General features: G+C 45.8%; 3 protein-coding genes and 1 long non-coding RNA gene across 4 annotated transcripts; 2 read left to right on the top strand and 2 right to left on the bottom strand.

Annotated features, from left to right (window-relative positions):
• The first annotated feature begins 9,081 nt into the window (after window positions 1–9,081).
• Window positions 9,082–9,906, top strand: LOC127298272 (uncharacterized). The gene is made up of 2 exons (XR_007849686.2): window positions 9,082–9,420; window positions 9,536–9,906. It is a non-coding gene; the product is annotated as an uncharacterized lncRNA (long non-coding RNA).
• Window positions 9,907–15,090: 5,184 nt separating this feature from the next.
• On the top strand, window positions 15,091–18,296 carry LOC127304171 (uncharacterized). The gene is made up of 2 exons (XM_071821091.1): window positions 15,091–15,116; window positions 17,156–18,296. The coding sequence occupies exons 1-2, from the start codon at window positions 15,091–15,093 to the stop codon at window positions 18,072–18,074; spliced, it is 945 nt and encodes a 314-aa protein (XP_071677192.1). The 3' UTR covers window positions 18,075–18,296.
• Window positions 18,297–22,048: 3,752 nt separating this feature from the next.
• On the bottom strand, window positions 22,049–23,107 carry LOC127304172 (thiol protease SEN102-like). Its single transcript, XM_051334872.1, has one exon. It carries the CDS (start codon window positions 23,105–23,107, stop codon window positions 22,049–22,051), a length of 1,059 nt encoding a protein of 352 aa, XP_051190832.1.
• A 20,236-nt stretch (window positions 23,108–43,343) lies between these two features.
• LOC127298273 (oryzain alpha chain-like) lies at window positions 43,344–44,734 on the bottom strand. The gene is made up of 2 exons (XM_051328174.2): window positions 44,058–44,734; window positions 43,344–43,474 (listed from the first exon to the last, which is right to left on the bottom strand). The coding sequence occupies exons 1-2, from the start codon at window positions 44,691–44,693 to the stop codon at window positions 43,391–43,393; spliced, it is 720 nt and encodes a 239-aa protein (XP_051184134.1). The 5' UTR covers window positions 44,694–44,734; the 3' UTR covers window positions 43,344–43,390.
• Between the last annotated feature and the right edge of the window lie 27,355 nt (window positions 44,735–72,089).

A 72,089-nucleotide genomic window follows, 5' to 3' on the forward strand; every position in this document is an offset into this window, starting at 1 on the left:
ACACCAACTACAACAACAACAACAACAACTTCAACCGCGCTCCACCCCGCGCCCCCAACAACAACTCCAACACCGCTCCAAGGACTGGGAGCAATGCTGTTCCCATCACCCCCAAGGACAAGTCCACCTACAACTGCTACGAGTGCGGAGTGGCAGGGCACTTCTCCTACGAGTGCCCCAAGAAGCTCGCCAAGACTGCTGCCAACACCTCAGGCCCTGCTCAGCAGCAACACCGTGTCACCAACAACAAGAAGTTCACCCCCAACAACCCGAACAACCGCAATGGCCGCCTCTACCACATGAATGCGGAAGAAGCTCAGGAAGCCCCAGATGTTGTGCTGGGTATGTTCTCTGTTAACTCAATACCTGCAAGAGTGTTGTTTGATTCTGGAGCATCGCATTCATTTGTTACCGAAGATTTTGCATGCACTAGTAAGATTCAACCCATCAGTTTGAAGCATGTCATGATAGTTCAAATACCGGGATCAACAACTAAAGCTAGAAAAATTTGCAAAGATGTGCCTATCAGAATTCATGAAATAGAATTTTATGCAAATTTGATTGTTCTGGGAGCCAAAGGTTTGGAAGTAGTCCTGGGTATGGACTGGATGGCGAAACATCATGGACTGATTGATTGTGCCAAGAAGGCCATTACCATGACTAGTAGCACCGGAATAATAGTCGAGCACATATCTGAAAGAATGCCCAGAAAGTTTACCTGCAACCAAAGTCTAGCCAAACCCACCTTGGATCAGATCAGGGTCGTTTGTCGATACCCTGATGTGTTTCCAGATGATCTACCCGGTATGCCCCCAGATCGGGATATCGAGTTTATCATCGAGTTAATCCCTGGAACCGGACCTATAGCCCAGAGAGCCTATAGCATGAACCTGGCAGAATTAGTGGAACTGAAGAAGCAACTGGATGATATGCTATTCAAAGGTCTGATTCAACCAAGTGCGTCGCCATGGAGATCACCAGTTTTGTTTGTGGATAAGAAGGACGGTGCCACTCGTTTGGTTACGTACTATCGTAAGCTTAACGATGTCACCATCAAGAACAAGTATCCGTTGCCCAAGATCGAAGATCTGTTTGACCAGCTGACCGGTGCCCAAGTTTTCTCGAAGATTGATCTGAGGACAGGATACCATCAGCTGAAGATTCGTGCCACCGATATCCCCAAAACTGCCTTCACCACCAGATATGGATTGTACGAGTACAATGTCATGTCATTTGGATTGACCAACGCCCCCGCTTATTTCATGAATCTCATGAATAAGATCTTTATGAACTTCCTGGACAAGTTTGTCGTTGTCTTCATCGACGACATCCTCATCTACTCCAAGTCCGAAGAAGAACACGAGCAACATTTGGAAGTGGTCCTAGATACCCTTCGGGAACATCAGTTGTATGCCAAGTTCAGCAAGTGTGAGTTATGGTTGAAAGAAGTAGGATTCTTGGGTCATATCTTGTCAGCCGGAGGAATTGCCGTTGACCCCGCAAAAATCAAGACTGTTGAAGAATGGAAAGCCCCAACCACTCAGACCGAAGTCCGTGCATTTCTCGGATTGGCGGGATATTACCGCCGATTCGTTGAAGGATTCTCGAGCATAGCAAGACCGATTACACAATTATTGAAGAAGGACAAGAAGTTTGAATGGACCGACAAGTGTGAAGAGAGCTTTCAACAGCTCAAGAGCAGATTGACATCAGCCCCAATACTAGTTATGCCGGACATTACCAAGCCATTTGATGTGTACTGTGACGCCTCCAAGATTGGTCTTGGATGTGTGCTGATGCAAGAAGGCAAAGTGATATCGTACCTGTCAAGACAGCTGAAGCAGCATGAACAGAACTATCCAACCCATGACTTAGAGCTAGCAGCCGTGGTTTTAGCACTGAAAGTATGGCGTCATTACCTCATGGGTAATCGATGCGAGATTTACTCGGATCACAAAAGTCTGAAGTATATCTTCACGCAGAAGGAGCTGAATATGAGGCAGCGCAGATGGATAGAGTTAATCAAGGATTACGACATGGAAATCCACTATCACCCCGGCAAGGCCAATGTGGTAGCGGATGCTCTGAGTAGACTGCCTTGTCAGTTGAACTCCATGTTAGCAAGTGAGCAACCTAGCCTGTTTCAAGAGTTTGAATAGTTTAGACTTGAACTAGTGAGCGAAGGATATCTAGCCAGCATTGAACTCCAACCCACCCTGATTAGTCAGATCAAGGAAGCTTAGAAAGGAAATGCTAGCATTGACGGGATCAAGAGCCAAATAGCTGCGGGAAAGGCACCGGGATTCACCGCTGATGAAGAAGGAGTGCTATGGTACAACGGACGCCTTTGCGTGCCATCAGACTCAGAGTTGAAGCAAGTTATTCTGAAAGAAGCTCACGACACCCTTTACTCCATTCACCCCGGAGGAACCAAGATGTACCAGGATTTGAAGGAACAATTCTGGTGGCATGGAATGAAGAGAGAAATTGGAAGCTACATCGCCAAGTGTGACATCTGTCAAAGAGTCAAGGCCGAACATCAACGCCCCGCAGGACTGCTGCAACCCCTACAGATTCCCGAATGGAAGTGGGATTCCGTAGGAATGGACTTCATCACCGGACTGCCCAAATCAAGTAAAGGAAATGATTCCATCTGGGTAGTGGTCGACAGACTGACCAAAGTCGCCCACTTCATCCCCGTCAAGACCACCTATCAAGGACCAAGACTCGCAGAGTTATATATCTCAAGGATAGTCAGCTTGCACGGAACCCCGAAGTCGATAGTGTCCGATAGAGGATCCCAATTCACCTCCAGATTCTGGCAGAAAGTACATGAAGGACTCGGAACTCGCCTGAATTCAGCACAGCCTATCACCCGCAGACAGATGGACAGACTGAATGAGTCAACCAGATACTAGAAGATATGTTGAGAGCATGTGTGCTAGAGTACGGATCTAAGTGGGAAGACTCCTTGCCGTACGCAGAATTCTTGTACAACAACAGCTATCAAGCCAGCTTGCAGATGGCCCCCTTTGAAGCACTGTATGGAAGGAAGTGCCGTACCCCTCTGAATTGGTCGGAAGTAGGAGAGAGTCAAGTCTTTGGACCATATATTCTCCGAGAAGCAGAAGAGAAGGTTCACAAGATCCGCGAGTACCTCAAGACAGCCCAATCAAGGCAGAAGAGCTACGCCGACAAGAGACGCCGAGAGATGACATTCGAGATCGGAGATTTTGTATATCTCAAAGTGTCCCCTCTTAAAGGAATGCAGAGATTCCAGCTTAGAGGAAAGCTTGCACCCCGATATGTCGGACCTTTCAAAGTCCTGAGCCGCCGAGGAGAAGTATCCTATCAACTGGAGTTACCGGAAGAAATGGCAGCGGTACACAATGTGTTTCACATCTCATTACTCCGGAAGTGTTTAGAGGTACCTGAGAAGACCGAGGTTTTCAAGAACATCGACCATCAAGCTGTGGATATCAACTCAGATCTGACATACCGCGAAGTACCTATTCGCATCTTGGAAGAAGCTTTCAGAACCACCCGTACCCGGAGTATCAAGTTTCTGAAGATCCAATGGAGTAATCACACCGAGGAAGAAGCCACTTGGGAGAGGGAAGACTTCATTAGGACTGAGTACCCAGATCTCTTTAGTACCTAGTTTTCTCTCAGATCTCGGGACGAGATCTTTTGTAAGGGGGAAGGGTTTATAACATCCCAAGTTTCAACAATATTAATCAAGAAAGAAAATTTCCCCAAACTCAAATTTTGCAATTAACAAAAACTTTTTCTATGCATATAGTGCCACATATAATTTCATACATTTAAGTGATTTTCTTGTGTGCAATTGCCATGATGAGTGTTAGTATGTTGATCAATTGCTATTGAACCCTAAACTAAGATCATCTAACCCTAAATTAAGAAGAAATGAAGAAAATGAGAAAAACCTATTTCTCACTCACATACACATTATGCCAAATTGCAAATCTTCATCAAAGGCCATAATTGTTTGCTCCCTTGCTTGTAGAATACTAAGATATGATAAACAAACACAATTGTATCAAAGAATCAAGAATCAAAACCAAGGAAATCTCAAATTCTTCACACATATGATAATGGTCACATGTCACCAAAATAATTTCTTCACCACTTTACCCCTCTGGTTTTCTCTATTCCAAATCTAAACTTGGTCAACCAAAGCCATGTCATCCAAGACCATGTCAAGGTGAGTAACTTTCATGTTGACCACCATGGCTAGAGTTGACCAGGTTGACCAGTAGGGATTTGACAAATTGTGTATGTGAAGCAAAGTGAAGATCAACCTCAATTTTGAAACTTTGCAAAACAACTCCAAATTGAACCCAACCACCACCATTCCAACCCATTAATTATATGAAGGAGTTGTACCAAAAAGATTTCCAAAATTCATCCAAAATGTTCATGCGGCCATATGATCGAACACTTGGCAGGCATAGTTTCATATTTGTGTTACACCCCTTTGTCCACTGGTTTTTAGCCTAAACCCACTTTAAACTGTGATCATTTGCTCCCTCTGCATCCCCTGCATCGAGCTTGGTACTTGCTAGGGTTGGGTAGAGTGGAAAAGTAAGGAGAAAGCCACCATGCCATGCACACCCGGCCACCTTTGGCATCTCTCCCTCTGGCCACCATCTCAACCTTTCTCCTTGTCCTGGAGCATCTATGCAGCTCAAGGACGCCGATGGTACACGCCCCAGCAACGCCAAGCCACGGCATTGGCCAGACGAGCCGCGTCCAAAATGTGCCAGGACATGCCAGCCCACGTGGTGACCGCGCTCTGGCCGCGCCAGGACGCCAAGCGCTCGAGCACCCCCGTCCTTCCCCTGCATCCCTATGCCTGCGTCGAGCATCGCCTCCCCGCCCTCTACACGCTAGACAAGCGCCCAAGCCTGCCCCTGCTCCGTCGCCGTCGTCCTCATCAACTTTCGGCCGCGCGCCCCGTGACAGACATTGCATGCGCTCGAGACATCCTTTCACGCTTTGGCCGCGCCAGCTACTCCTTGAGCATCGCCAGGATGCTATCTACACCTAGCCGTCCTCGCCTTGCCCCTTCGCTCGCCAGAAGCGCCACGCCATGGCCGCTCCTCCACAGCACCCCACGGCCACCTCCCTCCCGCTATAAATAGAGCACCTCAGCCCTCCATCTCTTCACACACCTTGCTCCCCTCTCCTCACTGATCAATCTCCCCCAGTCAATTTCACCTCCCACCGCCGGAGTAGCTCGAATCGCGAGCTCAAAGCCGCCGGAGCCCGCGGAAGCTCTGCATCGCCTGGAGCCTCGCCGAGCTCCGCCGCTGCACCAGGCGCTTCCTCATCGACTTCCACTTCTCCGAGCAGCTTGCCCACCATCTCCAACGGCCTGGTACTCCCTCCGACCCCCTAGGCTCGCCGCCAGTGAGCTCGTCGCTCGTCGGAGACGACGACGATCACTGCCCGTTGGATTCTGTTCTAATCCTACGGTCTAGATCACGCGTACCGTTTCGCTGTTTTAAAGCCCACTGACGGGTGGCCCCCACTCGTCAGCACAGCCCAAACGCACCAGTTGCTAGATGGGCTGCGCAGTGTAATTCAAACCCGTTTCGGCCCAGTAGTGTTTCCCGCCTAGCCCACGAATTCAAAAATGGATTTAATAATTATTCAAATGTGCTGCAGATGCTTTAGTAAAATTTGAATAGTTTGAAATATACCAAACCAAATCTAGCAAACTTTATACCGTTGGAAAGCCCATGAAATTATCTAACTAATGCCACTAGTCCCACCTCCAAATTCAAAGTAGAATTAATCTGATAAAAATAACAAGACAGGGACTTTAATACATTCAAACTTTATTTAAAATTCAACCATAATTGATTTTGAGTTGATTCCAATTCTCATAATTCACAATTGATGTCTTCTAATTAATTATGCAATAATATAGACAGGTTATTTGTATGATCCTGGACTAGATCAAAATAGTGGCTATGTAGCCATTACTAGTGCATTAAATCTTGAAAATTCAAATTCAACAAATAGTATGAGAGCTACTCTCTCATTTAAATCTTGATCCTAAGTAATATAACCAGAGGGAATGACCTTAGGCTAATGAACCTCTGATAATTATTACTTAGAGATTTTAATTCATTTAAATGTTAGTATTAAACTATGTGAAGTGTAGCACTTCAATTAAATTATACTCACATATAATAGATATGGAATGTTGACTTTGGTCAACCTATATTTCATACCTGATTATTATATGAAGAGATTAAATCTTAATAAGATGTAATGAGAAGAAATTAATTTCTCTAAGGATCTAAATACCAAATTAAAGAAATAAGAATAATGAGAGGAAATTATTTATCTCTTAAATAAGAATCAATCAAGTAATCCACCATGCCATGTTTGATATGATGATAGGATTAGTGTGTGAACTATGTTGAGTGCTCAAGATTAGTATGAGAGTTTGGGTTAGTATTTATACCTCGTATTCGTATATAGACGCTAGTAACGAGGAATATCAAGAGGAGGAAGTCTACTCCCAGGAAGAAGAGGAGAACTTTGACAACTACTCAGCTCAAGGCAAGCTAACCCTTGCTAAACACCAAGTGCATAACTCTAAAAGAGCAAGGCACCATCACACTTTACTTAATGTCTTACCTATCCCCTGTTTTTACTTACAATTATTTTGCTTATTTACTTTCAAAGTACTTTTTGATTCATGAGTCACTTGGTCTAGAGTAGAACAATACCTGGAGTTAGCTTAGAACAAATCAAAGCTAGATAGCACCCCTCATGAAATAGTTGCTAGTGCTAATCAAATAAAATTGACTACTCTAGATGGGAACATGGTGAAGTGAAATAACTTTGAAAGAATGTAAAGTGGAGGTGGATATGAACAAGAGAAGATAGTGATTTTTGATAAAACTGATGATTGGGTCTGAATGTGATACCCTTCCAATTATACAAGTACCCCCACAATACCTGATTATGGGTAGGGCTTAACTAGAAACTTGTGTATTTTAGTATGGGTTCCCTCTACACAAGCATCATAGGGGTTACGCCGAGGCTGCCTCCGTTAAGGGGGAATGATGTTAATATGAGGTGAATGTACGGCCCAAGCCCTGTGCAGTTCCCGGGTTAACTGCGGTTTTCACCGGGAGGCCAAGCTCATGGGGAGAGGTGCTCATACTAGCATATATAAGTGAAAGGTTATGGTTGATGATACGCGTACTGTATTACGATGATTCGGGGTTATCCTCGACGGATGTAATCAAAAGTTGTGGCACAAGAGTAAAACCTCTGCAGAGTGTTAAAACCTATTCGAATAGCCGTGTCCACGGTTACGGACGATTGGAAAGGCCATACTAGCTCCGTTATCAGAATTTGATCTTAAAAAGGAATGATGAATTGAAAGGTGATATTGAGGTGAATTATAATGAGTTGTGGGAATGACACTAATGTTCCCACTTGAGTTAGTCTAGCACATGATAAGGCTTTACTAAATGTTTTATCAAACTAAAACTTGGCTTTATGCAAATAAACCTAGAGCTTAGCATCCATTACTATACTTAATAAGTATTTCCTTTAGTGTTAGTTTGCGAGTACTTTAAAAGTACTCATGGCTTTGCCCTGGCTATTCAAATGCCAGACTTTGAAGGAGAACAACAGTATCAGGATGACGGACAGCAGGACGTGTACGATAACTAGGATCGTCTTCTAACATCAAGCGTTGCCTGTGGAATAGATAGTCCACTACTACTTCGTTTCCGCTACTATTTGTGATGTTGAACAATATATTTGTGTAAATTTGGATCATGTGATCTATGGTTGTAAGACAAGTATGTGTTGTATTTAAATAATGACTCTATGCTACTTACTATTATGTCTCGCAAAAACATTATTCCTAGGATTGCGATGTACGGCATAATAGGCATCTGGACTTAAAAAGCCGGGTGTTGACACTTTCCATCCGTTTCCGTCTGTTTGCGTCGGACCACTGGGAAAGCTCTAACGGTCGAAACGTTTTATTTTAATTACTGGTGGCATAGGAGGAAACTTTTGGCAATTTCAAGGGTAAAACAAAACAAGAAAACTTATTTTATTTATTATTATTAGGTATAGATTTGTATTAGAGAGAGAAAAGCTAATCAAATGTCATAATTTCAAAACAAAACAAAAAAGTGGTGCCATGGCCCGTTTCGGGAGATGGGTTGTTTGTCCCGCTAATCTCTCAGTGACTGATTTAATGGGAGGATACTTTTCGGGTTTATTGGAAGTTTCCTTAATGGCATATCCAGCAACCGGGAGACTAATGCGAGCATCGTAAAGCAGCTCGTTACTCGTGATGATTTATCCCTCACTCTTTTCTCTTACGGAGTAGTATATGTTTAGTTCACTACTACCTTCTGCAATTTACTGATGCCACAAATTAAATCCAGAAGCAAACGCATGTGTCACATTGCACCTAAGATGCAGCGACGTCCATCGGCCGGCAATACGTGCAAACAATGATTCTGAATTTTGGATAGACACCTTGCACCTTGCCCAAAATGATATGACAATCATCCACCCCTCCATCACATCTATTTTATACATGATAATGATAAACTAGTTTTTTTTTTTTGAAACGGGAGCAATTTTTTTGCCCCAATCTATCTATTGATTTTTTTTTGCGATAATCTATCTATTGATTAAATGAAAAAGTTTAACATGAAAGTACATGTGAATGAATTACAAGGGATTACTCTCCCGGCATCAAGCCACCCAATTCTACTTCTACTATCTGAGCCAATTGAATAGGAAAAGTTGTAGTAGAGCAGGTGCGCGATGCGCACCCCTATCTCCCCGTTCACTTTTCTCGGGATGCATGCAAGTCGTCAGGTGAATGTCAGGTAATTATCAGTCCCAAAATCTAACTATTGCCTGGGCACTGTCCGGTCATACAAAGTGCTCACCCCTCGCGCGCGTCGGATCGCGATCGTGCGGCCTAGAAAAAGTTGCGCTAGCGTCCAAGCACATACCGCTTTACCGTCGCCCCGTGTTTGACGCCTCACATATCAGGAATCGAGCAGTTCATTCCCCATTTCTCTTTCCCCTCTCTCCCCTGCACTGGTCTCCTCCATCTCCAGCGCGGAATCTGCCGCGATGGCGGCGAGCGGTCCAGCAGGGAGGCGCATCTAGCCGCGGGGATGGTCATCCTAGTTCGTCAGAGAACTGGGAGGAGCGCCGACGGCGCGGACGCGCAGATTGGCGCGTTCGATGGCGATGGCAGTGCCGAGAGGGCTTGGATGGGCATCGGCGGCTCGGACCAGCGGATCGACGCACCTCTGTTGACTGGACGGTGGAGGAGCATCGGCGGCGCAGTGCTCCAGTCAAAACCGTGATGGACTTCAGTAGATTTTGGTGAGTGATGCAGAAACCATACCTTTTGTTCTCTCGTTGTTTGCTTCTCTGGTGTTTTAACACCGCGGCGCTGATTTTTTTTTCTCGTCTTGGTTCTGATTCCCCCCTTCATCAGAATGTGGTGGTGATATTTGGGACTCTTTATGGGGCGCACACCATGTCAAGCTATGAAACCGTTGCTGCTCAATTTTGTTCATCGACAAGGAGAAGAAAAAGGTTGTGTTTGCACAATCTGGGAAGGACTTCGCCTCCTCACGGTCCCTCTGAGCACCATCCTGCTTGGTGTTTTTCCCTGTGATGTGTGTTTCTTTTCTTCCAATCACAACCTGGTCTGGCAACTTCATATTTTAATCCATAGTGAAACTGGCTGCTTGTTTTTGAGATTGTTCTCTGCATATTCTACTCTTTTGATTGCCGGGCTGTAACTAAATGGAAATTTGGATGATTTATGCGTCTAATGCATACAGATGATTGCTGGGCTGCCAAGTGGGATGTATTTTTCGTGTAGTAATAATACACTATTAATTAAGAAGAGTATGCTCAGTTTTTAGGAGAAAACCGAGCGAAAACCTACATCAACAGGGCCACACAAAAACATACCCACACACCCACAACCAAGACACTCCAAGACCGTGATACTAACAAACACTCAAACACAATACTCCAACATCGAGCTGTAAAGGACAAGCTACGACTTAGGGGGCACCCGTTAGCCAACTGCAGGTCCAGGGTAGGCAATAGCCAAGGTAGCGAGAAAATCGCAAACTTCTCTGGCGACGACCTCATCACCAATAGGAACCACTTGCCTATCAAACTGAGGCGAGAGAGTGTTAAAATCGAGATGCACAAAAACGAAGAACGAAAAGTAAAACACTGCAGGGGACACGAGATTTTAACGTGGAAAACCCTTGCAACACACAAGGAAAAAAACCACGGGCGCCAGCCAGCAAAATTTCACTATTTCGGTGGTGTTTACAAACGCTGTGGGTGTACAATGATGCGATGAAACCCTAGCGGCGGCTTACAGGGAAAATATATAGTCGCTCGGCCCAAGCCTACCGGCGACAGGCCTCGCTCCGCTCGTCAGAAGTTAGCCTCTTTTGGAATTTGGATCACAATATAACAAACTCCACCTTGAGACAAATTCCTTGTAGCATGAACTTCAACAATCACCTGAATCAACAAAGAAAACACTTGCTGGCGCCAATAGCCACTTGGGCTAAACAGTTATACCAACCAAAGCTCAAACTTGGCCACAGGGACATGCTTAGTCATCATATCAGCAGGATTATCATGAGTACTAATCTTGCATACCTTCACTTTACCTTTTGCAACCACATCTCTGATTGCGTGGTACTTAATATCAATGTGCTTTGTCCTCTCGTGGAACATCTGATCTTTAGTAAGATAAATAGCACTTTGACTGTCACTGAATAACTTAATGCAAGAATTATCTCCACAAAGCTCAGCATATAAACCTTTCAGCCAAACAGCCTCTTTACCTGCCTCAGCAATGGTCATGTACTCAGCCTCAGTAGTAGATTGTGCAACAGCATCCTGCAAAGTAGCCTTCCAGCTAACAGCACATCCACCAACAGTAAACACATAACCTGTGAGGGACCTTCTCTTATCCAAATCGCCAGCATAATCTGAATCCACATATCCGGCGAGCCCCTCACCAATCCTGCCAAACCTCAAGCAAGCTTTTGATGTGCCGCGAAGGTACCTGAAAATCCAGTGAACAGCTTTCCAATGTTCTTTACCAGGATTAGCCATGTATCGACTGACCAAACTCATAGCATATGAAAGATCAGGACATGAACAAACCATGGCATACATCAAGGAACCAACAGCACTAGAATAGGGAACTCGAGACATGAACTCAATATCATCTTCAGAGCTAGGACATTGCAAAGCTGACAACTTGAAATGAGAAGCAATAGGAGTAGTAACTGACTTTGCATCATGCATATTAAAACGATGAAGAACTTTCTCAATGTACTTTTCCTGACTAAGAAACAACAAACTAGACTTTCTGTCCCTTTTGATTTCCATGCCTAGTATTTTCTTAGCAGGACCAAGATCCTTCATCTCAAACTCACTACTTAATTGATTCTTTAAAATACTCTTTCATGCTCTTGGTAGCAATCAACATATCATCAACATATAGCAGAAAATAAATAGGTGATCCATTAACAAACTTGATATACACACAGCTATCATACTGAGATCTCTCAAAACCATGTGTAAGCATAAATGAATCAAACCTTTTATACCACTGTCGTGGCGACTGTTTCAGACCATAAAGGGACCTCTTTAATTTGCAAACAAGATCCTCCTTACCAGGCACAACATAACCTTCAGGTTGGTCCATATATATCTCCTCCTCCAACTCACCATGCAGAAAAGCAGTCTTTACATCTAGCTGCTCGAGCTCAAGATCATGCATAGCAACAATACCAAAGAAAGCACGAATAGAACTATGATTCACAACCGGGGAGAATACATCATTATAATCAACACCTGGAATTTGACTGAAACCTTTTGCTACTAACCTTGCCTTAAACCGTGGAGGCTCATTAGGAGACAAACCTTCCTTTCTTTTAAATATCCACTTGCAGCGGATAGCCTTCTTTTGTTTAGGCAAGTGCACAACATCCCATGTGCCATTCTTCTCAAGCGATTGCATCTCTTCTTGCATCGCACCTACCCACTTCTCTTTATCAACTGAAGCAATGGCTTCAGTATATGTAGTTGGTTCAATATCATGCTCCACATGTTCAGCACAACTCAAAGCATAATCAACAATATCACATTCTTGAATTAATCGGGTAGGAGGTGTAATATTTCTCTTAGGGCGGTCAGCAGCAATAGACCGTCCTTGTCGCTGAACAATAGGTGGTGAAGGTGGAACATCATTATCATCATTGTTGGTTTCAGGAACCATATTTTCATTTTCCTTTGCGTGCTCCACCTGCACGCCAATTCTGTGCTGCTCATCATCAGAAACATCAGGAGAATCAATAGCATCAGAAATTTCAGTAGACGGACTATCATTAAACATAACCGCCTCATTAAAAACGACATTCTTGCTCAACACAATTTTCTTAGTTTCAGGATTCCATAATCTATATGCCTTAACTCCTGAACCATAACCAAGGAAGATGCACTTAACAGCCCTTGGCTCCAACTTTCCATTATCAACATGAGCGTAAGCAGTGCAACCGAAAACTCTAAATCTGAATAATCAGCAGGTGAACCAGACCATACCTCAATTGGAGGTTTCTTATCAAGTGGAACAGAAGGTGACCTGTTGATGAGATAACATGCGGTGGAGGCTGCTTCAGCCCAAAAACCTCTATGCATCTTTGCATTAGACAACATGCAGCGAGCCCTCGAAATAATGGTCGTGTTCATGCGTTCAGCCACGCCATTCTGTTGAGGGGTGTACGGAATGGTATGATGTCTTACCATCCCATTATTGCTGCAAAACTCATCAAATTCATTTGAACAAAATTCCATACCATTGTCGTACGGAGTATCTTAACCTTCTTTTCAGTTTGGGTTTCTATCATAACTTTCCACTTCTTAAAAGCATTAAAAACATCAGATTTATGTTTCAGGAAATATGGCCACACTTTCCTTGAGTAATCATCAATAATAGTAAGCATGTAATTAGCACCACCATTAGAAGTTCTACGGGACGGACCCCAAACATCAGCGTGTACATAATCTAAAATCCCTTTGGTGGTATGAACGGAAGCATTAAATTTTACTCTTTTATGCTTACCAAAGATGCAGTGCTCACAGAACTCAAGCTTACCTAAATCGCAGCCATCAATTAGCTCTCTCTTTGCTAATTCTGCCATGCCAAGCTCACTCATATGTCCAAGACGCTTATGCCAAAGGTTAGTCTTACTAGATTCATCAGAACTAACATCAGCAGCAATACCAGGCAAAGTGCTACCTCTAAGGACATATAACTTCGCAGAATTCATATCACCAATCCTAATAATGAGAGAACCTGATGATACCTTCAAAAGTTTGTTCCCACCTTTGTACTTGTACCCGTCACAATCAAGCGTACTCAAAGAGATCAAATTCCTCGCCATGGAGGGTATGTGTTTCACTCCTGTTAACGTGCGTGTCATCCCATCATGGGTCTTGATCTGAACAGAACCAATGCCAACAATGCTGCACTGGTTGTCATTCCCCACACACTACTAGGAAAAGGCCTAGCCGTAAGATGGGTGTCAGTGGCGCACCACAAAAGTAGTACGCCACTACTAGTTAGCAGTGGCGCACCAATAAGTGGTGCTCCACTAGTACCTTATTACCAATGGCGCACTAGTATATTGATAGGCCACTACTAATTTTTTAGCTAGATTACAGATAGGCCTCAGGTTAGCAGTGACGCACCATATATATGTGCGCTATTGCTATTCGAATAGCAATGGCGCACCTATATGTGGTGCGCCACCGTGCTCCAAACAACAATAGCGCACTGTAACGTGCTGCGCCACTCGTGTTCCGCACCTTACATGCCTCTACCGGCTTGGGCCCACCCAAACCACCCACCACCGCACGCACACACCCTACACTAGCAAATCCATGTGTCCTAGCTCCCGTTTGCACCAGCACAGCGGATCGAATGCACCAGCACAGCCACACCGCATACAGAGATAAAAACAAATACGCTAGAGCAGCTCACGTTTGGATTTTTACACCGCACCAACCCACAGCACCACACACGCACAAGTCACACCGCACACGCACCACGCCCTTTCCCTTCTTGAAACCGCACCACGCCTCTCCATATCCGCCTGGCGGCGCGATGGGATCTGCGACAGCGCAAGCTCGATCTGCGACGGCGCAAGCTCGATCCGCGACGGCGCGTGGTGGATCTCCACGGCGAGCTAGAACCTCGACGACACGAGGTGGCCGCGACGACACGAGGTGACCGCGACGCCAGCCGCCGACCTCCTTCAACGCCAAGTCTGGCCACCACCTCCTCGACGTCGGCTGCGGCGTCGGCGGGCCCATGCGCGCCACCACTGCCCACTCGGGTTCCAAGGTCGCCGGCATCAAAATCAAGCCTGGCCACGAGGTGAACCGCGCCCGTGCCCACAACCGCAACGCCGGCCGCCTCGACGCGCCCCGCCGCAAGGTGGTGTGCGGCATCTTCATGGCCATGCCCTTCCACGGCGCCTCCTTCGACCGCACCGACGATCCTGCCCACGTCGAGGCCGTCCACGACATCGAGCGCGGCGACGCGCTCCCGGGCATCCGCCACCACAGGCGGATCTGATCTGATCTCCGCGCTCGCAGCCTGCCACCGCCGCTGTGACCGCTATGTCCACGCCGCCAACCGCCTCGCCGAGAAGCACGGCCGCCGCCGTCGACGAGTCCGGCTGAGGAGCTGAGAGGATTTGATTGCGTTTTTTCTTTTCTTTTAGGGTGCCGGCTGCAAAGATTAGAAACTTTGGTTGTATTACATGTAATTAGTCTAATTTGTAATAAAGTAGAAGTGCTCTTTTCTAAAGTGGTCAACCCAGATCCACCGTCTCTGCCTGCCACATCCAGGCCCATGTGCCCTTTTTTATTTTCTATTTTATTCAGCAGCAGTGGCGCACCCTACATCGTTGCAATGGCGTACCTTATAGCTTACCAATGGCGCACCTACTAGTGCGCTACTGGTATGTATCCTTACTAGTGGCGCATCACTGGTGCGCCACTGCTAACAGTTAGCAGTGGCGTGATAGTAGTGGCGCACCACTAGTGCGTCACTGATGACAAAAAGTGGTGCGCCACTGATTGCCTGTTTTCTAGTAGTGACACGTACAAAATCTCCACTTTGCACAGACTCATAAGAACTGAACCAATCTTTGTTACAGCAAATATGAAATGAAAATGCAGTATCAAGAATCCATTCATCATCACGTGAAACACATGCAGCCAAGACAGCTAAGCAATCTCCATCAGAACTATCACTACCATCATTACCAACAGCAACAGCAGCCTCACCCTTACCGGTGACAACGGCAGCCTTACCATTACCATCATTATTTTTCGGTTGGTAAGTTCCGTTCCTTTTCTCCTTGTTCTGCAGCTTCCAACAATCATCAATATTGTGGTTTGATTTCTTACAATACCTGCAGAACTTGTCACGTCCTTTGGACTTTGAGCGACCTCTGTCGCCCTTGCTCTTATCTCTGTTGTTGTGGTAGTAGTTATCTCGCTGCTCAGGTCTTCCACGGACCTCTAATGCCTCCGCCTTGGAGGACGTACTTTCAGCCTGCACCATAGATTTCATTTTCTCCTTTTGTTGGAGATCATCATAAACTTCCGCGAGAGTTAGTTTGTCGCGGCTCAATAATATGGTGTCACGAAAATTCCTGAAAGAATTAGGCAGCGAGCATAAAAGAAGAAGACATAAATCCTCATCCTCATACTTAACTTCTATAGACTGCAAATCAGAAACAATCTATTTCCAGTAAGATAGGTGATTCATTACCGAACCTCCCTCTTGCAACTTATGTGAGAACAGCTTCATCTTCACGTGCAATCTGCCCGTGAGATCCTTGGACAAACAGATCTCCTCTAGTTTGACCCATAACTCGGTGGTGGTTTTCTCCTGCAGCACTTCCAGCAGAATATTATTGGACAGATAGAGTTGAATCAACGATAAAGCATTACGGTCTTTCCGCTTCTCCGCATCGGCCAGGTATCCTTCGCTTTCTCGCCGAAAGCATCGATCGCTTCATCCAGATCTGAAGATTGGGCGAGAATCGCCCTCATCTTCACTTGCCACAAAGCAAATCTCGTGGTGTAGTCCAGCTGCGGTAGATCGAACTTCAGTGACGACATCTCGTAAACCCTAGATCCAAAGAACACGGGCTCTGATACCACTTGTTAAAATCGAGATGCACAAAATGAAGAACGAAAAGTAAAACACTGCAGGGGACACGAGATTTTAACGTGGAAAACCCTTGCAACACACAAGGGAAAAAACCACGGGCGCCAGCCAGCAAAACTTCACTATTTCGGTGGTGTTTACAAACGTCGTGGGTGTACAATGATGCGATGAAACCCTAGCGGCGGCTTACAGGGAAAATATATAGTCGCTCGGCCCAAGCCTACCGGCGACGGGCCTCGCTCCGCTCGTCAGAAGTTAGCCTCTTCTTGGAATTTGGATCACAATATAATAGAGAGAGACTGCAGCGTCAACAATATCACACTTCTTAAAGCCAAGACACGGCGGAGAAGTCACATCCGAGGACTCGTGTGAGTCGGGCCTCACTTCCTCGACGGAAGGAGGTGTAAGCACACTGCCACACAACTCCATGAGATCAGGCAAGATCTGCATGACCGGAGTCTTGATTGCCGAGCTCGCCCTAACTCGAGGAGAGAAACAACCATGAAGGCCCGCTCCGCTCGTGCCCACTTTGCCAGCAACAGGAGGAACCGATGGATCAACAGGCGTCTGGGAGAGCCCAAGTGTCTAGATTAGTGAATAGAAAGGGAGTCGCGCCGCCGCAGGGACGAGTCACGCCGCCGCCAGGGACGAGTCGCGCCGCCACCAGGCCGTCTCCCGCCGCGGCCAGGCCATCCTCCGTCGCGGCTAGAGCGTCCCCGCCCACCACGCTGCCCCGAAGACCGCGCCGCTGCCAGACCATCTCCCGCCACCGCCAGGCAGACCGTCTCCTGCGCCGCGAGACGGACGCCTTCCCGCGAGGCCGCGGCCGGCGGCGCGGGACCTCCCGTCCTCCGCGCACGCGCTCGATGGGCTCGCCGACATCGTCGCCCAGGGCAAGGACACCCTCGCCGCCGCCGCCGCCTCCTCCGCCTCCTCCGCCTCCCCCCCGTCCGCGGACGCCGAATCCGACCTCAGCTCCGCGTCGGGCCACCTCCGCTACTACAGCCGCTTCGAGGCGCAGCTGCACGCGCTCCAGTCGGATCCGGCCACCTTCGCCGCCGATCCCGACGACGCCGAGGACTTCGCGGCCTGGAGGAGGGAGGCCGGGTTCAGCGTCGACGAGCGGCAGGAGGAGATCGAGGCGCTCTGCTACGAGAGCGACGCCGTGGAGGGCATGCTGGACCGGCTCGTGCCCGACGCTGTGGACGCCGAGATGTTCTGGGCGAGGTACTTCTACCGCGTCCACAGGCTCAAGCAGCAGGAGGACGCCAGGGCCAAGCTCGTGAAGCGGGTCATCGCGCAGGAGGAGGAGGAGGATCTCAGCTGGGAGCTGGATGATGAGGAACCAGCACCAGAGGAGGAGATTAAGCAGGCATCGATCAGTGAAGAACCAAAACATTCTTCTAATTTGATTAGCCTAGGGGTTTCCTTGGGTTTTCGGTCTGATGAGATTTCTGTTTCGGCTAATGTGTTGAGACAAACGGAGCTTGACCGTCTAACGGTTGCTCCGAATGTCTCCACTGGGCCTGAAACGACAGTTATAGACGATGCTGATGATGACGACATCCTAGATGGTCAAATTCTCTCGGCTATAATTGGCAACATTTCAGAAGTTGATTTAGAACACGCGGAGCTTAGTTCTGATTTACAAGCGTCCGAACGTGGTTCTCGATCATCGGCTGGAAAGAAATCTCGCAGGTATGGTAAGAACTCTAAATCTAAAATAGTTTCTCGATGAATGGCATGTTCCGGAATAGCAGAGGTCTTCGTGACTTGGCTAAGCATTCCCACATTGCTGATGGTTGTAGAGATTATGATTTAGATTTTCTTGCTATTTCGGAGACGGGTAGGCGGAATTTCTCTCAAAGTTTTCTCGACCGTTTGTCAGGCGGGATTAACTTTCAGTGGTTTTCTCGCCCGCCCCGTGGTAGGTCTGGGGGCATTTTACTCGGCGTCCGTACAGACACCATGACCGTTTTGGCTAGTTCTGATGGAGAGTATCACATTAAACTCGACATTCAGAATAAAGCAGATGGTTTCATATGGAGTCTGGTCGCTGTGTATGGTGCCGCCCAGGAAGTGTTTAAGGCTGACTTTTTACGTGAGTTGGTAAACCTTACAAAGGATAATCCTTATCCGATTTTAATCGGAGGTGATTTTAATTTGTTGAGGTTCCCTCATGAGAAAAGTAAAGGCCGCTTTGATGGTCATTGGCCTTTCTTGTTCAACGCTGTCATCGATAGCCTGGATTTAAGAGAGGTGTTTATGTCTGGTCGGCAGTTTACTTGGGCAAACAGCTTGCCGGAGCCCACATACGAGAAACTAGATCGCGTGTTGATGGATACCGAATGGGAAAGTAAATACCCTATGGTGTCAGTCCGTGCACTAGAACGTATTGAAAAACTTTCTGACCACGCTCCCATCCTTCTAACCACTGGGAATCCCAGACCCGTTTGTAAACGGCCGTTCAAATTTGAACTTGGCTGGATATATCGAGAGGGATTTCATGATATGGTTAAAAGGGTTTGGGAAAGACCGGTCGGGGGAAGTACACCTATCTTGAGATGGAATAATAAAATGCGGTCTATGAGCAAACATCTCTCTGGTTGGGATGCCCATACGGCTGGTATTCTTAAAAAAGAAAGACTCGCTTATCAAATGTGATTGATGAGCTTGAGGCTGTTGCGGAGATTAGACCACTGTCTACACATGAGATTGAACTTAAAAATCAATCCAATGAACAGATGGCCGGTCTTCTCCGCGAAGAGGAACTCAAATGGTATCAACGATCCAAGGCTCAATTCATCTTGGTAGGAGACTCAAATACGAGGTATTTCCATGGCTTAGCCAATGGGAGACACCGGAAAAAACGTATTCACTCTCTTATTCAAGATGAAGGGTTGATTGAAGGCCATGAGCAACTCAAGTCTTACATTACTAACTATTATAAGGGTCTGTTTGGTCCTCCGGAGGAAAGTAATTTTACTCTTAACGAGGACTTAACGGATGATATACCCCAAGTTTCTTTGGAAGAACACGGCTTGCTAACCGCACATTATACTGAGGAAGAGGTTAAGAAGGCAGTTTTCCAAATGGAATGCAACAAAGCACCGGATCCAGATGGTTTTCCAGCAGAGTTTTATCAAACCTTCTGGGATACTATTAAATCGGACCTTCTAGATTTGTTCAGTGATTTACACATTGGACAACTAGAATTATTTTGTCTAAATTTTGGTGAAGTTATCTTGTTACCGAAAATTAATGAGGCAGAAAGGATCCAACATTATAGACCCATTTGCCTATTAAATGTAAGTTTCAAGATTTTCACTAAAGTGGCCACCATTAGACTTAATACGGTTGCGGATCATGTGGTTTTACCATCGCAAACAGCCTTTATGCAAGGACGGAATATCCTTGATGGAGTGGCGGTTTTGCATGAGACGGTACATGAGATGCATTCTAAGAAATTAAATGGGGTTATTTTAAAGCTTGATTTTGAGAAGGCGTATGATAAAGTTAAATGGTCTTTCCTTCAACAGACACTCAGGATGAAAGGCTTTTTGCCTGAGTGGCGAGCTCTAATTAATGATTTTGTGTATGGTGGTAGTGTGGCTATACGGGTCAATGATGACACCGGACACTACTTCCAAACGCGAAAAGGGTTACGCCAAGGGGATCCGTTATCTCCGATGTTGTTTAACATCGTAGCGGATATGTTGGCGGTACTCATAGAGCGGGCCAAGTCTGATGGTCAAATTGAAGGGGTGATTCCACATCTAGTTGATGGTGGCTTATCTATCCTTCAATAAGCCGATGACACAATTCTTTTTATGGATCATGATCTTGAAAAAGCTCGAAATCTGAAATTAATTTTAGCAGCTTTTGAGCAATTATTGGGATTGAAAATTAACTTCCATAAAAGTGAATTGTTCTGCTTCGGTGATGCCCAAGACGATGTAGCTCTGTATACAGAGTTATTTGGTTGCGGGCAAGGCCAATTTCCGATTCGCTATTTGGGTATTCCGATTCACTATCGGAGACTGACAATTGCGGAATGGAAATCAGTGGAAGAAAGATTACAAAAACGCCTCAGTAGTTGGAAAGGTAAACTGTTGTCCCTGGGTGGAAGATTGGTACTCATTAATTCAGTACTAACTAATATGGTACTGTATATGTTATCATTCTTCATCTTACCCAAAGGAATTCTGCACAAACTCGATTATTATCGATCCAGATTCTTTTGGCAAGGGGACAACGAGAAAAAGAAATATCGACTGGTTAAATGGAGTATAGTTTGTAGTCCCAAAGATCAAGGAGGGCTTGGAGTTCATGACCTGGAGGTCAAGAACTCAGCGCTACTGGGTAAATGGCTTTTTAAGCTACTTACTGAGGATGGGATTTGGCAAACTATACTTCGGAGAAAGTATATCGGCTCGAAGACATTATCTCAAGTGGTTTGGAAACCTGGGGATTCACACTTCTGGGCTGGTCTTATGGCGACAAAAAATGTCTTTTTTTGACATGGGACTTTCTCCATTAAGAATGGAGCACAGATACGGTTCTGGGAAGATGCTTGGCTCGACAATGCACCCCTATGTGAACAGTATCCCGCTTTGTATAGAATTGTGCGTCGCCAAGGTGATACCATTGCAACCGTAATGGCTACCTCACCCCCGAATGTGACGTTCAGACGGGTTTTACTAGGACAAAGGCTCGTGGCATGGAACAACCTAATTCTGTGGCTTGGAGATATTCAGTTATCGCCAGAGCCAGATGAATTTCGATGGAACCTCCACGTAGATGGTTCCTTTTCTGTAAAATCTTTCTACAATGCGATGCTGCTTTCTGATTTACCAGTTGATAATAATAAGAAAATTTGGAAGATGAAGATACCATTAAAAATTAAAAAATTTGGATGGTATCTTCGTCGAGGGGTTATTCTCACCAAAGACAATCTTGTTAAGCGGAATTGGCACGGAAGTACATGATGTGCCTTTTGTCATCATGATGAAACCATCAATCATTTATTCTTCCAGTGCCAGTTTGCGAGATCTATATGGTCAGTCATCCAAGTAGCGTCTACCTTGTATCCTCCGACTAGTGTCGCTAATGTCTTTGGTAATTGGCTTCATGGTATCAACTCAAGGTTTAAAATGCTTCTTAGGATGGGGGCGCTAGCAGTTATCTGGGCGCTCTGGCTATGTAGAAATGATAAGATCTTTAATGACAAAAATTGCTCTTTGTTGCATGTTATCTACAGATGCACAGGTATTCTCCGTTCGTGGTTACCTCTTCAGCGGGTGGAGAACCGAGACCTATTTACGGAGGTCTGTACACGGTTGGAGGATACGGCGAGGGGTACTTTTTCCCTACATGGGTGGCAGCATAGTCTACGGATAGAAGCTCCACCTAGCTCTTAGGCGTTATATGATTCATCGTTCCGATATGTATTTCGCCTATTTTTGTTTTATGTAACTTTGATCACTTGAGACAACAAACGGCTGTGTGCATCCTGGTTATGCAGAGGCTGGATGTAATTGCTTCTTGAAGTAATAAAACATCCTTTATCGAAAAAAAGGTGTCTAGATTATAACCATCACTCATCATTTCTTCCCTAGCTAAGCTAAGCTATGGAGGACTGAAATCAACATTTCAACGAGCACACACTAGCTAGTACGTACTCCTACTATCTATCTGCAGAGTCCCCCTCGATCAGGCTATCTCGGGGTAAGTGGCGCCATCCAGTAGGATGCCGCACGGTCCAAAGACGTCGTGGAGGTCGAAGTTGCGCGGCAGCAGCATGTGACCTTTGTCCCCCCAGTTTTCTCCGTACGAATTCCTCAAGATGTAGTAATTGGGCCCGTAGCCGACGAGCAGCATTTCGTGATCAGGGGTTCTTCCACACTTCACCGACGGGTACAGGCCGCCGGCGTAGCGGTCGAACTCGGTGTTGTTTGCATCGATGGAAACCACGACGGGCCCGTAGGTAACTGCTTGCAGCAGTTCGAATTCGTCGTAGGCCGGCACCCGCGCGAACCCAGTCATGCCCAAGACGGGGAATGTGGCGCTGGACTTGCATGTGCCATTCCTTGCCGTGTACGGGTAGGCGGCCGACGACGTCAGGCCCCACTTCACGACGTACTGGAAGGCGATGGCGGCCAAACCACCTGCGCAGGCACCGTTCTTGGTGTCGCAGTCCACGAGCTCCTGTTCGGACAGCCGCAACAGGCTGCCGTTCTTTAAGATGGCGTGGTGGCTCTCCATCGCGGCCGTCGCCGCGAACGCCCAGCAGGCTCCGCAGTTGTACGCCTGGTCCTTGACTGGAGTCAGGCACGGATGCCCATAGCAAGTTTTCGAGCGCCAGTCGAAGGCCACGGGGAGCGGCAGAGTCCCGTCGCCGGCGCGCCTTTTCACATTAATGAAGCTGCGCTTCTTCCGGCCGTTACCGGCGCCGCCCTTCGCACACCTGTAGTCGCGACGGACCTCGTCGTCGCTCAGATCGGCAAAGATGTTGAGCCCCAACGGCGTGTCGCCTGCAAATTCAATATGTAAGTCGTAGACGCGGCGCGCCTGCTCCTTGAAGATGGCGAACCGGCGAAGCTTCTCGCCGGGGTGGCGTGCTACCTTGTGGCGCGCGCCCCACAGCTCGTAAAGCTTCCACAGGGAGTCGTCGGACTCCAGGTCTTCCTTGGCGAACTCCACGACGGTGGCCGCCGGATCCAGCAGTGCCAGTAGCGCAACCGCCACGACTAGCGCGGCGAGCTTCACCATCCTCGGTCGGTCGAGCGAGCGTCCTAGCTAGCACTACTCTTGGCCGTACCGTACGTCTTCACGGCTGTTCGTGCGACTATGTTTAAATAGCGATTATCTCCTTCCATATGTTGTAACCTAATATGCTAGTAATTAAGATAAAGCATATTCGGCTCCCTATTTTTGGGTGACAATATCACCTCACATCCCATGTAATCCGGCTGTTTGATCTTCACTCTTCAGAATTTTACCAATAAATCAAGCATGCGTATATGTACATCATCTCAAGGATCGGCGGCAGATCCTCTTGCAGAAAAAAGAGGAAGGAAAGATATGGACTGGCTCCTGGGTTTTCTTTCGGCCAAGGTGAAGAAGCGCTAGCGGGAGAAATGCATAACCTCATGTAAGAAGGCCCCGCACTGTCTATGACAGCCATTTGCTGTAATATTCGTGCTACAGATTTTGCAAATTTGTCCTCCCACCTCTGTATTGCATTTGGCAGAACACACCCTACATTTTCCGGTATTCTTTACAATTGTTGTCTCTGTTTCATAGAGAGCATAAGTAAGAGATTTATTTTTCCGGATTAAACCACCTGATTTCCAAATTTTCAGTCTGGAAGATTCATTGACTCATAAAAGGGAATAGGATCTAAATAATCTAACACAACACAGAAATTCATATAAGGTCCATCCCAAATTCATACAAAAAAGAAAATTGAAAGAAACTACATTTTTTTTACAAAGCCTAACAAAAAGAACAAAAAATCCATAACAGAATTTTCGGATACAAAAATTAATTTTGATGTGAGAAGTTACCGAATTGGTGCCAAGTTTGTGGACATCTTGGACACAAATATAAGGATCATTGGGATGGTCTCCACCCGCCTCAGGCTCTAGTGTTCAAAGATCTTAGAGCTGTTTGGAGTATGTGTACTAGTAGTCGTCCTGAATGTGGCAGGGGAAGGTCGAGAGGCAGCATGACTGTTTTTTCTGGAGGCAGGGGCAACCTGTCAGGCCAAGTCAACACTGGTACAAACTGATGGTGATGCAGATATGTCTGAGGATGAAACAGAGGGGAGGAGGAAACATGACATTGCTAACGAGAGGCCTGACCCTTTGGTTGATCACCCAACAACCGAATGTCCGGAAGGAGATCGAGCTATAGTGCCAGTGGAAAAAAGGAGGTACGGTGGGGGCAATGGTCTCTCATTTTGAGCCAAGTGCTCCTCCAAGCCCAAACCCCGTGGGAGATCCTAAGAGAAAGAAAACAGTTGTGGGAGAAGTTCAAGATAACAATGACGCATTAGCGGGCCCTTTCGAGGGGGACCGCCAAGCCCAATGAGTATCGTCACCGTGAACTGTCGAGGAGAGGGCAATGCCTCGACAGTAAAGGAGCTACAAGACTTTGTCATAAAGTTTGCCCCCAATATTCTCTGTATTTTGGAAACTCAAATTAGCAAAAAACAGGTGGAGGCTTTGGCTTGTACTTTGGGCTATGACCATTCCTTTGCAGTAAACAACGAGGGAAGGAGTGGAGGCCTTGGAATCTTTTGGAATAATGTTGATATTCTTGGTTATTCAAAGTATCATATTGACACCGTTATATTGTGATCCAAATTCAGATACTAAAGGGAGGCTAACTTCTGACGAGCGGATCGAGGCCCATCGCCGGAGGCTTGGGCCGAAGCGTATATATATTCCCTGTAAGCCGCCGCTAGGGTTTTGTCGCATCATTGTACACCCACGGCGTTTGTAAACACCACCGAAATAGTGAAGTTTTGCTGGCTGGCGCCCGTGGTTTTTCCCTTGTGTGTTGCAAGGGTTTTCCACGTTAAAATCTCGTGTCCCCTGCAGTGTTTTACTTTTCGTTCTTCTTTTATTGTGCATCTCGATTATAACAGACACTACAATACATTGTGGGAGATGCACTTTGGAGAACGACAACAATTTATGAAGATGCCCAAACAGGGGAGAGATACAAAACCTGGGACAAGTTAAAGGACATTTGTGGTGATGGGTCAATACCATGGCTCTGTCTAGGTGATTTCCACGAGGTTCTCAGGAACTATAAGCATGAAGGTGTTGGACATAGAACCCTATCACAAATCCAGGGATTTCGTGATGCAGTCGATGTGTGTAACTTGATTGATTTAGGTTACAAGGGTCACTTTTGGACATGGGAGAAGAAGGTAACTGGCGGTTCATATACACGGGTTATACTTGATCGAGCGCTTGGTTTTGCGGAGTGGAGTGCTCAATTCCCTCGAGCCAACGTTTGCATAAAGGCACTCAAATTCTTTCCCGGGTATTCAGGCTCTAGAATGATAAGCGGTAGGAATATGGTTTTTTCCTTTGCATTAGGACTCCGGGAGGGAGATTGAGCGGAATAACAAACATGGGCCATGAGCTCTACGAGGTAGTCGACATACCATATCGATTGAATCCATCAGTTGTTATAGCAATTCTGACATTCCGAGCATCATTTGCCTTATCAGGGTGTTTTTCATCGAAGTTCTTCCATGAATTACCATCAGATGGATGTCCCATATTTAGCCATCCGTTCTCGTCCACGTAACTCAACCCCCTCTAATACCACGTTATTTGTTTGGCAGAATCCTCGAACATGTAAAACCGCTGGATTCTTTTTATGAATGGGAGATAACGAAGAATCTTCACGACGACTTTTGGCTGCGTCTTCTGACCATCGGCTCCCACAACCTTATGATACCTACAGGCCCCACATTTCCTCCAGTATTTGTCATACGCAAACTCTTTCCAAAACTAAATGCATTTTTTTGGACATCAATCATACTTTACATAATCCATGTTGAGCGCTCTCAAAATTTCCTTTGCTTCGTAGATGCTTGTAGGCAGACAATGCCCTTTAGGCAACATGTTACCAAATGTTTTGAGATGACCTTCAAAGCATGCTTAGGTCTTGTCTAAGTGGGCCTTGTCGGCTAGTACTTGCGTGATGGCATCGCCCTGGGAAATTTTTGCACCCTCGTCTAGTGGCCACTTAGCTGAGGCCATCATATCGAAGATCATATCAAAGAAGTCCTTCACGGAGATCATCTAGCAAGTATCTAATACCATCATCCTCATATATTGTCGTCGATCCGCTGCCGCATCACCTCACCTCTGTCACGTTCGTACTGAGCAAAGTCGACCCTCGCGACAAAGTTAGGCATTCACCCATTCCACCAAAGGTGTTTAGTCATATCATCCTTTCCCTAACGATGGCGCCTCTTGCAACGAGCGCACGGAAAATTTGGAGGAACGCTTGCCTTTGAACCACATGCTAACTCCTTCAATAATAAATTTGTTTTCCATATGTACTCACCCCCTTCAACATTTTAGTTGCACTAATTCGACCACTGTACACCCACCTATTATCAGTTATCATCTTCTTTGTTGAGAGACAAACAACAAATAATAGCATGAAATTAAATGCATTGTATTTCTATTCTCTACCCCCGCATGCATAAACCTACATCTCTACTAGGTGGGCTCCTAGGAGGCGTCAGATATGTAGATTAAGTACGTTCTCCATGCTCTACCTCGGTCCGAGACATAATTTCGCCAACACTTCCCCGTTGCTCTCCCGATACATGTCTCAGCAAAAAGCCGAGAGGATGTGCATATGGAGAACACCGGGGAGGCGCTGTCGAAATCCTAACTCATACCAAAGCAAAACATGGAAAATACACCCAACTACGCATCCGCCGACTTTCCCGTAACAGCCGCAAACGTTATGGTTGAAAATATATCAATCACTAATGCATATTTATCTGCGTAACGCTTGCGGACAGGAAGTGACACCTAGGTTAGGCGACTTAACGTGGAAAATGAATCTAGAGACATAAAAAATGTGGATGAGAAGGTGGAGGTTTAGCTCACCCTCGACTGTAGAGGAAGTAGTCGAATAATTGAGTGGCCGTATGGAAGCGCATCAAGCAGCGGGGATTTGGGGTGGTCACGTCAGGGCCTAGTTTAGAAAATAAGAAATTCACATTATTAAAATCACATTTATATTTCTATTTTACATTTCTATTTCTACTTCAATTACTAAACAAACTTATATTTCTATTCACAATTCTATTTCTATTTCTATTATTAGAAAAAAATCTATTTTCATTTGAATCAAAACAAATTCGCATTTCTATTTCCATTCCTATTACACATATACCTCTGCAACAATTGGTAATCGCTAAATTACAGAAAAAGAATAAAACCTCAGGATATGTAGGGATTCGTAGCATAGAAAACAAATATTTTCATACGTAACAACAAATAAACCACCAAGATCTAATCTACGAGATGCAATATTACGATGCGGTAGCATATAATAATGCGATAACTTGAGTTACGTACTGCTGGAAATCAGGTGCGGAAGCTTAACGGTTGGTGTTGATGTAGAAGATCATGATCCATTCAATTTTGGTGATCCAACTCGATCAACTTCGTCGCTTGTGCGATGACTCCAAGGTCATGCACACGTACGGCTTGACGACGTCGTCTCCTTCTTGTTCCAGCAAGTTGGAGTCGAGGTAGAGAGATCACTCCGGCGTCACGATGGTGTGACGACGAAATTGGTGCAAATCCGGCAGGGCTTCGCCCGGACTATCTTTTCGGAGTTCGCTGGAATTAGGTTTCTAGCTAGATTCCGGCGATCACCGGTGGAGGTACGAGGACCAATGGAGGTAAACGGTGGAGGACGGAGGAGTACCGACGCGGACGGGCAACGGCCGATGGTGGCGGGTAGCCGGCGGCGGCTTGGCGGCTGTGCTAGGCGTTTGGAGCTCAGGGCTGCATGGCTCAGTTGGACTGTGTGGTGGTGGCAGCGCTGACGCGGGGGTTGGAGGAGAGAGGGAGTGTGGTAGGGTTCTAGCATGTGTGTTGTGTGTGTGCGTGTGTTCCAGTCCGACCGGATATGGGCGACCTAGATGTTCTGACTGTTGAGTTCGTTGCATGGAAACAAAAAATTCTACCGCAAAAACGAATAAATCCAAGGTCAAATCTATGGAAAAGTCAAGATCTAATCTATTATATTGGAGCAACGAGATAGAAGAGTGACTAACCCTCGAAGATCCAAAGCCTTAACGAGATCAGATCTCGTGGTTGGTGAAGACGATTCTTCCGGTGCTGCAATCCGGAACACTTCCGTCCTCGGTCACACGTACGGTGTCGATGACATCCTTCCTCTCCCCGTTCCAGCGGGAAACGGAGGAGTAGATCCCCTCGAAATCCCATCAGCACGACAGTGTGGTGGTGGTGGTGGAGGAGAAATTCCTGCAGGGCTTCGCCAAGCCTGCGCAGGAAGGAGGATAGAGAGAAGGGCGGCTAGGGTTTGGGGGATGTTATGATGCGCCCCAACTCTCCCCACACTCTTATATAGGCGTGGGGGCTGCCTTGGCACCTCCTCCAAGCCCTAGGGTCGACCAAAAAAGGGGGGGAAACTTTCCCCCAAGTTAAGTCCCTACTTTCAAGGGATTTGATCTTATCCACTTGATCCAGCTGCATGGGCCTTGGGGTCTTGTTGTGCCTGGCCCATGTGGGTCTATGCGACCCCCTCCGATCCATGTTGGTCGTTCGGGAGAGGTGGGCCCCACTATGGTACTAATACGTCTCCAACGTATCGATAATTTCTTATGTTCCATGCCACATTATTGATGTTATCTACATGTTTTATGCACACTTTATGTCATATTCGTGCATTTTCTGGAACTAACCTATTAACAAGATGCCGAAGTGCCGATTCTTTGTTTCTGCTGTTTTTGGTTTCAGAAATCCTAGTAACGAAATATTCTCGGAATTGGACGAAATCAACGCCCAGGGTCCTATTTTGCCACGAAGCTTCCAGAAGTCCGAAGACGAAACGAAGTGGGGCCACGGGGTGCCCAAACCCTAGGGCGGCGCGGCCCCCCCTTGGCCGCGCCGGCCTGTGGTGTGGGGCCCCTGTGCCCCCTCCTGACTTGCCCTTCCGCCTACTTAAAGCCTCCGTGACGAAACCCCCAGTACCGAGAGCCACGATACGGAAAACCTTCCAGAGACGCCGCCAACGCCGATCCCATCTCGGGGGATCCAGGAGATCGCCTCCGGCACCCTGCCGGAGAGGGGAATCATCTCCCGGAGGACTCTACGCCGCCATGGTCGCCTCCGGTGTGATGTGTGAGTAGTCTACCCCTGGACTATGGGTCCATAGCAGTAGCTAGATGGTTGTCTTCTCCCCATTGTGCTATCATTGTTGGATCTTGTGAGCTGCCTAACATGATCAAGATCATCTATCTGTAATTCTATATGTTGCGTTTGTTGGGATCCGATGAATAGAGAATACTTGTTATGTTGATTATCAAAGCTATGTCTATGTGTTGTTTATGATCTTGCATGCTCTCCGTTATTAGTAGATGCTCTGGCCAAGTTGATGCTAGTAACTCCAAGAGGGAGTATTTATGCTCGATAGTGGGTTCATGTCTCCGTGAATCTGGAGGGGTGACAAGAACCTCTAAGGTTATGGATGTGCTGTTGCCACTAGGGATAAAACATTGGTGCTATGTTCAAGGATGTAGTCACTAGTTACATTACGCGCAATACTTAATGCAATTGTCTGTTGTTAGCAACTTAATACTGGAGGGGGTTCGGATGATAACCTGAAGGTGGACTTTTTAGGCATAGATGCATGCTGGATGGCGGTCTATGTACTTTGTCGTAATGCCCAATTAAATCTCACTATACTCATCATAATATGTATGTGCACGGTCATGCTCTCTTTATTTGTCAATTGCCCAACTGTAATTTGTTCACCCAACATGCTGTTTATCTTATGGGAGAGACACCTCTAGTGAACTGTGGACCCCGGTCCAATTCTCTTTACTGAAATACAATCTACTGCAATACTTGTTCTTCTGTTTTCTGCAAACAATCATCTTCCACACAATACGGTTAATCCTTTGTTACAGCAAGCCGGTGAGATTGACAACCTCACTGTTTCGTTGGGGCAAAGTACTTTGGTTGTGTTGTGCAGGTTCCACGTTGGCGCCGGAATCCCTGGTGTTGCGCCGCACTACATCCCGCCGCCATCAACCTTCAACGTGCTTCTTGGCTCCTCCTGGTTCGATAAACCTTGGTTTCTTTCTGAGGGAAAACTTCCTGCTGTGCGCATCATACCTTCCTCTTGGGGTTCCCAACGAACGTGTGAGTTACACGCCATCAGGTACCCTCCAAAACCTTCTAGAACCTCCGATACAATACCGAAAAATCCTGAACTTTTCCGGTAACCCCTAAAATGACTTCCCATATATGAATCTTATTCTCCGGACTATTCCGGACCTCCTCGTGATGTCTTGGATCCCATCTGAGACTCTGAACAATATTCGGTCTCCATCTCATATTCCATATCTACTTAAACAGCATCGAACCTTAAGTGTGTCACCCTACGGTCGTGAACTATGCAGACATGATCGAGACACCTCTCTGATCAATAACCAATAGCGGGACCTGGAGATGCATAATGGCTCCCACATATTCAACGATGACTTCGTGATCGAATGAATGATTAACATAGGATACCAATTCCCTTTGTTGCGTGATACTTTACTTATCTGAGGTTCGATCATCGGTATCGCTATACCTAGTTCAACCTCGTTACCGATAAGTACTCTTTACTCGTTACCATAATATATCATCCCTTGTGACCTTGTCACATGCTTGCAAGCTAATTAGATGATATTACACCGAGAGGGTCCAGAGTATATCTATATGTCATCAGGATAGGATGGACAAATACCACTCTTGATCCATGCTCTTCAACTCATACTTTTAGGATACTTAATCCCATATTTATAACCACCCAATTACGAAGTGGAGTTTGATGTAATCAAAGCATCCATCCGGTGTAAGTGATTCACACAATCTCATGGTCGAAGGATTAGGTTACTATGTATCTAAAGCTTATAGCAAGAGGAACTTAATGACTTGATCTTATGCTATGCTTACTATGGGTGTATGTCCATCACATCATTCACTTAATGATATGATCTTGTTATTAATAACATCCAATGTTCATGATCAGAAAACTATGATCATCTATTAATCAAAAAGCTAGTTAAACCAGAGGCTTACTGGGGACTCTGGTTTGTTTACAAAACACACATGTATCAATGTTTCCACTTAATACAATTATAGCATGGGATGTAAACATTTATCATGAACACTAAGATATAACAATAACCACTTTATTATTGTCTCTCGGGCATATCTCCAACTCTGACGGCATTCTAGACTTTTTTCACTTATGAATATATGGGCACCCTAGTTGTGCCGACGGCATTGCCATCAGCATAGCTAGACAAAAATAATTAGGTTTAATTTTTGTCTGGATTATTGTAAACTATATTAATATAGGTCTACATGCAAGTAATTTTTTTATATATTCCACCTTCCTCTAGCGGTCTATTTCCAACGAAACCCTAGTCCGGGTGCCCTGCAGATCTACACCTTTGACCGGCCTCCAACGACAGTTGACCAATGGGGTTTTATCTTACTTTGTGTTTGGTTATGTCATAGGAACATGTAGTAACTAGAATTAGCCCATCTTACCTCAAGATTCCCTCTGGTGCTCGATTTGCAGAGAAACCCTAATCCATTGATCGCGTGGTCTACAACATTGACTACATCCCAGCGGCGATGCCCCGGTGGACTTATGCCTTCATTTAAGCTTGGTTAGGTCATAGGGACATGTGGTGACAAGTATTGGCCCATATGCTCTCAAGGTTCCCTCAGGTTGGCCCCTACCGGGACTTCCCCCCTATACGTCCATAACATGCCTAAGTGTTGTCAGTGCATGTGTGTGTAGCTGGACACACCCGGGGTTCAAAATTGAATCCAACAACACCCCACCACACTTGTGTACGCACCATGTAGCTGTAGGGATTCGTTGCATAGAAAACAAAAAAAATCCTACCGCGAGAACGCAATCCAAGCCAAGATGCAATCTAGAAGACGGGAGCAACGAGGGGATGATCAAGACTCACCCTTGAAGATTTCCAAAGCCTATAAGAGTAGGCTCTTATTGCTGCGGTAGACGATCACTTGCCGCTTGCAAAAGCGCGTAGAAGATCTTGATCACGGTGCCACGATCGGGCAGCACCTCCGTACTCGGTCACACGTTCGGTGTTGATGAAGACGATGTCCTTCTCCCCGTTCCAGCGGGCAGCGGAAGTAGTAGATCCTCCTCGGAATCCTGGCAGCACGACGGCGTGGTGGCGGTGGTGGTGGAGAACTCCGGCAGGGCTTCGCCTATGCGCTGCGGAAGTTTGTATGTAGAGGAGGGGAGGCTAGGGTTTGGGGAGAGGGGGCTATGGGCGCCGGCCTCAAGGGGGCAGGGGTGGTGCGGCCAAGCCATGGGCTGCCCCCTCCCTCTCCTCCTCATTATATAGGTGGAACCCCAAGGGTTTGCCCAAAGTCTTCGAATAAGACCCCAACGAGAAAAGCGCCTTATGGACGAAACCTAGAGGGACAGGGACTCTCCCCTTCCCCCTTTTCTTGGCCGGCCAAGGAGGTGGAGTCCACCATGGACTCCACCCTCCCACTTGGTTGGCTGGTTAGGGTTTATGGAGTCCCTCCGGGACTCCTCCTTCCATAGTGATTTATTCCGGATAATTCTAGAAACCACCTTCCATAAATTCACCGGATCATTTCCAAACTTGGAAAGTGACTTCCTATATATGAATCTTATTCTCCGGACCATTCCGGAACTCCTCGTGATGTCCTGGACCCCATCCGAGACTCCGAACAAAACTTCGAACTCCATTCCATATTCCATATCTACTTAAACAACATCAAACCTTAAGTGTGTCACCCTACGGTTCGCGAACTATGTAGACATGGTTGAGAACTCTCTCCGACCAATAACCAATAGCGGGATCTGGAGATCCATAATGGCTCCCACATATTCAACGATGACTTTAGTGATCGAATGAACCATTCACATACGATACCAATTCCCTTTGTCACGCGATATTTTACTTGTCCGAGGTTTGATCATCGGTATCTCTATACCTCGTTCAACCTCGTCTCATGACAAGTACTCTTTACTCGTACCGTGGTATGTGGTCTCTTATGAACCATTCATATGCTTGCAAGCTATTAGACGACATTCCACCGAGAGGGCCCAGAGTATATCTATCCGTCATCGGGATGGACAAATCCCACTGTTGATCCATATGCCTCAACTCATACTTTCCGGATACTTAATCCCACCTTTATAACCACCCATTTACGCAGTGGCGTTTGATGTAATCAAAGTACCTTTCCGGTATAAGTGATTTATATGATCTCATGGTCATAAGGACTAGGTAACTATGTATCGAAAGCTTATAGCAAATAACTTAATGACGTGATCTTATGCTACGCTTAATTGGGTGTGTCCATTACATCATTCATACAATGATATAACCTTGTTATTAATAACATCCAATGTTCATGATTATGAAACTAATCATCCATTAATCAACAAGCTAGTTAAGAGGCATACTAGGGACTCTTTGTTGTTCACATAACAGACATGTATCAATGTTTCGGTTAATACAATTATAGCATGGTATGTAAACATTATCATAAACACAAAGATGCACTATAATAACCTTTTTATTATTGCCTCTTGGGCATTCTCCAACAGTCTCCCACTTGCACTAGAGTCAATAATCTAGTTTACATTTGTAAAGATATAACACCTTGGCCTTCTGGTGCTTTATCATGTTTTGCTCACGGGAGAGGTTTTAGTCAACGGATCTGACATGCTCAGAAACGTATGTATTTTGTAATTCATTTGCATCTCAACGCATCACTCATTTTCAAATGAGTCGGCATTAAATATGTTTGGTCTTCTGGTGGAACCTTAATTCCGCGGTCTGAAATATGTCACTAATATTGTCACACACAATATAGCTTCAAAGTTCTGACTCTGTTGGAACTACACCAAGTTCTCAAAGAACCTCTTGACTTTAACATCCTTTGTTATTGTCAAAACAATGACATACTCTGCCTTCTTTTGTAGAATCCGTCATAATATTTAGAACTCTTCTAAATCTAGCATAGACAACTTCTAGCTCATTGCGCTACCTTTTAAACAACACTTAGTCTAATTTGAGATTGAAATTTTATTTTCATATGTGACAAAAACAAATATCGGTGCAACACCTTACAGTGATTTGTTTGTCATTTCTCCATACAAAACTATATATATATATATATCCTTGGTTCTTCTTAAGTACTCAAGAATATTCTTACTGTTTTTCAATGATCATCACATGAATCATTCTGGTACATGCTCATAACATTTTTAAGAGTACATGACATCTGATTGTGTACATATTATTTGTGATCTATAATCACTCATGTATTTTTACTCATTGAGTGTCAGATACACTCAAGTCTTGTAAAAACTTCACATGACAAGAATATTTTCTTAATATTTCTATATTGAACTACTTCAATATCCATTCTATGTACTTTGACTTAAACTTATTATGTGTTTCAATCTATCTTCATAGATCTTGACACTAAATTTGTTTCAGCCCATATCTTTTCATTGAAGTTAATTTCTCAATGAAACCTTTTTAATCAAGTATATAATTACATCATTTATAACCAACTATATGTCATCTACATAAAGTATTATAAATATGTCTCAGCACTCCCACTTAATTTCTTGCAAATGCAAGCCTCTTCATCGTTTCTGATGAAATCAAAAACTCTTTGACTATTTCATCTGGTGAAGATTCCAACTCCGTGATACTCACTTCATCCAATTGAAGTTCGTATACCTTTATAGTATTCTACGGACTAGCAAAACAATTGGTTGTATCTTGTATACACCTTTAATACACATTTCTGTTAAGTAGTGTATTTTGCCATCCTACCAGCATATCTCATAAAAGAAATATGTAGTGATTACTAGAATAATCCACATAGACTATAAGCATTGCTACGGAAGATCTAATCTTATCGTATTCAACTCTTTGAACTTTGTCGTAAACAACTTTTCGACAAGTTGAGCTTCTTCAAGGATATTTCATCCAAGTCCATCAATTTCATAGATCCATTTACTTTCAAAAAGTATTCATCTATCTTGGATTTCATGGCGTATAGCCATTTTAACGGAGTTAGGGCCCATCATAACTTCTTTGTTTGTAGTTGGTTTATCATTGTTCAAAATCAATCTTTTGTCCACAAATCATTTATTTGATCACAAAGTAAACCATACCTACATGGTTCAATATGTACTTCGATCTCCATGGCTAAAACACTTTGTAGTCATGGGAGCCATGATCGTCGTGGCCGCTTCCGAAACCAATTCCGATGCTGCGCTACTCTGATCATTATGCTCAGGTTCATAAAACTTATCAAATTATATTGTCCTCCCACTCAAATACTTCACTATAAACAATTTCTCGGAAATAAGAAACATTGACAAACACTTTTGTCTTTGTCTCGTGGAAAGAATTCCCAATTAAATCTCTGGGATAACCAACAAAGACATTCATCCGATTTTGGTTGTAAACTCTTAGACCAAAATTTAAAGAAAAGACTATTAGGGTTTATACCCATACCATAACTTGTATGGTGTCATTTCAACGGATCATGATGATGCTCTATTCAGTGTAAAAGTGGTAGTCTCTAAAGCATAATCCACAAAAATATAATGGCATTAATATTTTATCTCATCATTGACCCAACAAGGTTTGGATACATCTCTCAGATACTTCATCATCACTATGATACTCCAAGAAACGTGAGTTGTAGAACAATTTCATAACTCTCTTAGATGTTCGCTAAAACTAGTAATTCAAATATTTCCACTATGATCCAATCATAGATATTTGACTTTTCTATTACGATGATTTCCACTTCATGCTGAAATTTATTTGAATCTATTCAAATGTTTCAAACTTCTTCCTTATCGAATATATCCACATATATATACTCAATTCATTGTTTGAAGTTTTCATGAAGTAGAAGAATCTCCCGCACACAACTATGTCCAGTGAACCACATACATCATCATGTATGTTTTTACTAAGTTAGTTGTCTGTTCAACTCTTGGCCTATGAACGGTATTTTAGTCATTACTTTTAGAAAAGATTTTGCAAGCGCCAAACGATTCAAAAATCAAATGACTTCAAAAATCCATTTGCATGGAGTTCCTTCATGCGTTCCTTTCTAACATGACCTAAATGGCGGTTCCACAAATAAGTGGAATTCAAATCATTTGCCTTATGGCATTTTAGCGTCAGTGTTATGTATGTGTGTTTCACCATTAAGATTTATAATAATTTATCCATCGTACATGGAGTAATGTCATAATTTGAACAACTCAATATTTTCATTTGACCAGAGCAAAATAACAATTATTAAGTTCTTTATTATAAATTCTAAGGGCTAGATAGAATGCTAACGACGAACATAATAACACTTTATTTTGTTCCAGACGTGCATTCCTATCATATTCCTTGTCAGTCACTTGGCCATTGTATTCTTGTATTGCGTTATTTTGTATGACACTTCATACCAACCAATATAGTACTAATACCCAAGAATTTCATAGTGTGACTTAACTAGGAATACAACCATAACATGTATATCATTTATATACACCTGAGCTAGACTTTCTAGTCTTTTCTTTTCTTTTTGCCAAAATATCTTTTGCAATTTCTCTTTTAGCTTTCCTCATTATTCAGAAAAACACTTTAACATTATTAACTTCTAGGTTTGTTGGTCAAATACCAATAACCTTGAGGTTCTTACTTTAAGTTGATCATCATATGACAAGTGTTTCAGATTTCACTATTAGTAACTTTGTAATATGATGAACAATTTCACTCATAATTTTATCCATCATATCATGACGACTTTCCGAGACCATATCTGTACATGCTAGGCTCGTAAAGTTTTAACCTTGGTATTCGCATGTGCAAATCTGGCTTGCACCCGTTATATGCACACGTAGAATCTATCACACCCGATCATCACGTGATGCTTCGAAACGACGAGTCTTAGCAACGATGTATACTAAGGACGATCACTTCATGGATATGCGAATATCGTTAGTGCCCCAATAGTTGGAGGATTGGGACGCCTTGCGTCTTCAACCTTCGTACATTCCCATAAAACTTATGAGTTTATGTAGTCTCACCAAATTATATTCTATCATCTTGCAATAAGGTCTTAGATATCACATATATCTCATACCTTGATTATTTCTGAAAACTAAATTTTCAGCTCCTTACTTTTCAAACATTTCAAGTTTCACAGAGACAAGATAACTTTAGGTACTAATTGAAACCATAGTTCTTTGAATCAACAATGTGAGGTTTACTAAAAGTTTGCAATAGAACTTAATCAATTCTTGATTCTTTAACAATACGGTACCAATCCTTAAAGTTTCTTGTCAGATTTTAACAGTATTTCTATCTCAATAACAAGACTAGCGCATGGTAGAAAGCGGATGCCAATACTACAAAAATTAATTCAAAATACTACTCAGACTATGTTTATGATAATTAGTTCATGTTTTAATCTAATTACTAATGAACTCCCACTTAATTCAACATCCCTCATAGTTGTTAAGTGGTACACGATCCAAATCCACTACACCAAAAACGATCATCACGTGAGATGATGTAGCTTCAATGGTGAACATCAGCATGTTGATCATATCATCCATATGACTCGTGTTCAACCTTTCGGTTTCCGTTGTCCCGAGGCCATGTTTGTACATGCTAGGCTCGTCAAGCAAACCCAAGTATTCCGCGTGTGCAACATGGCTTACACCCGTTGTATATGAACGTTGAATCTATCACATCCGATCATCACGAGATGCTTTGAAACGACGAACTTTGGCAACGGTGCATACGAGAGGAGAACACTTTATTATCTTGATATTAATGTAGGGGATCATCTTATAATGCTACCGCCGCGTTCTAAGCAAAATAAGATGCATAAAGGATTAACATCACATGCAATTCATATGTGATATGATATGGCCCTTTTGTCTTTGCGCCTTCGATCTTCATCTCCAAAGCACGGACATGACCTCCATCATCAACGGGCATGATCTCCATCATCGCTGGCGTAGCGTCAAGGTCCATGGCGCCGTCTTCATGGTTGTTCACCTCATGTAGCAACTATTACAACTACTTTGAAATACTACTCAACATGAAATTTAAAGACAACCATAAGGCTCCTGCCGGTTGCCACAATACAATAATGATCATCTCATACATATTCATCATCACATCATGGCCATATCACATCACCAAACCCTGCAAAAACAAGTTAGACGTCTCTAATTTGGTTTGCATATTTTATGTGGTTTAGGGTTTTCGAGTAAGATCTAATCTACCTACGAACATGAACCACAACGATGATACTAGTGTTGTCAATAGAAAGAGTAAATTGAATCTTCACTATGGTGGGAGAGACAGACACCCGCAAAGCCACTTATGCAATACAAGTTGCATGTCGAACGTGGAGCAAGTCTCATGAACGCGGTCATGTAAAGTTAGCCCGAGCCGCTTCATCCCACCATGCCACAAAGATGCAAAGTACTCGAACTAAAGACTTCATAAGCATCAACGCCCACAAAACCATTGTGTTCTACTCGTTCAACCATCTATGCATAGACACGGCTCTGATACCACTGTATGGATTCGTTGCATAGAAAACAAAAAAATTCCTACCGCGAGAACGCCATCCAAGCCAAGATGCAATCTAGAAGACGGGAGCAACGATGGGATGATCAAGACTCACCCTTGAAGATTTCCAAAGCCTATAAGAGTAGGCTCTTATTGCTGCGGTAGACGATCATTTGCCGCTTGCAAAAGCGCGTAGAAGATCTTGATCACGGTGCCACGATCGGGCAGCACCTCCGTACTCGGTCACACGTTCGGTGTTGATGAAGACGACGTCCTTCTCCCCGTTCCAGCAGGCAGCGGAAGTAGTAGATCCTCCTCTGAATCCCGGCAGCACGACGGCGTGGTGGCGGTGGTGGTGGAGAACTCCGGCAGGGCTTCGCCTATGCGCTGCGGGAGTTTGTATGTGGAGGAGGGGAGGCTAGGGTTTGGGGAGAGGGGGCTATGGGCGCCGGCCTCAAGGGGGCAGGGGTGGTGCGGCCAAGCCATGGGCTGCCCCCTCCCTCTCCTCCTCATTATATAGGTGGAACCCCAAGGGTTTGCCCAAAGTCTTCGAATAAGACCCCAACAGAAAAACTGCCTTATGGACGAAACCTAGAGGGACAGGGACTCTCCCCTTCCCCCTTTTCTTGGCCTGCCAAGGAGGTGGAGTCCACCATGGACTCCACCCTCCCACTTGGTTGGCTGGTTAGGGTTTATGGAGTCCCTCCGGGACTCCTCCTTCCATAGTGATTTATTCCGGATAATTCTAGAAACCACCTTCCATAAATTCACCGGATCATTTCCAAACTTGGAAAGTGACTTCCTATATATGAATCTTATTCTCCGGACCATTCCGGAACTCCTCGTGATGTCCTGGATCCCATCCGAGACTCCGAACAAAACTTCGAACTCCATTCCATATTCCATATCTACTTAAACAACATCAAACCTTAAGTGTGTCACCCTACGGTTCGCGAACTATGTAGACATGGTTGAGAACTCTCTCCGACCAATAACCAATAGCGGGATCTGGAGATCCATAATGGCTCCCACATATTCAACGATGACTTTAGTGATCGAATGAACCATTCACATACGATACCAATTCCCTTTGTCACGCGATATTTTACTTGTCCGAGGTTTGATCATCGGTATCTCTATACCTCGTTCAACCTCGTCTCATGACAAGTACTCTTTACTCGTACCGTGGTATGTGGTCTCTTATGAACCATTCATATGCTTGCAAGCTATTAGACGACATTCCACCGAGAGGGCCCAGAGTATATCTATCTGTCATCGGGATGGACAAATCCCACTGTTGATCCATATGCCTCAACTCATACTTTCCGGATACTTAATCCCACCTTTATAACCACCCATTTACGCAGTGGCGTTTGATGTAATCAAAGTACCTTTCCGATATAAGTGATTTATATGATCTCATGGTCATAAGGACTAGGTAACTATGTATCGAAAGCTTATAGCAAATAACTTAATGACGTGATCTTATGCTACGCTTAATTGGGTGTGTCCATTACATCATTCATACAATGATATAACCTTGATATTAATAACATCCAATGTTCATGATTATGAAACTAATCATCCATTAATCAACAAGCTAGTTAAGAGGCATACTAGGGACTCTTTGTTGTTCACATAACACACATGTATCAATGTTTCAGTTAATACAATTATAGCATGGTATGTAAACATTATCATAAACACAAAGATGCATTATAATAACCTTTTTATTATTGCCTCTTGGGCATATCTCCAACAGTAGACACACACAAGTTTTGGGGGTATTCCCACCTTCTGAGGTGTGGCATCCACAGAAACCCTAATCCATTGATCGCATGATCTACGACATTGACTACATACCAGCGGCGGTGCCACGGTGGACTTATGCGTTCATTTGAGCTTGGTTAGGTCATATGGAAATGTGGTGACAAGGACCAGCCCATATTTTATCAAGGTTCTCTCGGGTTGGCCCCTCCCGGGAGTTCCTCCTATACGTCCAGAACATGCCTAGGTGCCGTCAGCGCATGTGTGTGTAGCCGGACACACCCGGGGGTTCCACATTGGATCTAAAAACACTCCACCACACGTGTGGACACACACAAGTTTTGGAGGCATTTCCACCCTCGAGATGCGGCATCTAGAGAAACCCTAATCCGTTGACCGTGCGATCTACAACATTGACTACATACCAACAGCGGTGCCCCGATGGATTTATCCCTTCATTTGAGATTTGTTAGGTCATGGGGACATGTGGTGATTAGTATCAACCCATATGCTCTCAAAGTTTCCTCGGGTTGGCCCCTCCCAAGAGTTCCTCATATACGTACGTTCAGAACATGCCTAAGTGTCGTTAGCGCATCTGCGTGTAGCCGGACACACCAAGGGGTTCAACATTAGATCCAACAACATCCCACCATACTTGTGTACATACCATGTGGACACACACAAGTTTTGGGGGCATTTCCACCCTCTTAGATAATATTCACACGTATAACACTTACGCAATTTCTTGGATGGTACGAATCCCTACAATTGGTGAAAAAATATAACCACATTAAAATAATTGAGAGTAATAAATAAATGAGTATAGGCCTGAATCTGTTGCCGCGTCGTCACTGCGCAATCTCCCGGGTCCACACGCATGACCCTGTGCCGATGGGTTCATTTGTGCCGACGGTCACCCTCGGGGCACGAGAACCCGTGCCGATGGTCCAATTTGTGCCGACGACACAAGGGAACTTGTGTCTACGGCTAAGATGTGACGGACAGCCAGGACCAGGTTATGTGCCGACGGCCCGATAAAATGCCGTCGCCGTTGGCACAGGTTCTAGCCATTGGGTCATTGTGGCTTTCATGTAGTGATAGCAATATCAATAGTGTAGGGACTTAGAGCATGTCTAACAGGCCCCGTATAACCCGCCCACCCCGTAAAATTCCGGCGGGATACGGGGCAGGCGCGATATGGGCCGTCTAGCAGGCCCCGTATTCGGGCCGGCTCGTTTCGGTGGAATACGGGGCCCAGGAAATCGGCCCCGTCGCCCCTACTTATACTGGGCGCAGGTGCGAGTGAGGGTTTAGCTCCGCCGTGCGCCGCCGCCTCCTCCATCCTGCTCCGGCGAGAAATTCCTCACTCCCCCGCGCCGCATTCCACCCCATCTCCGGCATGGACTCCCGCCGCCGCAGTACTGCCTCGCTGGCGAGTGGATCGAAGCGATCCCGCTCCCCGGACACCGTTGAGGAGGCGTGGCGGATCAAGTGCAAGAGATCCGCCGCCGGGAGCCGCCGTGCGGCGTGCCGGTACGCCGGCGCGATGTACGTGCCGGATTCGCTCCGGGAGTACGCCGCGGGTGGGCGGTGGTACCGACAAGACCCGCCGCTCAAGCCGATGAGCGGCGGAGCCTTCGAGAAGTGGCTCGCCGAGTGGCAGCGCGACCGCGCGTCCAAGGCGGCATGGGCGGCGACCATCGGCAGCACCAGCGGCGGAGGAAGCGGAGGCGGCGAGGAGGAAGAGGAGGCGGCAGAGGAGGAGGCGGCAGAGGAGGAGGCGGCCTTCCGGCGTGCGGTGGCCGAATCCGAGAAGGATGCCGCCGAGAAAGCTCGGGCGGAGGCAGAGGAGGAGGCGGCGGCCATCGCCGCCGTCCGGGAGTTCAAGGCGCGGGAGGCGCGGGAGGAGGCGGTCTCCATCGCGTTCATCCCCTTCGTCATCCTTGACGAGTAGATGTAGGATAGATGTAGTATGATCGCAATGTATGTATGATCCGTAGTATGATCAATGAAGATGAACTTCCCGGGGTTTTTATTTTTGAAAATAGGGGGCAAAATACGGGGTCTACTAGACGGAATGGCTCTTCCGTTAGCAATTTTTCGATAAGGGGCGAAATGCGAGCGTTATACGAGGCAGCGAAATACGGGGCCTGTTAGACATGCTCTTACCTTAAATGATAGTAGAGTACGCATCCAGGTTCAACAATAACACCTGCTCTTAAATGAACATCATCACAAACTAAGGAATTCCTAACTTTGCATCAATCTTCAATAATGACATTGTCCACATATGATCCGTCAATCGCAGAATTTTTCCCAATAGTATAGCACTCTCCAATATCTGAATTCAATATTTACAATTGTCTCCAATATAATGCTAGGTGCACTGCCAACGACATAATTTTGACCCGTTTCTGATGAATGTGACAGTGTTACATGATTACATCTGTTTTAAAAACATGCACATTTAAGATATATATACAGTCAATAGCAACTTTTTGGAAATAACTAACTCCTCCAAAGATGGTGATAATCAAAGTTATCGGTAAACAGACTTAGTACTTCTAGAGAGCAGGATTGGTCAGTATATCTTATCAATCGTCACGTATGAGTTATCTGCCCTATCCACATAATAAAGTAATTTTGTTGACATGGATGGCACGGCTGGCCTAGGATGCTCGCAAGTTTGACATAGCAAGTAGCCAAAAAAAACACACATGAGAAACAATCTTTATCATAGGTTGGAAATGCATATATTTTCATCACAAATTTATCATATTACATTAGCAACATTTTTATTCTTAAATTTTCCCTGCAACAAACAGAAGTGACTTTCAGATTCACATGTGTGCTCTATCTCCAGGAATGGCGCTACCGCCAGACTCTGTACTTTGTTCCAGTTCCATGGCAATGCACTGGCAAACCTATATAAAGCAAGTAAAAAGTAACGAATGAGAATCAATACATTGAAGTGTTTGTACATGAATAAAAATATGAGGAGGTTTTATGCCAGTGATGGCAACGAGTATATGCTGCTACCAATAGGATTGTGAAACATCCACACAAAATTCAGATATAAGATGTTTCCAAGACCAAGAGGCTATTTAGCATCATGTCAAATGACAGCAGATGGTGAGATCACATCCACTAGAAAAAAACGGCTTATGGATCCACTAGCTTATCAACCATTAGCACACTATAATTTTTGCCCTCTTCAGCTAAGCTTATCTCGTCCAAATGCTGAGAAACTTTCATGTCCATGTTTGATGAACATACTCAGTGATTTTTTTTTCTATAACACTCATTGACCATAAAACCAAACCCTTGATTCTCTTTCATACTGTACTCCAGTCACACAAGTTCTAGTAAAACCATGTAGGAATAGAAGGTATCCCGGTTACCATATGTACTATACTTTTTACACAGCAATTAAAAGGAAGAAAGTACTAAATTAAGGAAATACAATAGTATTATTAATAAGGAAACTAAAAACAGCAAGATGATAACCTGGGACCTCAGCCTCCCTTCGACGGTGTCCCGCAGGTCGGCGGCGGCGGCCTGGCACCTGGCGCTCAGCTTTCCATCTATCTCCGGGTTGTTCCGGAACCCCCCACGCCCGTAGCAGCATGCGCGGACCTCCTCGTTGGTGAGGTCACCCAATTGGTTGATGCCGTATGCGGTTTCCCCGGCGGCGGCGTTGAGCTGGACGACGACGCGGCGATTGCCCTTGAACAACTTGTACCGGCACTCCTCCTCGCCGACGTCTTTGTAGGTCTTCCCGTACTTGGCCTTCCATCCCACGAACATGAGGCGGGTCTCCTGCTCGTAGGATGCCTCCCCCATCCGGACACCTTTCCCGCGAAGAATCTCCTCTCTGCTGCGGGCGCTGAGACCGTTGAGGCCGGATGAGGTTATCCCGGCGGCTATGTGCCGGTCGACAATGCGGCGGGTGTCCTTGAACACCGCGTACCGGCACTCCTCCTCGCCGACGTCCTTATAGGTCTGTCCGTACTTGCCCTTCCACTCCACGAAGATCCGACGGGTCTCCTGATCGTATCTGTCCGTGGCCGCCAGAGACACAAGCAGCATCAGCAGCGACACCGCCGCCGCTGCCGCCATGAGAGCAGCCATGGAGCCCCCCATCGCCGCAAGGGGGAGGGGAGGGGAGACAGGCGTTTCCCGAAGCAAGGGGGCAGTGTTACCGTTAGTACTGGGCGGTGCACGTGGCGGCCATAGAGGGACTGAACCAGATGATACTGATCCGTAGGTTTGAAAACCAGATGGATCCGTAGCGGCGCGTAGCTTGGTACGAGAGCGACGTAGAAGGAGATAGCTAATCTCGCGTTAATCCCTCGCTAGTTGTCGCTGACCCTTTGTTTTCGCTCGCTTCTTTTCTATAGTATCGGGTGATTTTCTCTCGTTAATTCATGGATGGATCTCCGTATCAATCAGCTCATTTTACTTCGAGCATCTCCAAGAATGATGCTATCCCGCGCTATAATAACCGCCGATATAGCGGTGGAGAAAAATTAGCTCCTCCAGCAGACGCACTATCCGCGTCGGCGCTGCAAAAAAATTGGTGCGCGATATGTTTTGGCCTATCCGGGGCGCCATATCTGAGGCGTCGACTGTAGCATGCGGCATCGTTTCGCAGGCGCGCGAAGTTCCAACGGCAGGAAATTTCACCCGCGCCCTCTCTCCCCCCCAGCCGTGCCGCCGCCGCGCAATTTCGCCGACGCTGATCGATTTCGCCGCCGCCCCCACCCGACTTCGCTGTTGCGTCGTAGATCCGCCTCCCCCGCGCCTCCTCCCGCCAGTTTCAAGCACTCCACCACGTTGTACCGAGCCGCCGCTGCTGCCACCGCCACCGACGAGTACAAGGCTCGCGCTACCCGAGGCACCGTGCCTCCCTCCTCTTGCTAGTGGCGCGCTCCAATGGTGATCATGTCGTCCTCGAGCCTACTTTCAACATGGCACAACCAAGATGCTCGCTGAAATGCTCGCAATGTATGCGCCTCCACCGGCCGCCAACATTGTTTGCTCGATTTTTATTTATTACAACTAGTAGTAGTAAGTCATTTCATATGTATATTTGTAAAGTTCATCATACGATCCATCAGACGACGAGTAAGATATAGAGGAAGAAGAGAATATATCCATACTATTGGCATACCGCGCCATTAAGAAGCTAAAAATAGGTTGATCGATGTTCGGTAGACAGAAGTTGTGGAGAGAAGGGATTGAAGGGCACGAGAAGTTGATGCGGTCGTATTTCAATGAAAATCCGACATATCCCGAAAGCTATTTTCGGCGGCGTTTTCAGATGAGCATCAACTTATTCAAGCACATCGCAATGGAGATGACGAAGTATGATCGGTTCTTTGAGTAACGGAGAAATGCCGCCGGAGAACTTGGGCATAGCACCTATAAGAAGGTGACCACCGCTTTGCGTATGTTGGCATACGGTATACCGACGGATCTATTTGATGACCACTTGGCCCTGGGTGAGAGCACGTTTATCATGTGTATCAAGCGCTTTTCCATAGGAAATGTGAATGTTTTTGGATCCACAACTTGAGAGCCCCCAATGCTCAAGATACGGCAAGACTTTTGGAGTTCAACGCTAACATGGGATTTTCAGATATACTTGGCTCAATTCATTGTATGTATTGGAGTTGAAAGAATTGTTCGGCGGCATGGCATAGACAATTTAAATGGTACAAAAAGGATGCCACAATGTTCCTTGAAGCGGTTGCCGATCATGAGACCCGTCGCGTGCCCCAACCGACGGCCAGTAGATTAGGGTTAAGTTTAAGTTTTATTTAAGTTTAAATTTGTGCAACTTTTATATAAATTTCGTATGAATTACGGTTTTTAATGTCATTTCAAATTTAAATTTCTAATGGGATGCCGTATGGAGGCGAAACAACATCCCCAAATAGAGAATACTCTACCGACGGCTTCCATACGACAGTGCTGACGCCTATTTAGGGCCGCCGGTGACGATGCTCTTAGCTGCTAGTATGTGCGTAACGTGCGTGTTTTTTTTCTTTGCCTTACGCAGGAATGCTAGTGTACTTGCAAGACTGTCTTTGCTACATGATAGTAGTCTATTTGTAAGACTAGCTAGATTGACACATACTACAATCAAAATCAATAATCTGAAAATTTCTAGGTTGGAGAAGTCTGAAATAATCTGAAAACTCCTATATTGAAATGTCATTACATGCTGAAATAATTTACTGTAGCAAATTATACCGAAACCAGGGACAAGTTGAAAACTCCAAGATTGGACTGCTCGCGGCCTCGCGTCGGTGAGCCGACGGCCTTCCGCACCTCGTGCCGACAGCATCATGCTGCCCTAGCGCCGCCGGCCTCCCGTTCGATCTCGCCTCATGCGCCTCTCGCTCGATCCTGCCTCCCACTTGAGCTCGCGTCACGTCGGCGCCCTCTCGCTCGAGCTCGAGCTCGCGTCGCGACGGCGGCCTCCCGTTCGAGCTCATCTCGTGCGCAGCCTCTTGCTGCCCCAGCCAGCGTCCGCCTGAAGGAGGCCGGCGCCACCGGGCCATCTCTTCTCCATCTCGGCTGTCACAACCGCACCTATGCGTCCGCCTCAAGGAGTCCATAACCGTCGAGACAGCTTCTCCTCCAGCCCGGGCAACCGCGCGTCTGCCTCAAGGAGGCTGGGGCCACCGGGCCAGCTTCTTCCCAACGCCCAACTTGCGTCCCGGGCCGGCATCCCACCACTCCGCTCACCGTCAGAGGCTATGCAACCTGCTCCCTCCGGCCTCCTTCTCGACGAGAAGCCACGGAGGCGAAGTTGATCGCCGTCGCCTGTCCCACGGCAGCCGTCCGTCGTGCTGTCATCTTCCCGGTTGATGAAGCGGAGCCGTAGCATCCTCCAATCAGGTTCCCACAGTGTACAACACGCTGCATTGTTTCAATGCATTACCATCTCATGTTGATTTCAATGCAACGTGAGTAGTTGGAGATTACCATCTCACCTTATTGATTTGCGGGTAGGTCCTGAAATTTGCAGCTCATGTTGATTTCAATGCATTAGATTCTTTGAATGTATAGTTAGAAATCTTTGTTTTGTTGCAGATTACCATCTCACCTTATTACCCCAAAATAAGGTGGCTCTGAATTTTTTGCAAATTTCTGTAAACAGGGGATATGTACAATGAGCATTTGCCAATTTCTGTAAACAGAGAATAAGTACAAAGGGCATTTCAAAACAGTTGTTAAATCTACAGCTAATTACCATCTCACCACCCTATTACCCCAAAATAAGGTGGCTCTGAATTTTTTGTAATCATCCTTGGGGAGTTGGATTGCTTCTGTGTGCCCATTGTTGGAGTTGTTTCTTGGAATTGTCCTTGGGGAGTTGGATTGCTTTCTTGTTCGGTTCTTGGAACCATTTTGTAGGTGCTGACCCATTTGTAAGCTGAAATGGACAATTCAACGACTAGATGAGGGCAGCTCTTTGTTAATGATGCATAATAGGAGAAGACCATTCGCTAACTATTTATTTCAAACATTATTTCAAACAGAGAACATGAAAGATTTGTATTCTTTCATTGAAACTGAAACATGAAAGATTTGTATTCTTTCATTGAAACTGCAACATGAAAGATTTGTGTTCTTTCATTGAACCAGAGGTGTAGAAATAAAAGGGCAAAAGCCACATTCTAATTATGTTTAGAGACTAATCAACCAAAATTGGATACATAATATCCTACCAATAAAAATCACACTGGAGGTCGCTAGAAGTGGAACCAAGAAATTATGTAATCTTGAAAAGGTTTCGAAACTGAATGTATCATAATACCCTACCAACAAAAATCACACTGGAGATAGAAGATAGGAAAATGCATATACCTTTTAGTTAAGGTACTCCTTTTAATAGAGTACCGGAGCAAAGTATTAACACTCCGCGAAAACACGTTACAGCGGGGCCCCTACGAAAAAGTACAAAACATGCATGTGCATTTGTTATTACCGTGTCAAGGCTTCATAGCCAATGTATCCAAAACGCTGAACTAATGGAAAGGCCGGGCTAGGATTGGGATGCCATGGCTAGTTGAATCCTATAGAAAGATAGTTCTGTTTGATTGTGCGAAGGTTTTTTCCATGAGGTACGACCTCATGTTATATTCGAATAGTTACACTACAAGATTACTATAGGATTGGTTCATATATAGGATATGTTCCCATGGAATAAAAAAAACACTTCTTTGATTCATATATAGGATAATTCGTAAGGGAACTGTACGTGTAGAGTTTAGATCCTATATGTGGGAATTTTTTCTACACACTAGTTATTTTATTCCTAAGAACATATGTTCTATATATAGGAACTAGTTCTATAGGAATCATGTAATGCAAATCCTATAGGAATAATACATTAGGTCATACCCTCATGGAAAATATCATTTGGCACAATCAAAAACACAACTCATCTTTTTATAGGATTCAACTAGCCACATGACTTCGTCTCAATCCTATGATTTTTTATGCCTATAATTTTTCTATCATATGAATCAAACGAATGTAGCAAAAAATCCTAGTATCTAAATCCAACACAATTCCTAAGCAAATCAAATAAATCAAAAAAGCTCCTAACTTTTCCTATTCATACATGATTTTCCTATCCTATATATGAATCAAATTAAGGAGCCCTTTATTATACACTTCACAACAACACCTCATCTCACTCCGGGTGGCACCTGCTGGGTATGGAGGCGGGTTTGTGACATCCTGTTGCGGTCAAAACCCACCGGCGTGCAGCGACGGGCAACACAGTAGAGCCGGGAACAACCTAGGGCTGCGGCTGGCCCTGGTCCCTCCGAGCGACGGCCCGCAAAGCCTCTGGTACACACGTCCGATGCTGATGCAAGGGCGTGCCACCTGACCTATACCTGGTCAGGAAGGTGATGGAGATGCCTCGCTTAGTTTCCTGCATGGCATACACGTAAACATTAAATACGAGCCTCGATCGGCTCTCAGGTTATCCTGTGAATCGGCTCAAAGAGCCGATCCACCCATGATTCGTACGAGGTGCACGAATATATGGTGGTCCTGCTTGATCAAGATAAAGCTAAAGCGATCTACGACGATTTAGGGTTTTCACCGCATAATCGGATCATCCTACTCACGATTGGGCCTCGCGGCCACGCACGGTGATCGTAAGCCGATCCTAGATAGGGCCTAAAAACCAACACGAGGTTGATCCCCGGAACATCCTGTCTAGGACTAGCAAACGACACCCTACGTGCCGCTGGATCCTCCAACCCTTTGTAAGGCCTAACTATTGCAGATGTTAAACTAATCCTTGAAGAACAAGGAGCAACCGTAACGGATCGGATCTACTAAATAATGATCAAGCGGGGTGCCGCCCCCACACCTAAGATAGGTGCGAGGGCGGCTAGATATGCAAGGGTTGCACTACGATAGCATGTAATACGAAGAACAATGCTAACCCTAACATATCTAAGATAACTACGTTGCTCGCCATCAAAAAGGCTTCAGTACGAGCAACGCATGAACAACATGAAGCTTGTGCTGCCTAGATCGCAAGATGCGATCTAGGCAGCATGTTGCTTACCGGTAGAAACCCTCGAGACGAAGGAGTTGGCGATGCGCCGAGATTGATTTGTTGGTTGAACGCTGGTTGTTGTTTATTCCATAAACCCTAGATACATATTTATAGTCCAGGGGACTTTCTAACGTGGGAATAATCCCCACCGTGCACGAGACAAACTCTAACTTTTAATCTACGATGCGATCTACTATAATTAAAGATACACGGGCAATCTAGCCCAAACTCTTCGTGCAAGGCCGCTTCAGAAATCTTCCACGTGTAATCTTCCAAGCCCATCTCCCTTACGGCCCACCTCCTGATTTGGCCAAAATCTGGTGATAACACATGCCCCCCTGGTTTTGGCAATAATAATTTCAAAACCACTCTGTTTTTCCTTCGGAGGGTCATGTCGTGGCAGAGCAGACCCGTTGCAGCATCCTTCATCATGATGTCCTGTCTTCTCAGCTTCTCTGCAATCCGATAGCTTTAGCATCACCTCCTCGGAAACTGCAATGGCATTAAATCTCCACCAGGCTTCTCATTATTTATCCGCGCCGATCGATTAGCCCCCTTCATACCCTTCCTCTGTTCTAGCCATCGGCACCAAAAAACCCTCTTCTTCCATAGCCATGTCGTCTTCTTCCTCCTCTTCCGTTTCTCTCCAATCCTCTTCCTTAAGCGAGTCGGTTCCAGAACACGACCAGATAGAGGCGTACAACCGTCGTGCTCCCAAGCATTGGGACAAGCAGGAGTGGGACTTCGACTTCGTGCCAGAGGGTGAGGACCTCGTCTGGTCAGATGGGGCCATGCCCCTAACCGACGGGGAAGATGACCTCCGGTACCTGGTTGACGGAGCACTGGAGGCGGAGAGCGACGACGACGACCCTCCCTTCCGGGGTAAATTCACCTCCGTCACCAAAGAAGAAGAGGATGACGAAGACGAAGACGTCTCCTCCGACCTGAAGAAGGAACAGGAGGACGACACCTCCTCCAACGAACCACCTCCAAAGCGCATCCGGGGCTGGGCTTGGTCAGACGAGGACGATGATGATGACGAGGAAGAAGCCTCTGCTGAAGGTCACAGTAGCAGCAACGAGGAACTCGTCGTCAGCAGCAATGACGGCGGCTACCCCAGCGATGGCGAAGACAGCAACAACCCTTAGAGTAGGGATCTACTAGCATAGGGCTAGCAGTAGTAATCTGTCCCTTTTTGTCGAACAATCGGCTTCTCTTTGTAAGAAATCTTATTATCAATGAAAAATTTCCTTTGATTTTGCCGATGTTCTTTATGCTGATTTAGCCGATTTTTCCTCATCTGACTTTGACGATTGTTAGCCTAATCGATGCTCGATGACCAGATGGGGCCACGCCTCGGTCTCTCACCACAATCTGCAAGATAGGCCAATTCAGTCATCCTTCCAAATTAGCCAGCTCTGCCGATGATAGCACTGGGTGCAGCCGACTGCAGCAGACCGGCGATTTGAGCTTGAGCGGGCGTCTTTAAGAGAGCCCCGGAACTGTCGCTGAATCAACTCGGACGCTGAAACTGATAACTCTGTAACAAAGCACCATCCTTCAGAACAGTCGCGATGTAGAGCCAGCTGATTTCGACAAAATCGGCTCCCAAAGCCAAGAACCTCTCAGGCGAGTTGCCCCCCAAGCCTCATCCGAAGCGAGCCAAATGCGTCGCCATCGGTTTCCAAGTTATAACGCAGAACCAGCCGATTCCAAATAAATCGGCTCTCCAGAGCAAAGATATTTCAGGGCAAGCTGCCCCCCGAGCCTCAATCAAGGCGAGAATACCGGCATGGATGCACAGATCAAACAAAAAGGCTCTGACCTTAGGTAATCTGGTAATCCGAGATAGCCACCATGAAGAATCAGCCAGACTTGCCCCCACTGATCAGTTTCCTTCCACTGAGCGCCGATGTTGTAGATGAAACACCAACAGCTTAACTGACGCAAAGGGTTGACCATCTTGGCGACAATGTGAGCCCTGAGCACATAGCCGGTAGGTCTTGGTCTTGTGTAATTGTACTAGAGTCGATGGCTGCGCATCGGCTTCGCTTCTTAATTCTAAAGTCGATGCCCTTGCATCGGCTGTATGTTATGAAATTTTTTTTTTACTGGCCGATTTTTCCTAATTGGCCCATAATGTTTCACTGCACACATGTTTACACATGTTTATCTGCACATGTTCATCTGACTATATGCCCCCCGAGCCGAATCTGCCAGGTGACTGTAGATATCGGCTTTGTGGTTAGCCAGGGCACTGTACTTGCACGTCGGCTCCGCGAGGATTCGTGTTGACTTTCATCCGCCGACGTGACCGCTGCCCAGTAGATCGATGTTGAACACAAGCAGAACATGTGGTGAAGATATTTTTGGCCGATTGCTGGAATCGGCCTCCATATCGATTGAAGCGCTGACTGAAGGTTCTGTAATGTCCCTTCATAGATTTTTGGGGCCGATCACAAGGATCAGCCTCGCCACGTTTGCTCATCGCTTTGCTTCAGCTACATGGTCAGGCCAGTGGATAAAACCAGCTTAACCCTTCCCTTCGTCACGTCGATGCGCTCGCAGTCGTCCAAATTGATACCTGAGAGGGGTTCTTGGCCTGCTGCTTCCCATGCGTTCATGCCAGCCGTTGAAATTTCGGCTGAGTCATCGGCCTGGACGACCTCTACCTCATCTCCATCCCACTGTATTATGCATTGGTGCATCGTGGAGGGAATGCAACAATTGGCGTGGATCCAATCTCTTCCTAGCAGAACAGCATAGGTGCTCTTGCTATCGACGATGAAGAACGTCGTAGGGATAGTTTTCCTTCCTACGGTCAGATCCACGTTCAGGACACCTTGTGCGTCAGATGCTTGGCCATTGAAATCACTCAATGTTACGTTGGTCTTGATCAGATCCGAGCTAGAGCGTCCCAACCGACGTAGCATAGAGTATGGCATAATGTTGACTGCCGCTCCGGTGTCCACCAGCATCTTATTGACAGGCCTCCCATCGATGTAACCTCGCAAGTACAGGGCCTTCAGATGTCTGTAGCTTCTTTCTCGTGGCTTCTCAAAGATAACCGGCCGTGGGCACGATCAAGTTGTGCCACAGGTGCCTCGTCTAATCCTGGAGCACTGAACTCCGAAGGGAGGATAAACACCATGTTTGTGCCAGCCGATGTTTCATCATCGGCTTTCCTTTGCTTGGGGCGCCACTCCATTTTCCGTGGACGACCCTCTTCATCCAGGGTTCGCTGAACTTTCACAGCCAGATCAGGTCGTGCCTTCCTTAGCGTATGCAAGTATAACCTTTCGGCTTCCTCCAGGCCGTGCAATCGCTGAACCCTGCGCTTTTGGGAACGGCTGAGTCCATCAGGGCACCACCTTGGATGGTGGTACCTGTCTTCTTCTTCTTGTCCCTCGTCTTCTGAATCCTCGAGATCTTCCCATCGAGGGGACTCAGCGCGTTTGCTTTGTGGCGGGAGAGGCCCTAAGCGCTTGAACACGGACACGTTGGCCGCCTCCTTCTTCTTCTGGTTGCATTCTGGGCAATTGCCGATTGTGGGCAATCGGCTTATTCCTGAATCCCAGCAGTGTCTGAAGAAGGGACAGTTCCAGTGCCTGTCCTCGTTGTCTCGCTCCCCTGACTTTCCTTTGGCACGGCGCTCGTGTTCCTCCTCATTGCGATCGTGCCGACGATGTCTTCTGGCTTCTCTAGCCAGACGATCTCTTTCATCATCATCGCTGGATCATCGGCGTTGGTCATACTGACTCACATACTTGTTGAGGAGGTGATCAGAGAGGGGTCGCTGATATCTCATGTTCTTCACTTCTCCCTCTGTGACGTAGCGCTTGCCATCATGACGGAGCCGATCGCGTGGAGCGGCCTCCTCTGTGTCCTTGCTACGAGAGCAGCTGCCCTCGTCTCCATCTTTGCCAGAGTGGTGCCCGAGTCCTACCATGTGGATGCCGAACGAGGATCCTGGCTGGCAACCTTCAGGGTAAGTGCATCCCACCATGTTAACGGCGGGGAAGGGTTGGGTGTCGACCTTCATGGCGTACTGGTTGAAAATCAGACGTCCTTTTTCTATCGCCATTTGGATCTGCTGACGCCACACCCTGCAGTCGTTGGTGGCATGGGAGAGCGAGTTATGCCATTTGCAGTATGGCTTTCCGTTCAGCTCTTGTACCGTGGGGAATTTGAGACCTTCGGGAATCGTCAACTGCTTCTCCTTGAGCAGGAGGTCGAAGATTTGCTCAGTTTTGGTCACGTCAAAATCAAACCCCCTGGGCGGGCCTGGTGGCTTTACCCATTTGCAGGACACGGGGTTTGCCCCCCGAGTCCATTCAGCCACTGCTACCTCTTGATCTCCCGCAGAAACTTCGTCTTCCTCTGCCTCGACCAGGACTACGCACGCTTGAATTTGTCCTGGTACAGTCCGGTGGCGCTGTTCATATGCCGACGGTTTACGAACCATGTGCGCCGGTGAGGGGTAGTACGCTTGGGAGGCCATGTCCTTGAGCGGTGTTGCAAGGCCCGCTACGCCAACTCGATTGCTTCCTTTTCAGTCACACGAACCGAATAACATCGGTTCCTAAGATTCCTGAAGCGCTGGATGTATTACATCACAGTTTCTCCACGCTTCGACGTATTTGTGCTAGATCGGCAAGGCCGGACTCGGAAGCCTACGAGTGATACTGCATATGGAACTGTTCTTCCAAGCTGCTTCCAAGTCCGGATTGAGTGCGGTGGCAACGAGGTGTACCACCCGAAAGCCGATCCCGTGAGGGCTGTGAGAAGAACCTCACGCGTAGTGAATCCGACAACGAGGCCGTCCCTAGCTGTGCCAAATATCGGCCCACATGCTCGATGGAGCTGGAACCATCCGATCCATCGAATTTGGAGAAATCGGGGAGCCGATATTTAGGTGGTAGCGGGATCAACTCGTAGTCGTCAGTGGTACGGCTTGGAATAGCCGATTGCCCTCCTTTTCGGCACCATGCCGAACTGGTCTCTCGGTATGGTGTTGATCTGATCCATTGTGCTTGGATGCGGGAGTTGAACTACGAAGATTCGCCGGGGTGGCGTACTTAGCCAGCCATGTTTGCTTTTCCAGTTCTGAGCCAACTGCAGGAGCTGAGCTCTGGAGGTTCGTCGGGGTGGCGTACTTAGTTAGCCACGTCTGCTTCTCAAGATCTGTCGCTGACATCCCTCCTGTTTTCCCAGAAGTCCCTGATGTTGTGGCCTGGTTTGTGAGCGCCCAGTTACCGCAATCTGGCACATACGTGCACGTGTACCCGTGAGGGATCTCCTTAGGCGCCTCATGCAAGAACTGGTAGTCACTAGGGTCACCACCGATCTTGTAGACGACGAATGCCGGTGAAGTCAGCACTTCTGGTGCTGCCAACGCAAATGGCAGCGGTGGACGGGACTGGAGTGGCAACTCTCCTTGATGCATCCCGAGAGCTGGTCCTGACGGCGAGTACTGGTGCCTCATGATCTCCTGGATCACGCGAAGAGCGACACGCTCCAACGTGTTTACCAGGTTCTCAGAGTGGTGGTGTAGTGAGTGAGCCACCAAGTAGTTGATTTCCTGCCGCAGGGACCTGGTGCGTTCTTCCGACGGGGCAGAGAGGTCTATCCCATCGAGTGCACCATTAGGTGAGAACCCCTTCCACCTGATGCCATGTGAACGGGTTCTGTGGAAAGAGCCGATGAGGTCGGCTTCGAGGATGGCTTTGACCTCGTCATACTTCTTCTTGAGCTCGTCGGTCAGATCCTCGTACGTGACTGGAGTGCCGTCTGCCATCTCAGATGTAGATGGCGAGGTGGTTGATGTCGAAGCTGGTCCCACCGGGCGTGCCAGAATGTGTTGCGGTCAAAACCCACCGGCGGGCAGCGACGGGCAACACAGTAGAGCCGGGAACAACCTAGGGCTGCGGCTGGCCCTGGTCCCTCCGAGCGACGGCCCGCAAAGCCTCTGGTACACACGTCCGATGTTGATGCAAGGGCGTGCCACCTGACCTATACCTGGTCAGGAAGGTGATGGAGATGCCTCGCTTAGTTTCCTGCATGGCATACACGTAAACATTAAATACGAGCCTCGATCGGCTCTCAGGTTATCCTGTGAATCGGCTCAAAGAGCCGATCCACCCATGATTCGTACGAGGTGCACGAATATATGGTGGTCCTGCTTGATCAAGATAAAGCTAAAGCGATCTACGACGATTTAGGGTTTTCACCGCATAATCGGATCATCCTACTCACGATTGGGCCTCGCGGCCACGCACGGTGATCGTAAGCCGATCCTAGATAGGGCCTAAAAACCAACACGAGGTTGATCCCCGGAACATCCTGTCTAGGACTAGCAAACGACACCCTACGTGCCGCTGGATCCTCCAACCCTTTGTAAGGCCTAACTATTGCAGATGTTAAACTAATCCTTGAAGAACAAGGAGCAACCGTAACGGATCGGATCTACTAAATAATGATCAAGCGGGGTGCCGCCCCCACACCTAAGATAGGTGCGAGGGCGGCTAGATATGCAAGGGTTGCACTACGATAGCATGTAATACGAAGAACAATGCTAACCCTAACATATCTAAGATAACTACGTTGCTCGCCATCAAAAAGGCTTCAGTACGAGCAACGCATGAACAACATGAAGCTTGTGCTGCCTAGATCGCAAGATGCGATCTAGGCAGCATGTTGCTTACCGGTAGAAACCCTCGAGACGAAGGAGTTGGCGATGCGCCGAGATTGATTTGTTGGTTGAACGTTGGTTGTTGTTTATTCCATAAACCCTAGATACATATTTATAGTCCAGGGGACTTTCTAACGTGGGAATAATCCCCACCGTGCACGAGACAAACTCTAACTTTTAATCTACGATGCGATCTACTATAATTAAAGATACACGGGCAATCTAGCCCAAACTCTTCGTGCAAGGCCGCTTCAGAAATCTTCCACATGTAATCTTCCAAGCCCATCTCCCTTACGGCCCACCTCCTGATTTGGCCAAAATCTGGTGATAACACATCCATATACCCGCCTCCATCACCTCTCCACATGCCACCTCACCCGCCTCCATACCCAGCTGGTGGGTCCTAAATTAACTCCACCAGATCGACCCGCCCCATGATGGGTACCCTTGAAGGTGTGAACACAGAAACACCCAAATTTTTCAGCCATCGTCGGTGTGTAGACGGGACCGCTTCCGCCATTCCCGGTGACAGCTCCAACACATCAATCGGTGGCAAACCGGCACGCGCTTGGCTTGCGTCTTCTCCATGTTGCGCTAGCTCATCTCAGCTTGACCGGGAGGGTAGCACGCTGACAAGGTATCAACTTGTCAATGCCTATGGATTGTAGGCTAGGGTTTAGTTGGAAGTAGAGGGCAAGTAGATCTCGAAGGTTTCAGCCGAAAAGTACTCGACGATTATGAAAACTAGGGTTTGTAAACAATGATTCGATGATCTCCTCGTCCCTCGACTCCCCCTTTATATAGGAGGCGGAGCCGAGGGATTCGTGTTGTACAAGTTACAGAGTCCGGGACGGTTTCTAACTCATCCCGCCAAATTACAAATAACACTTCCTATTACAACTCTAACCTTCCTTAATAATATCTTGGGCTTCCGAATCCTCTTATTCTTCGGGTAGTGGGCCTTCAGTAAATCCCGGGTACTATCTTCGGCAGGCCCATTTGGGATGCCTATGTCAGTAGCCCCCGAGATTTTACTTGAATCGTAGAGTCAGGGAAAATCTCCACTGTTTATTTTTATTCGACAGCTTCAACTTTTCTATATTTCTTCACATAAAATTCTATATTGTACAGGGATAATGGTAGTTGGGGCTAGTTCATCTGACGGATCAGGTACTAGTTAACTGCTCTAGTGGCAATCCGCAAAAACCTACTTCAAGATCACGTCCCTGGACATGATCTCGGTATACCGGTGTAAACTTCGACAGGCGCCGCTTAAGGTCTTACCATTCTGTCGAGTCCCAGTAAAATTTATCGGGTACCTAACGCGTCCGTTAGGATTTTTCTTCGTATCTGTTGATACGGATAAAAATGTGAGCGCAGTCTTCGGCGATGCCACGCCCAATGAAACGGATCTGGGGTCTTACCTTCGCAAATTTGCGGCATTCAGAAATTGATCGCAACTTTGGCATTCTGAGAATATATTGTCGAGTGCTTTTTCGGCTGTTGGAATGGCACATTTTATCGAGTCAAAGATGACTTAAACTGCTCTCCCGATGGGAGTATATGCAGAGTTAATTATAACTCGAAATATACTCTTTTGCTCTTCTATCTTTCTTTTTTATAATTTCATCGGGCACGCGACAGCGTTCCCGATGGGAGTAGCCCCCGAGGCTACAACCAAGGATTTGTTCTTGGTTGTAGGCTCCACGCCTCATGCCGCTATATTCTCTTTTTATCTCCCAAAGTTTTATAATTTCTCGGGTGCGCGAACAGCGCTCCCGATGGGAGTAGCCCCCGAGGCTATGAACAAATACTTGTATTTGGTCATAGGCTCACGTCATTTCTATTTTGTCTGTCTAGATCTTTTTTCCTTTTTTCCAAAGTAGCCCCCGAGCATTTGATCAGAAACTTGTATTTGATCAAAGGCTCAGCATTATTTTTTCCATGTCGACTTTTATGAAGTTGTGTAGTCGAATTTTTCCTTCTGCCAAGATGACGTTAATGCTGACGATAGCCACGATTGCTAGTCAGAATTTTTCGACAAGTCTATTCTCGCTGCCATGCGGGCCCAATTGATCCACTTTTTTGACACGTCGTGCAAGTGGGGGACACACGTCCTCCGCTTTTTCGGGCACACGCACCGTAAATTCCCCAGTGTTAAGTTACTTTTTTACCCTTGTTGCCACGTGGTTATCATCTATCACACATATTCCTTATCCAACGGTTCGTCGTTTCGCCGCACCCTTATATAAGATCATCATCTTCCTCCTTGAGCACTTCCGCTCGCGCCGTCCCCCCGTTTTCTCATCTGCAAATTTCTTCCTGCGATCCACAATCTCCTAAGCTCCTCGCTTCCAAGCTGCAAACCCTGCGCCATTGTTGATGCCACCGCGTCGATTAACAAGGCACAGCAAGCCGGAATCCTCCATGGCCGCCGTGGATCTTGGAACGGCGGAGTGGGAAAGGTCCAAAATTTCCACTCAAGACGTCAATATGCTGAAGAAGCTGGGGATCAGCAAGAAGCCCAAGGCATTGTGCTTCCCCAGTGAGGAGAGCTACCCAACCCCTCCAATGGGGTACCGGGTAAGTTTTGTCGACCACCTCATCCGCGGTCTTTCCGCCCCTATTCATCCTTTTCTCCGCGGACTGCTCTTTGTCTATGGTTTGCAACTCCACCACCTCACGCCGAATTCAATCCTCCACATCTCCATTTTCATCACTTTGTGCGAGGCCTTCCTTGGCGTCCAGCCTAACTGGGCGCTATGGAAGCGCATTTTCTTCTGCCGCCGCAATGGCTCGCCCAATGTCGCCTATAATATAGGCGGCGTTGTAATTTCTGTTCGACCCACTGTCGACTACTTCGACGTCAAGCTTCCTGACTCAGTTCAAGGATGGCGCAAGAAGTGGTTGTACATTCAGGAAGAGAACCACGGATGTGCGGAAGACAACATCCCTCCTTTTGATGGCGCCGAAAAAATCTTTCGCCGCCGCTCATGGGACGCGGAGGCCACCGAAGAAGAAAGGGCATCGACAGAAACCTTGATGGCTCGTATCCACGAGTTGCAAAATACTCGCGGCAAGGAGTTATCAGGTATCCAAATCACTGCATACTTTCTTAGGACTAGGGTGCAGCCGCTTCAGGCTCGCAAGCATCCTCTCTGGAAATATGCCGGCGACAAGGACGTAGATCGGCTGTCGGTGAATTTGGAGGTCAGGGATTTAGAAAGACTTGTCCGAAAAATTTCATCTCTCAGCAAAAAAGATGCTGTCCCTTCTTCTTGTCGAGTGACGCCATTCAGCGCCGCCAATCCACTTCCCGAGGTAATCTTTGTCTATTGTCCTGGTGTTGCTTTGCTGTGTTTTTTGTAACTTGATTTCTGATATCGGTCCCTGTTTTTATTTTGTACAGAATCATCCAGACCTTGTCTCGCTTCCTCCTCTCCCTGAAGGTGGAGAAGTCGAAGAAAGGGCGATTGTCACTGATGACAATCAAGAAGCCCCATCTTTTGTGAATGAACCCGTAGATTCTCGAAAATCTGCGGGTTCTTCCGAAGGCACTGCGTCGGCACAATCTCCTCCTCCCGCTGTCTCCCCGAAAGGCAAAAGGAAGAGGAATGATGTCGAAGATTCCGGCACTTCCAAAGCCCAAGAAGTTGATCCTTCACATCAGAAGGCAGCTTACGATCCTTATCTTGAATCCCTCGTCAGCTCGTAAGTCATTTTTATTTCTCCTTATTTCTGTACTCGAAATGTTTATCTTGTCTTGCTTTTTATGCTGTCAATTTTTAATCACAGCGATGATGAGGAAGAAATACCAACTGTTGACGTGGCTCCTCGGACGAGCACGTCACATACTTTACTTGCCTCGGACACGTTAGTTGAAGGAGAAGAATCCTCGCCTCCTCAACGAAACGTCATCACCACTACTCCGCCATCAAGCCCCCTTGCTCCTTCACCAAAAAGGACAAGGATTGAAACGATCATTGAGCCTGCCCCTCAATTGTGTAGCTCTTCTACTCTGCTCTTGGATGATGTAAGTTTTTTAATTTTCTTGCCGATATCTATATTTCATCTATTTTGCTTTTTCACGCCTTCACTCTTTTTTCATACCGATGTTTTTCTTTCTTTATTCTTTTTTGACAGCCTATGATCAAAGAGCTTATCCGCATTGGATCCCAATTCATTGGGTACCGTGAATATGCCAGCAGAACTGAAGGTAATAACTTTTTTGCTGTCGTTATTTTTGACTTCTTGCTCCTGTCGTTTGTCGCAATTTTTGACCTTTCTTTTTTTTATTTCGACAGAGAAACTTGCAGAGGCCAACAAACGTGCTGACACACTTGCTCAAAAACTGGAGCAAAGTGAAGCGGCCCGCAAGAAAGCCGAACTTGTTGCTAGCGAAGCCAAGGCAGAGGCTGATGAAGCCAAAGCAAAAGTTGCTAGTGTCAAGGATCTACAGAAAAGGCTTGAGGATGCTGAAACTGCTTTAAACGAGCACAAAGCCGCACAGGCTGCTCGTGAGCAGGGGATCCTCAAGCGCCTAAAATCACAAAGTCGACGCATTCAAGGTAATACTATTGATCCCTTCTATTTTTTATGAGACCCGCTGTTTCTTGTTTTTGACCAACGTTTATTTCCTGTGGCAGGCCAAACAAACCAAGAGTTTGACCTGGAAAATCCCGACAATGATCCTCTCCTTGACGCACTTTCTTATCTGGAGCTTCATGGATCCGAAATTCGTGAAGGCGTGGCGAATGCTGACGCGGGACTATCGGCGTTGTTCCCCTACTTCTTCCCGAAGAAAGAGGAGCCCAAGACTTTCCTTGCCCTTGCCCAGAGCTTCAATTCATCAGAAGACCTTGGACTGAAGATGCGCCAGGAAAACATGAAAATTGCTTTGTCGAAATCTTGTTGCCCTGGTCGCTGACAGCCAACAAACTGTTGATTGGATGAAGGTTGGCGACACCGATCAGATAGAGCAGTCAAGATGGAGGTCGTTGATTAAGGCAGCCAAGCCCAACACGAAGAAAATCCTGGCCTATCTCGGGATCAAACCAGCTTCAACTCCTAGCTCATCAAGGCCGGAGGTCTAGTTGCATGCCTCTTTGTTTTTTCTTTCTCTGTTTCTTTTGCCCTTGTCGCCAATTTAGCTATGGCGACAATTATCTTGGTAGTCCTTTAGGAGAAACTTCTTTTGTAATGCCTATGTAAATATTTCTAGAAATTAATGAAATTCCCTCTGGCACTATCATTGATCCTGGCGCTTTCTTTTCCAGTTAATATTTGACAACTATTCGACCAATCCTTGCTCTGCCGATGCTTCTCCTGCTTCTTCCTTCTCGAAGAAAATGATAGTTGATAACGACCCCCTTGAAGGTTCTTCGAGCAAACATTTCTCGGAGGATTTGCAAGAACTTCGACAACAACTTCAGTCCATGAAGAAGCAAACTCTGGCAATGATGGAACAGTCTCGAAAAGCATCTGAACAAGAAAAACTTGCTCTCCAACAAGCCAAAGAAGCTGTGGCTGCCAAGGATACTGCTGTATTGGAAGCAAAGGGAGCCACTACCCGAGAAAATAGCATGCTCGAGCTAATGTTGGAGGCTAGCACAGATATGTTAGGTATGTTTTTCTAACCTCGCAATGCCTCCTCTTTACTTTGCTGTGCCCCCCTTCAAATTTCTTGCCTTGTCGCTTAATAGGCTCGGTTCTTGATGCTGCCGCCGAAGATCGAAGGGTGAACGAGAGAACAAATCTTCTCGTCAATCTTTCCCTTAACCATGGCTGTTTATTCTGGGCCTCCCACGAGCAGACCCGGCAAATTGTCAGGTTTCAAGACCGTGCTTGCCAAGTGCGCGAATTTCTCAACTTTTGCACGACAACATTAACCCTTGTTTACAAGACTTTGTTTCCTCGAAATGAAGTTCCCAAAACTCTTCCTGAATTATTGGAGGTATTCAGAGATGCTCCTCGCATTCATAATTTTGTGCGAGCTCAATTGACAGCTGGAGCGAGGTTCGCCATGATTATGATAAATATTTGCCATCCAAAATTAGACCTGACGAAGATTGTTGCTGATTGCCTGGCCAAGAAATCACGGCGAAAGAATGATATCGACTCAATCAATGAGATGGTAACTCCTGTGGCTGAGTCGATGATAGATGAGCTTCTTCGGATGGACTCAGAATTCTTCGTCAAGGGGTCCTATGCTGAGCATAAAACAACCAGAGGTTTGTCCATAGATAGTATTTTAGGCTTTGACCGACTTGTACTATATTGGACAACATTATGTCTGTATCTTTTTTTGATTTCCGAAGAAATTTGTTGTATATTGTAGAGTGCTCTATGTTGTTGGAGCCCCCGAGCCTTCTGGCTAGAGTTTGTACTGTTTTTTCCATCTTGGAGACTTTTCTTCTTGCTGTAAGGAGATATTTTTGAATTTGCACCGAATAGGTTGCAGACCTCTGTCGAAGTTCTATATTTTTGTTGCGAGGTTTCTTGGACCAAAGCAATAAGATTTTTGGCGTGTACACTATATTTATAATTTTGTTAGCTTCCGATATTTGGCGAGGTATTTAGTGTACCAAGGCGAAATATTTTGGTAAGTCTAATTTGTCTATATTGTACGTATTTTGAGACTTGAAGGCATTGAGCCCCCGAGCGTGTCGAAGAATAAGAAATATATCTCCACTATCTTTATTATATTGCAGCACCGCGAGCCCGCCTCATTAAAAACCTTTCCGGCCCCACTCGATGCCCCGAAAAGGAAAAGAGTGTGTCTGAAAACTCGCGGGCGTTTCAGTACATTGTATTTTTACAGAGAAGGACTATATTTTGACTCTAAGCGTAGAACCGCCTGAGCTGTGCCACGTTCCAGGGGTTTTTCTCGGGAACCCCTGTCTTCTTGTCTTTTATCCTGTACGCTCCTCCTTCAATTACTTCCGTTATGATGTAGGGGCCAAGCCATGGCGACTCGAGTTTTTCAGTGCGCTCTTGATTGAGTCGCAAAACTAAGTCTCCGACTTGAAAAGATCTTGGTCTCAAACGTCGACTGTGGTAATTTTTCAGGTCCTGCTGATATTTGGTTACCCTTGATAATACTTCGTCTCGAGCTTCGTCAAGTGCGTCGACGTCGTCTTCCAATGCTTTCCTGGAAGCTTCTTCATTATACTCTGTGACTTGATACGTCTCCGACGTATCGATAATTTCTTATGTTCCATGCCACATTATTGATATTATCTACATGTTTTATGCACACTTTATGTCATATTCGTGCATTTTCTGGAACTAGCCTATTAACAAGATGCCGAAGTGCCAGTTCCTGTTTTCTGCTGTTTTTGGTTTCAGAAATCCTAGTAACGAAATATTCTCGGAATCGGACGAAATCAACGCCCAAGTTCCTATTTTCACCGGAAGCATCCAGAACACACGAGAACCGCCAGAGAAGGGGGACAGGGCCACCAAACCACACCCCGGCGCGGCCAGGGGGGGGGGCGCCCCCCTATGGTTTGGGCAGCCCGTGGCCCCTCCGACTCCGACTCTTCGCCTATTTAAGCCGTCGTGACCTAAAACTTCGACACCGATTGACGAAAACCACAGAAACCTTCCAGAGCCGCCGCCATCGCGAGGCCAAGATCTGGGGGACAGGAGTCTCTGTTCCGGCACGCTGCCGGAGCGGGGAAGTGCCCCCGGAAGGCTTCTCCATCGACACCGCTGCCATCTCCACCGCCATCTTCATCACCGCTGCTGCTCCCATGAGGAGGGAGTAGTTCTCCATCGAGGCTCGGGGCTGTACCGGTAGCTATGTGGTTCATCTCTCTCCTATGTACCTCAATACAATAATCTCATGAGCTGCTTTACATGATTGAGATTCATATGAGTTTGTATCACAATTCATCTATGTGCTACTCTAGTGATGTTATTAAAGTATTCTATTCCTCCTGCATGGTGTAAAGGTGACTAGTGTGTGCACCATGTGGTTCTTGTCGTAGGCTATGATCATGATCTCTTGTGGATTGTGAAGTTAACTATTACTATGATGGTATTGATGTGATCTATTTGGTTATGTTGATCTATCTTACACTATAAGGTTACTAAAATATGAACAAATTGTGGAGCTTGTTAACTCCGGCATTGAGGGTTCGTGTAATCCTACGCAATGCGTTCATCATCCAACAAGAGTGTAGAGTATGCATTTATCTATTCTGTTATGTGATCAATGTTGAGAGTGTCCACTAGTGAAAGTGTAATCCCTAGGCCTTGTTCTTAAATACTGCTATCGCTACTTGTTTACTACTGCTGCGTTACTACTGCTTGTTTACTGTTTCACTGTGTTACTACTGCTGCAATACTACCACCATCAACTACACGCCAGCAAGCTATTTTCTGGCACCGTTGCTACTGCTCATATATATTCATACCACCTGTATTTCACTATCTCTTCGCCGAACTAGTGCACCTATTAGGTGTGTTGGGGACACAAGAGACTTCTTGCTTTGTGGTTGCAGGGTTGCATGAGAGGGATATCTTTGACCTCTTCCTCCCTGAGTTCGATAAACCTTGGGTGATCCACTTAAGGGAAAACTTGCTGCTGTTCTACAAACCTCTGCTCTTGGAGGCCCAACAACATCTCTGAGGAAAAGGAGGGGGAAGTAGACATCAAGCTATTTTCTGGCGCCGTTGCCGGGGAGGAAAGGTAAAAGGTACTCACACTCCGGACCTCGGCTACCACGCTATTTTCCGCCGTTGTAAGTACTCGAAGCTATTTCCTTTAGATCCTGCAATTGCATCTTTTTGTTTCTTGTTTACACTAGTTTGGCATAATGGACAAGAATGAGCTTCTATTTCTGTTTCCTGATTTGAAACATGGATTGTTTGATGCGAAAATTAAAAAACCTATGGAATCTTATTTGCATGCTGGTAGTAATATTAGTATGAACGCTTTGAACACCATTGTTGATAATGATATAGAAAGTTCTAAGCTTGGGGAAGCTGGTTTTGATGAGCATGATCTTTTTAGTCCCCCAAGAATTGAGGAGGAAATTTACTTTGATGATACTTTGCCTCCCATTTATGATGATTATAATGATAGTGGTCTTTTGGTACCACCTGTTATGGAGGATAAATTTGATTATGATTACAATATGCCTCCTATATTTGATGATGAGAATAATAATGATAGCTACTTTGTTGAATTTGCTCCCACTACAACTACTAATAAAATTTATTATGCTTATGTGGAGAGTAATAATTTTATGCATAAGACTCATGATAAGAATACTTTATGTGATAGTTATATTGTTGAGTTTGCTCATGATGCTACTGAAAGTTATTATGAGAGAGGAAAATATGGTTGTAGAAATTTTCATGTTACTAAAATGCCTCTCTATGTGCAGAAATTTTTGAAGCTATACTGGTTTTATCTTCCTATGCTTGTTACTTTGCTCTTCATGAACTTGTTTATTTACAAGATTCCTATGCATAGGAAGCATGTTAGACTTAAATGTGTTTTGAATTTGCCTCTTGATGCTCTCTTTTGCTTCAAATACTATTTCTTGCGAGTGCATCATTAAAACTGCTGAGCCCATCTTAATGGCTATAAAGAAAAGAACTTCTTGGGAGATAACCCATGTGTTATTTTGCTACAGTACTTTGTTTTATATTTGTGTCTTGGAAGTTGTTTACTACTGTAGCAACCTCTCCTTATCTTAGTTTTGTGTTTTGTTGTGCCAAGTAAAGTCGTTGATAGTAAAGTTCATACTAGATTTGGATTACTGCGCAGAAACAGATTTCTTTGCTGTCACGAATCTGGGCAAAATTCTCTGTAGATAACTCAGAAAATTATGCCAATTTACGTGAGTGATCCTCAGATATGTACGCAACTTTTATTCAATTTGAGCATTTTCATTTGAGCAATTCTGGTGCCTCAATAAAATTCGTCTTTACGGACTGTTCTGTTTTGACAGATTCTGCCTTTTATTTCGCATTGCTTCTTTTGCTATGTGGGATGGATTTCTTTGTTCCATTGAGTTCCAGTAGCTTTGAGCAATGTCCAGAAGTGTTAAGAATGATTGTGTCACCTCTGAACATGTGAGTTTTTGATTATGTACTAACCCCTCTAATGAAGTTTATGAGAAGTTTGGTGTGAAGGAAGTTTTCAAGGGTCAAGAGAGGAGGATGATATACTATGATCAAGAAGAGTGAAAGCTCTAAGCTTGGGGATGCCCCGGTGGTTCACCCCTGCATATTTCAAGAAGACTCAAGCATCTAAGCTTGGGGATGCCCAAGGCATCCCCTTCTTCATCGACAAATTATCAGGTTCCTTCTCTTGAAACTATATTTTTATTCGGTCACATCTTATGTGTTTTACTTGGAGCGTCTGTATGCTTTTATTTTTGTTTGTGTTTGAATAAATTGGATTACATCATGCTTGTGTGGGAGAGAGACACGCTCCGCTGGTTCGTATGAACACATGTGTTCTTAGCTTTTAGTATTCATGGCGAAGTTTCTTCTTCGTTAAATTGTTATATGGTTGGAATTGGAAAATGATACATGTAGTAATTGCTATAATGTCTTGGGTAATGTGATACTTGGCAATTGTTGTGCTCATGTTTAAGCTCTTGCATCATATACTTTGCACCCATTAATGAAGAAATACATACAGCATGCTAAAATTTGGTTTGCATATTTGGTTTCTCTAAGGTCTAGATAATTTCTAGTATTGAGTTTGAACAACAAGGAAGACGGTGTAGAGTCTTATAATGTTTTCAATATGTCTTTTATGTAAGTTTTGCTGCACCGGTTCATCCTTGTGTTTGTTTCAAATAAGCCTTGCTAGCCTAAACCTTGTATCGAGAGGGAATACGTCTCATGCATCCAAAATACTTGAGCCAACCACTATGCCATTTGTGTCCACCATACCTACCTACTACATGGTATTTTCCGCCATTCCAAAGTAAATTGCTTGAGTGCTACCTTTAAAATTCCATCATTCACCTTTGCAATATATAGCTCATGGGACAAATAGCTTAAAAACTATTGTGGTATTGAATATGTAATTATGCACTTTATCTCTTATTAAGTTGCTTGTTGTGCGATAACCATGTTCACTGGGGACGCCATCAACTACTCTTTGTTGAATTTCATGTGAGTTGCTATGCATGTTCGTCTTGTCTGAAGTAAGAGAGATCTACCACCTTATGGTTAAGCATGCATATTGTTAGAGAAGAACATTGGGCCGCTAACTAAAGCCATGATCCATGGTGGAAGTTTCAGTTTTGGACATATATCCTCAATCTCATATGAGAAAATTAATTGTTGCTACATGCTTATGCATAAAAGAGGAGTCCATTATCTGTTGTCTATGTTGTCCCGGTATGGATGTCTAAGTTGAAGAATAATCAATAGCGAGAAATCCAATGCGAGCTTTCTCCTTAGACCTTTGTACAGGCGGCATAGAGGTACCCCTTTGTGACACTTGGTAAAAACATGTGCATTGTGATGATCCGGTAGTCCAAGCTAATTAGGACAAGGTGCGGGCACTATTAGTACACTATGCATGAGGCTTGCAACTTGTAAGATATAATTTACATGATACATATGCTTTATTACTACCGTTGACAAAATTGTTTCATGTTTTCAAAATCAAAGCTCTAGCACAAATATAGCAATCGATGCTTTTCCTCTATGGAGGACCATTCTTTTACTTTCAATGTTGAGTCAGTTCACCTATTTCTCTCCACCTCAAGAAGCAAACACTTGTGTGAACTGTGCATTGATTCCTACATACTTGCATATTGCACTTATTATATTACTCTATGTTGATAATATCCATGAGATATACATGTTATGAGTTGAAAGCAACCGCTGAAACTTAATCTTCCTTTGTGTTGCTTCAATGCCTTTACTTTGAATTATTGCTTTATGAGTTAACTCTTATGCAAGACTTATTGATGCTTGTCTTGAAGTGCTATTCATGAAAAGTCTTTGCTATATGATTCACTTGTTTACTCATGTCATATACATTGTTTTGATCGCTGCATTCACTACATATGCTTTACAAATAGTATGATCAAGGTTATGATGGCATGTCACTCCAGAAATTATCTGTGTTATCGTTTTACCTGCTCGGGACGAGCAGAACTAAGCTTGGGGATGCTGATACGTCTCCGACGTATCGATAATTTCTTATGTTCCATGCCACATTATTGATATTATCTACATGTTTTATGCACACTTTATGTCATATTCGTGCATTTTCTGGAACTAACCTATTAACAAGATGCCGAAGTGCCAGTTCCTGTTTTCTGCTGTTTTTGGTTTCAGAAATCCTAGTAACGAAATATTCTCGGAAACGGACGAAATCAACGCCCAAGTTCCTATTTTCACCGGAAGAATCCAGAACACACGAGAACCGCCAGATAAGGGGGACAGGGCCACCAACCCCCCCCCGGGGGGGGCCTGGGGGGGGGGCGCCCCCCTATGGTTTGGGCAGCCCGTGGCCCCTCCGACTCCGACTCTTCGCCTATTTAAGCCGTCGTGACCTAAAACTTCGACACCGATTGACGAAAACCACAGAAACCTTCCAGAGCCGCCGCCATCGCGAGGCCAAGATACGGGGACAGGAGTCTCTGTTCCGGCACGCTGCCGGAGCGGGAAGTGCCCCGGAAGGCTTCTCCATCGACACCGCTGCCATCTCCACCGCCATCTTCATCACCGCTGCTGCTCCCATGAGGAGGGAGTAGTTCTCCATCGAGGCTCGGGGCTGTACCGGTAGCTATGTGGTTCATCTCTCTCCTATGTACCTCAATACAATAATCTCATGAGCTGCTTTACATGATTGAGATTCATATGAGTTTGTATCACAATTCATCTATGTGCTACTCTAGTGATGTTATTAAAGTATTCTATTCCTCCTGCATGGTGTAAAGGTGACTAGTGTGTGCACCATGTGGTTCTTGTCGTAGGCTATGATCATGATCTCTTGTGGATTGTGAAGTTAACTATTACTATGATGGTATTGATGTGATCTATTTGGTTATGTTGATCTATCTTACACTATAAGGTTACTAAAATATGAACAAATTGTGGAGCTTGTTAACTCCGGCATTGAGGGTTCGTGTAATCCTACGCAATGCGTTCATCATCCAACAAGAGTGTAGAGTATGCATTTATCTATTCTGTTATGTGATCAATGTTGAGAGTGTCCACTAGTGAAAGTGTAATCCCTAGGCCTTGTTCTTAAATACTGCTATCGCTACTTGTTTACTACTGCTGCATTACTACTGCTTGTTTACTGTTTCACTGTGTTACTACTGCTGCAATACTACCACCATCAACTACACGCCAGCAAGCTATTTTCTGGCACCGTTGCTACTGCTCATATATATTCATACCACCTGTATTTCACTATCTCTTCGCCGAACTAGTGCACCTATTAGGTGTGTTGGGGACACAAGAGACTTCTTGCTTTGTGGTTGCAGGGTTGCATGAGAGGGATATCTTTGACCTCTTCCTCCCTGAGTTCGATAAACCTTGGGTGATCCACTTAAGGGAAAACTTGCTACTGTTCTACAAACCTCTGCTCTTGGAGGCCCAACACTGTCTACAGGAAAAGGAGGGGGAAGTAGACATCAAGACTCTGGGGGAGTCGTGCTCTATTTCTATTGGCAGTACTGCCTCTGCTCCATGGACAAGAAAAAACGGGGTCTCCTGTGTCGCTGTATTTGGTGTTGTTCGGATGCTCCATAACACACTTGGTAATTCTTCTGGCCAGGTATGTCGAGCTTTTTCCAGTGGTCCTAGAAGGCGTTTCTTGATGCCATTGCAGATGATGCCATTGGCTTTCTCGACTTGACCATTGGTTTGAGGATGCGCAACTGACGTGAAGTGCAATTTGATGCCTACCTCTGCACAGTACGCCTTGAACTCCTTTGACGTAAAGTTGCTGCCATTGTCTGTGACAATGCTATGAGGTACTCCAAATCGAAAAACGATGTCCTTCACGAATTTTATTGCTGATGCTGCATCTGGTGAATTTATCGGCTTTGCTTCTATCCACTTGGTGAATTTGTCGACAGCAACCAGCAAGTACTCATATCCTCCTGGCGAAGCTTTGTGCAACTTGCCCACCATATCAAGTCCCCATTGGGCAAAGGGCCATGACAATGGTATTGGTGTTAATTCCGCCACTGGAGAGTGAGGTTTGGCGGCGAATCTCTGACACGCGTCGCAAGTTCTTACTATTTCCTTGGCATCCTCAATTGCTGTCAACCAATAGAATCCTGCCCGAAAAACTTTGGCTGCAATAGCTCGACTACTTGCGTGGTGGCCACATATTCCTTCGTGTACATCCTTCAGAATTATTCTTCCTTCTTCGGGTGTGACACACCTTTGCAGGACACCTGAAATACTTCGCTTGTATAATTCCCCTTTGATCACTGTGAAAGCTTTGGATCGTCGAATGACTCGCCTTGCCTCCACTGGATCATCCGGTATTTCTTTCCTGAGGATGTATGATATATATGCTTGCATCCAAGGAATTTGTACCATCATCACAAGTTCTTGGTCCTCTTCATCCTCCGTGGTTTCTTTGAGGGGCGTCGAGGTTTTCTCTTCCTTTGCTTTTTTCTGCACCTTTTTTGGCTTCGTGGATCTCTCCGCTATTTCTTCCCAAAATACTCCTGGCGGGATTGGGAGGCACTGCGACCCGATGTTTGCGAGAACGTCGGCTTCGTCATTGCTCAATCTACTGATGTGATTTACCTCGCATCCATCAAACAGCTTCTCGAGCTCATTGTACACCTCCTTGTATGCCATCATGCTATCATTGACTGCGTCACATTGGTTCATAACTTGCTGAGCCACCAATTGTGAGTCGCCAAAGATTTTTAGTCGAGTTGCACCGCAAGCTTTCGCCATCTTCATCCCGTGTATGAGGGCTTCATACTCTGCTTCATTGTTAGATGCATTAGGGAACGTCATCCGAAGGACGTATTTCAGCTTGTCGCCTTCAGGTGATATAAGTACTACTCCTGCGCCAGCTCCTTCTACTCTCTTGGACCCATCGAAGTTCATGGTCCAGGTTCTCGACAAATCTGGGGGTCCTGTGTTTTGCAGCTCCATCCACTCTGCGATGAAATACAGCGAGAACTTGCGACTTGATTGCTTTTCTTTTTTCATACGTGATGTCCCGAGGGGAAAGTTCTATTCCCCAAAGGGAGACACGCCCTGTAGCTTCTGGATTGTTCAG

Source organism: Lolium perenne, chromosome 5 (assembly GCF_019359855.2).
Source record: "Lolium perenne isolate Kyuss_39 chromosome 5, Kyuss_2.0, whole genome shotgun sequence".
In the NCBI taxonomy this organism is placed as follows: Eukaryota; Viridiplantae; Streptophyta; class Magnoliopsida; order Poales; family Poaceae; genus Lolium; species Lolium perenne.

Bases quoted from the DNA above. Each gene is read 5' to 3' on its own strand.
- LOC127304171 (XM_071821091.1), top strand. From the start codon at position 15,091: ATGGCGCACCTACTAGTGCGCTACTG. The intron at 15,117-17,155 runs GTATGTATCCTT...CCTTCCCGCGAG, and splicing joins CACCTACTAGTGCGCTACTG to GCCGCGGCCGGCGGCGCGGG.
- LOC127304172 (XM_051334872.1), bottom strand. From the start codon at position 23,107: ATGGTGAAGCTCGCCGCGCTAGTCGTGGCGGTTGCGCTACTGGCACTG.
- LOC127298273 (XM_051328174.2), bottom strand. From the start codon at position 44,693: ATGGGGGGCTCCATGGCTGCTCTCATGGCGGCAGCGGCGGCGGTGTCG. The intron at 43,475-44,057 runs GTTATCATCTTG...TGCTTTATATAG, and splicing joins AAGGGAGGCTGAGGTCCCAG to GTTTGCCAGTGCATTGCCAT.